The sequence below is a fragment of the Rhinopithecus roxellana genome, chromosome 16 (genome assembly GCF_007565055.1).
Source record: "Rhinopithecus roxellana isolate Shanxi Qingling chromosome 16, ASM756505v1, whole genome shotgun sequence".
NCBI lineage: Eukaryota > Metazoa > Chordata > Mammalia > Primates > Cercopithecidae > Rhinopithecus > Rhinopithecus roxellana.
In genome coordinates, this window is record NC_044564.1 from 24,276,555 (window position 1) to 24,341,800 (window position 65,246).

Genomic DNA, 65,246 nt, shown 5'->3' on the forward strand with positions numbered 1-65,246 from the left:
ACTTGCTAGAATGACTCACAGAACTCAGGAAAGTGCTGTGTTTAATTAGTTTATTAAGGGTGTAAATCAGAAACAGCCAAATGAAAAGACACACAGGATGAAGTCTAGGAGGGTCTCAAATGCAGAGCTTTTCTCAGTGGTTTCTCCCTGTGGAGACATAAGGTGCATCACCCTCCTGGCACATCAAAGTGTTCATCAACCAGAAAGTTTTTTGTTTTTTTTTTTTTGAGACGGAGTCTTGCTCTGTCGCCCAGGCTGGAGTGCAGTGGCTGGATCTCAGCTCACTCCAAGCTCTGCCTCCCGGGTTTATGCCATTCTCCTGGCTCAGCCTCCCGAGTAGCTGCGACTACAGGCGCCCGCCACCATGCCCGGCTAGTTTTTTGTATTTTTTTTAGTAGAGACGGGGTTTCACGGTGTTAGCCAGGATGGTCTCGGCCTCCCAAAGTGCTGGGATTACAGGCGTGAGCCACCGCACCCGGCCTGGTGTCTGGAGTTTTTATTGAGATTTCCTTACAACAGCATAACTGAATTACTGGCCACATACCTGAATTCAATCTCCAGCGCCCACTTCCACCCCAGAGGTCAGCCTGGCCCAAAGCCCAACCCTCTAATCACATGGTTGGTCTTTATGGTGACCAACCTCCAACCTGAGTCGTCTCATCTCTTAGCATAAACCCAGGTGAGTTCCAAAGGGCTCATGAGTAACAAAGACACTATTACTTGGGAAATTCCACAGGTTTAGTCTCCCTCTCAGGAGCCAGGGACAAAGGCCAAATTCTTTATTACACACCAGAAGGGGAGGAAGTTTCTGAACGTAGAAAATGAAAGTTTTAGGGGGCCATAAACAGGAGACAGCCACAGCCCCCTGCAGATCCACACACACTCACTGACCCTCAGTCTTCCAAGGACTCCCTCGCCGTCATGATCATGATCCCTCTCCTGCTTGCTCTCCCCATCCAACCTCACAACAGTCTCACAGACTCCACACAAGCAGAAGGCCTCTTGCTGCTCTCAGGGACTCTACTCATTTGTCCATCTCTGCTCATCCTCCATGGCCTCCTGTGTGGCACCACTCCTCTTCTTGGCATACTGGTTTTCTTGCCAGGAGTGAGTAAAATGGGGCAGGGGTTAAACGGTAAGGTGAGGGGCATAGCAGGGATCAACACGCAGGTCTCACGGAGTCTGTAAAGGAAGCTGAGTTTATGTTGTGAACCCAAAAGTATCTGAGACAGGTCTCAATCAATTTAGAAAGTTTATTTTGCCAAGGTTGAGCACACACTCATGAGATGACACAGCCTCAGGAGGTTCTGACAACACGTGCTAAAGGTGATCAGAGCACAGCTTGGTTTTATACATTTTGCGGAGACATGAGACATAAATCAATACCTGTAAAGTGTTACACTGGTTCAGTCTGGAAAGGCGGGACAACTGGAAGTGGTGGCTTCCAGGTAGATAAGAGACAAAAGGCTGCATTCTTTTGCGTCTTCAATCAGTCTTTCATTGAATACACAATTTACATGGAGTGGGGAGTAAAGGAATAGTCACACTGATGCCTTAGTCTGGCTCAGTGAATCTGCATTTTTGCATAAACAATAGGGCAGAAGAAGCAATTAGATATGCATTTGTCTCAGGTGAGCAGAAGAATGACTTTGCAATCTGTCCGTTGTACTGCACCTGTGAAGATGAGCTATCAGTTTACATTGTCAGGGTGAAATTCAACACAACTGTCTTAAGGTAAAGATCTTGAGGCCCACAAGGAATTTCCCTGTGGACCAATTGTGAGGGAGGTACGTAGTTTTTTTTTTATCTTTGTAGTTATCTCTCTTAGGAATAAAATGAGAGGCAGGTTTGCCTGACACAATTCCTAGCTTGACTTTCCCCTTGGCTTAATGATTTGGGGGTCCTGAGATTTATTCTCTTTTCACAATGTCAACATCCAGGTCCAAGTATGAACCTGAGACTGTACATATGCCAAATGGGTGTGCCCTTGTGATGACTGTACATCCTGTGTGACATGGGTATACCTATGCATTGTGTGTATTCCTTTGCAGTCTATGTGTGTGCCTGTGTGGTGTGGGTACACCTATACCCTTTGTGTGCACCTGTGTGATATAGATGTGCCTGTACCCCAGCTGTTCCTGTATGTATCAGTGCCTGGATGGGTCCTGGAGCCATCTGGCTGCTCTCTCTTTATAGGCTCTGTCTCTCTAGCCTGGTCTTCCCAGAGGAAGAAGAGAACAGTGCATGTGGGTGGAGTAGAGAGCAACACTAAAGCTCTAGACACAGATATCCCAAGTTCCAGTCAGGGCTGTGGCCTTCCCATCTTAAGCCCTAAAGCTAATACTCACTCCCTAGCTCTGGGTGATACCAACAATTCTGAGGACTCTGCCTCTCACCAAATCAACACCCAATTCCTGGGGACATTTTTGGTGCCTTCTGCTACCTCCTCTTCAGGGATGCTGCAGGGCACTTTGTCCTATGAGTTGAGGTGGAGAATGTCCAGTCTACTCCCCTCCCAATAACTTCCTCCATCATCCAGGTCTCCATTCACCATCTTACTTCCTTCATTTCTCCTTGCCCAATCCCTCCCACAAGGAATCCCCTAAAACAGGTTCCCAGATGTGGTCCCCAGCATCTGCCCCTCACACCAGGGCCTTTCAGGAAGGTGAGTTCTATGGCTCCATTCTCTCTGACTCCAAATTCACCACACTGAGAGGCAGCCTCTAGACCAGCCCTGGATGGATTGCACCATCTGGAGACTGCAGAAGACCTCTGCCAAGGCAAGCCTGGCCCTCCCCAGTCCTGTCTGCCCCCTCTGAGCCCCATCTAAGATTACAGCCCATGGCCCTTCCTCTCCTTCCTTTCCCAGAGTAAGAGCCACAGCAGTTAGGCCATGAGAGTGCCAGAGAGAGCCCTAGCCTGGGAAACAAAGGACCAGAAGGGAAGACCTGGCCTCTAGTTCCTTGGCACCAGACCTGACCCAGCCAGGCCTGGAGTGTCAACGTGAGTGTGAATGTGAGTGAAAGGGTGAATGTTGTGAAAAGCACAGATTCACAACTCCCAGACTGCAGTGCTCCCAATAAAACCACCTAGCACCTATGGATCTGTCTGTCTGCTATCTGTATGTGGCTCAGGTAAGGGAAGTCAAGTATGAAAAGGAGAAAGACGGTGAGATGGGGGAGGTATCCATTCCTCACATTTCAACCAGAAGAAACTTTCACCCCACTTATTTCTGGTCACTCCCTCCTATACAGTCGGCCCAGCCCCAAGACTGTCTTTCCCCTTACTCAAACGAACTACGGCTCAGTATCCCAGGCCTTGGCTGGGATGTCAGAGGTCTGGGGCAACTATTTCCAACCTCCCACACTGGGTTAATTGCCCTTTCTTGGCACCTTCTACTTCTTCCCGCCAGTCTGCCCCATTTATTGTAAGAATCTGACTATTCTCTTTTGATCCTCCCAGCTCTACCCCTACCTCTCAGAGGGCAGAGAAGGTGCCTGTCTTGTTTGTTGTTTGTGGGGTTTTTTTGTTTTTTTTTTTTTTTTTTTTGAGACAGAGTCTCGCTCTGTGGCCCAGGCTGGAATGCAGTGGCGCGCTCTCAGCTCACTGCAATCTCCACCTCCCAGGTTCAAGCAATTCTCTGCCTCAGCCTCCCAAGTAGCTGGGATTACAGACACCCGCCACCACGCCCGGCTAATTTTTGTATTTTTAGTAGAGACAGGGTTTCACCATCTTGGCAGGCAGGTCTTGAACTCCTGACCTTGTGATCCACCCACTTCAGCCTCCCAAAGTGCTGGGATTAAAGGCGTGAGCCACCGCGCCCGGCCACCTGTCTTCTTTACTACCACATTCTCATGCCCAGCACAGTGCCTGACACACAGGTGGTCATTCAGCAAATATCTGTTGATTGAATGACTGTAGGGAAAAAAATATATCACAGGAAGATAGGTCTCAGGCCAGAGAGGAAGGGCAATGACCCTCTGGACATTCAGTGGCTTAGCTGAGGCCACTCAACCAGGTATTTCCGTAGCCTGGCCTTTTCTAGACTGGATTCTCTCTGAGGACCTATTCCTCCTCAGCCCAGGGTCATACAAGACCTCTCTCGGCAGGCAAGAGAGGCACTTGGCAGGGCAGAAGTCAGGGTAGAGGAGACATGGGGATTGGGAAAACAGTACTGGACTGAGTCCCAACCCTCTTCTTGCTGCCTGGTGCGGAAGCCTCAGCCTCCCAAGGTGTAGCTCCAAAACCTGACTCCACACCTATAAAAGAGATCCTTTGCCCGCATCTTAAACAACCGACTCCGCCCCTGGCCTCACCCCCTAAGATGACGTTTCGACTCCGCCTCCTCTGGGAGACATGCAGACCCCACCCCTTCCGGGGGACAGGCAAATCTAGTGCGCGACGGCATCCCTGTGACGTAATGGTAACGGTCCGTTTCCGGGGTGGAGCCAGGGAGGGCGGGAGTTTAGGCTGCGCTGACCCCTCTCAGCCCCCCCTCCAGGTGACCCCAGCCCCTGAAAATCCTCACCCAGGGCCCCAAATCTCCCAGCCCCATGACCGCCAAACCTCTCGCCCTGGCCCCCTTAATGCCCCAGGCCCCGGAGATGACCGGCCTCCTCACCCCTTAACTTCCAGTGCCTCCCAAATTTCCAAGCCCACCCTGTCCCGTGGTGGCAACTGAGGCTTCCCGGGGGCATCAGCCTCAGATTACCTGAGAACTGGGCAGCCTCGTCCCGAGCATGACGGAGAAGGGGACCTGGGGCTAGGGAATCCCTGATTCAATCATGCCGCTCCCCAGGAGACGTTCGGAGCCCAGGACATGTCGGGAATGAGGAGATACGAGGTGGCGCTGGAGGCGGAGGAGGAGTGAGTGGAGGCGGGTTCTGCGGAGGAGGAACCAGGCGGCTCCGGGGTGGGGGAGGGTGGAGTTCTGCGAGGGCGAGCAGTGGGCGGGGCGAGCCTCCGAGGGGCGTGGGCTGCGAAGGGTGCCGATTTTAGGGGCGGGGTGGAGCCTTCCTCGAGGGCGAGGCGCCGTGGGGCGGAGTCTGTGGGGTCAGCTCCGCCCCGCCCCGCCCCGCCCCGCCCGCCTCTGCCCTCTCTCTGCAGGATCTACTGGGGCTGTTTCTACTTTTTCCCCTGGCTGCGCATGTGGCGGAGGGAGCGGAGGTGAGGGGGCTGCGATACCCCGGACCTGCCCCGGGCATGGACGAGACTCAGTCTCTGAGGACCCATCGGGGGGATTCCGGTAGTTCCCGCCCCGCCTCATGCCAGTGTCGGGTCGCCCCACAGCTCAGCGCACCCCGGGGAGCAGAAGCTGGAGCCTCTGCGAGGCCTGATGAGCTGTCTGTCCAGCGGCCTGGGCCCTGCTCCCCAGCGCTCGGGTCGTGGCCTCCCGCGCCGCAGCCCCACCGCCGCTGCCCAGCCAGCCAGTGCATTAAAGATTTAAACCGAAGCCCACCGTACTGACCTCCTGACTCTGCCGCCGCTGTTGCCATTCGAGCCGAGCGCCCCTCCCCACACTGGCTCTGTTCCGTACTGATAGGGCGTACCTCCCTAAAAGGGTGCCCTTCCACGTCAAAGCGCCTCATCAGTGTCAGGCCTCCTGTTACTATGAGTGACTGCCTCCCCCAACCCCAAGCCCCAAAAACCCATACTGTGAATATCCTATATGAAGAGAACTAAATAATCCTGCCTGTTACTCCCTTCCTCCGAGCCAGGACTTTGCCAGCTGTCTGAAGAATCTCTGCTGGGAGTGTATCTCAAACATTTTAAGCAGAGGTGTAGGATGCAGGCTGTAAATGAGAAGAGGGGGAGATTCCTAGAAGCTGCCTGCCACAGAGGAGGGACTTGGGTTGGTGACCTTTCCTACAGTTCATACCCCAACTTTTGGCTTCTCCAGTCTGATCCCAAGTTTAGAGATCCTTGGCATCAGCCTACCTAGCAGTTCTTGCTCCCTCCCTAGGAGAGTCCAAGGGCCACTGCTCTCTGCCGCCCCCTTCTGTCACCCAATCAGTCTGGGACCCACTAACTCAAGTGATGAGAATCAGAGGCTGCTATGTGGGCCTGCCTTCAGTTAGGGACTGGACCCAACACCAGAAAGGGCACCACAAGATTAAGTTAAAGAAAGAGACAGCCCAGTTTCTGGCTTTCAGCCTGCAGCTACCCCTGCTACTGCAGATTTTGGCTAGGAAGAAGACTTGGTCTTAAAGGGGAGAGGTGGGTGCACACCCAGAAGCATTTGCTTTTTGCCTTCCGAAGGCCTCTGGACCAACAAGTCCAGGAAAGACCAGAAAGTATGTATCGCACAGCCAACTGATGGAGAAGGTCTTTGATAAGACTGAGGAACCTGGGAGATTTCCTTGGGATTTCCTCAGTGGCTACACCCAAGCCTTGGAGCACAAGAGAAAGGCCTAAGCCCTATCCCAAGAGAAAGCCTACTCCATAGAGAGTGGCTGACCCTACAACAGACGACTGCAACAAGATAAGGGCTGGATTACTGCTTTATGACTTAGTTTATGTTTCAAATATAGAGCAGGACTTGCAGATTGAGATCCCTGAACCAGGAGTGGAAAATTCTTCAAGGAGCCAGGGGTACTGAACTTGGCAGCATACCGCCACCCTAGGCAGTTCCCAGCTTCCTGGAAAGGACTGGATAAAGATGAATATGAGCTTTGCATTGAGGGAGAGGGTAAAGAACGGCTGGGTGTGGGATTAGGAGAGAAGTGGCTATAGCTGGAGGGTGGGATGCAGGGGGTATAGGAGTTGGACATGAGGGTGTGACTGAACCTGGGTAGGGAGGGGGGATGTTCCTCCAGGCCCAGGAAGGAGGCTGGAATTTGAGTAGAACAAAGATGTAATTGAGTACTTGAGTCTGATGTCTTCAACAAGTCAGGGACTGGATCTGGAGACCCCAGGCCCCTGCTGGCAAGAGGTTGGCATTCCTGGAACAGGACTAGACAAAAACAGGAAGGTAAGATTCATTGGGTCTTTTACCTGTTTTGACAACAGTAACCTAGCACCAAATAACTTTTATCTTCCCTCCTTATCTACCCCACCTTTCCTCCCTGTCTCATCATCCTGGGGAAAGCTGCCTCACCTCAGCATCTCCAAAACACCCTCAATATTACCAAAAAGGGCCTTCCCCCAGCTTCTCTGAACGTGGCTGGCCTCAGCCAAGACCCCTCCTCAGCCAGAAGGGCCTGCTCTAGGAACCCATTCCCATCAGTTTCTCTGATAAGACAGTCAGGTCAGGCCAGGAAGTGGGGAGGAGAAGATGAAGGCAAGCTGGTGCTCGCCTGCCCTCTGCTCCCACCCCACCCAGAACTCCCCTATCAGAATCTGTGTGTGCTAGTGTGAATTTGCTTGTGATTGGATGGCTGTGAAAACACAACTGGGTGGGATTGGGACTTTGAGTGTAACTGGGGCTATACAATTTTGTCTATGGTTGTCTGATCACGAGTATGACTTTGTGAGGTTGACCGAATGATTGAGGAGTGACTTTGAATGTGTGGCTATGCATATTTGAGTGTGAATGTCTATCGTTAGAGGTTGCTGTGGATGCTTGACTGCCCTTACTCACTGTTCCATCAGTCCCTACATCACACACTAATCCTTCCCTCAGCTTCACTGCCCAGAGCTTAGGAGCACATGGAAAATGGCTGTCCTAGATGAGGAAGGAATCTGTGGCAACAGACCAAGAATTAGGGCCCAGGAATGTCACAGGATACACAATACATCTCCAACCACCTCTGACTCACCTAGTGCCCCAGGTAAAAGGCACCCAGATAAAAGGTAGGGGAGGAGGAGAGAGAGAGAAGGAAGAGTCTAGGCTGAGCAAACATGAAGGGGCCCTCAACCTTCTGCAGTCTCCTGCTGCTGTCATTGCTCCTGAGCCCAGACCCTACAGCAGGTGAGTACTTGGGGGTATAGAAAGCTGGGGGTCTGGGTGAATGGGATGAAGTTGAAAAGACCCAGGAAATCCAACCTAACTTCCAGCTGTCTGGCAGAGAGGTTCTTGGTCTGGATCCCTCTGAACACATGGCCCTGTTGCCCTCTAGCATTCCTACTGCCACCCAGCACTGCCTGCTGTACTCAGCTCTACCGAAAGCCACTCTCAGGCAAGCTACTGAGGAAGGTCATCCGGGTGGAACTGCAGGAGGCTGATGGGGACTGTCATCTCCAGGCTTTCGTGTGAGCTCCCACCCCTGATACCCCTGACTCTGACCTCAGTCCCAACCCCTAATGCTGATCCCAACCCCAGCCCTAACTGCTAATTCTGATGCCAACTCAGGTTTTCATCTGGTCCTTGCTCCTAACCCCTGGACCCTAATCTCATCCCCAAGCTATGGCCATAGCTTTGTACCTTTCTCTACCCAGGCTTCACCTGGCTCAACGCAGCATCTGCATCCACCCCCAGAACCCCAGCCTGTCACAGTGGTTTGAGCACCAAGAGAGAAAGCTCCACAGGACTCTGCCCAACCTGAATTTTGGGATGCTAAGGAAAATAGGCTGAAGCCCCCAATAGCCAAATAATAAAGCAGCATTGGACAATAATCTCTAAGTACAATCTCCAAGAACTTCCTTATTCTCTTTATTCACACCTGCGCAACCCCTGCAAGGGGAAAGGCCAAGAGCCAAGGACCCACGCACACTCCCCAGGCACCTATATACATGCATGCAGAGAACACATGTTCCCTGCCTCACAGACACATGGTCACACATGGATACAGATGTACACATTACACACATTCCTCGAGCAGAACTCCAACTCTGGGGTGAAATCAGAGGTACAGGCACCTTTCAGCTGGCAAATTTGAAATACAGGGTCTCACAGAAATGGGCTCCAAACAGAACTTCCAGCTAAGACCCAACCATAGGGATCTACTGTCCATCCATCCACACCAGCAAGACAGAATTATAGGTGGACTCTGCCGAAGCCCTCCTGGGTCCTCTATAGGTTTGGAGCTCCTAGAAGAAGCAGGAGGCAAATCAGGAGAGACAGTAGGACTGGATCTTGGCCCAGACCCCCTGAGAATGAGGGAGGTGACTCAGTTCTAAGCTTAACACTCTGAAGATGAGTAGAGGAGCCCAGCTCTGAGGGAGCCTCTTCAACACGCTGAAGATAAGGGAGTGGACCTAGCTGTGGGCCCAGGAACATTAAGAATGAGGGAGGGGACCCAGCACTGATCCAAGACACCTGGAAAAAAAAAGGATGAATATCCAGCTCTGAGTCTAATACCCTGGAGGAGTATTAATACTAATACCCTGGAGGGGAGTCCATCTGGGGGCCTTCCTTGGTACCCTGAGAAAAGGGGAAGTGACCCACTTCTTAGCCCAGGGACTCAAGAATGAAAGGCCCAGCCCTCAGCCTAGACATCATTAAAATGAGGAGACCCAACTTGGATTCCCAGCATTTTAAAAATGACTAGGGCAGCCAGCTTTTAATCTGGACACTCAAAATAGGGGCACACATATCCAAGTCCAAATCTCCTGGATGTCTTACTCACCTGGACACCTGTCCACTGGAATCATTGGGGCCAAGAACCCAGGCTTTGGGGATCCATCCTTCCCGCCCCGTCTCATCCTCAGCCTGGGGCATAGAAAGGTAGCTGTCTCTCCAACAATGTGAGGTATCTCAGTCTCCTCCAAAGGGTTTATTAGTAAAGGGTCAGGAGAGGAATCAGTTAAAATCAAGTGGGGCATGGGGGATGGAGGTGTGGGGAGGTAGTTCCAGAATCAGACAGGTTCAGTGGGCAGTCATGAAGGGTGGAGATGAATGTGGTCTATGGACATCAGAGCATTTGTGAGGATCAGAGGCTGAGGGACCGATGGCAGTCACTTACCAGAGCCCCAGTGCCAGGGCTCCAGCCATCAGTCCCAGGAAAGAAAGGATTCCCAAAGACGCCAGTACAGCTACCTGCTCCAGAGAGTCCCTGTGATCTAAGAGGGAGGGCCACATGTTACTGAGAGCAAGGCTGACCAAGCTTGGTGTCCCCTTTTCTCTGGGGTTTTCACTCCTTTACAACTCTTGCCCATCTACCCAAGCTCACCAAGTAGCCGAGGGTGTGGTTGGAGGGAGGGCCTTGGAGGAGCAGGGCTGTCCACCTGAGGCTCCACCTCTGGCTGCATGTGTAGCTGGCCCCAAGCTGGTACCTCCTTTGGTACGGTCCCTAAAGGAAGGCAAGACCCAATAAGTGTCCATATGCTGGTGGGGATGGGGGTCACGTCCTGTGCTCAAGGCCAAGGCCTAGATTGGAAGTCAACCCTCCTAGGAGGAGGAGCCTGATAGGGCATGGCCAGTTCCTAGGGAGCATCGCAAGCTCCAAGCTTGTAGAAGTGGAGCCTGTAACTGCAGGGGTGGAGGCCAAGGGGAAGGACTTAAGCTAAGACAGGGCTGTAGGCAAACAAGACTGAAGTCTGGGACAGTAATTGCGGTGCCTGTGTGGGCAGGGCATGTGTCACCTGGCTGTCTTTCGGAATTGGTTCAGCTGATAGATGCTTTGGGGTGGGGCCTCTGCCCTTTTCTTTGGCTTTATCTCTCACCAGTGCTCGGAGTTCCCCAGGCCTCCGGGCTCCAGGTGCTCCAGGTGCCAGCATCCAGAAAGTCCCGGGCACTGACTCGTACGGCATGGGGTAGCCCAGCTACAGCATCTGTGATCACCTCCTCCAGTCCAGCTGGCTCCACCTGGGGGTAAACATGACTCACTGTTACCCAGCTTGTAAGTGCAGGGCCTTCCCAGCCACCATCTGCAAAGAGCACCCCTTGCTCCCAGTCTCATCCTAAAGCCTAGTAGAGCTGTCCAGGTCTCATGTTGGGTGTCTGGTGGGGCTGAGTCTACACCTAGTGTTTGTAAGACGGCAGTAGTGATTACTTAGAGAGGCTGTGGCATCAGGCAGCCTGGGTTCAAATCTTTGGTGAACCACATATTGAATGACCCTTTGGGCCTCTCTGTGACTCAGTTTCTTCATTTGTAAAATAGAGGTGAATATACCTAAACAAAACAATGTATGCAAAAAGTGTAGCCAGGAACCCCACAGGAAGGCAGCACTAAGTAAATATTAGTTATTATCTGATGCTGCTGCTCCCCAGTCCTGATACCAGCCAACCTTTAACATCTCCTGAGATTCTAATTCACTGCTATCCTCAGCTGGGGATATGAGTGTTTGTAGGAGACGTGCCTCTAGGTAAGGCACTCCTTTTCCTAAGAGTTATTTTTAGGCTGGGCACCATGTCTCACACCTGTAATCCCAGCACTTTGGGAGGCCGAGGTGGGCGGATCATGAGGTCATGAGTTCGAGACCAGCCTGGCCAATATGGTGAAACCCCGCCTCTACTAAAAATACAAAAATTAGCCAGGCATGGTGGCAGGCACCTGTAGTCCCAGTTACTCAGGAGGCTGAGGCAGGAGAATTGCTTAAACCCAGGAGGCGGAGGTTGCAGTGAGCCAAGATCACGCCACTGCACTCCAGCCTGGGTGACAGAGCGAGACTCCCTCTCAAAAAAAGAAAAAAAGAGTTTTTTTTTTTTTTTTAAGCCATTGCTATCTTCCCACAGATGGGCTTCACATCTTAGTTACAGCCCCACAGGACAGACACTCCGTCTGTCAGTCACCACTGCAACCCAGCACCCAGTACAAAGCCTGGCCCACAGGGAAGCGTTGGGTCTTCAGTGACCTGCCAGCACTGGGAAGCTACACAGAACACCCAAGATCATGAAATCAGAGACAGGACCCACAGCCTTGGGTTGGGACGCACTCCAGGCCTCACCGTGGACCAGGCTGGATGCTGTGCCGGACGGTACTGCAAACGGAACTTGAGCAGGAAGTGGGGCTGGCGCGGCCAGGAGGCAGGGTATGTCCAGCTGGCTCGCAGGCGTCGGGGGAAACCTGGTACCGACTCTACCCGCAGGCCCTGGGGTGGGTCAGGGCGCACTAAGGGCGTCAAGACACAAAGTCAGGGTAGGCTATGGGTCCCCGTCACTTCCCTACCACTTTCCAAAGTGTGTGTTTAAAGGAGCCTTAGCCGGACACTCCTGAGAGGGGAGGGGAAATCTTAAACTTGATCATTCATTAGACTCAGACCGGTCATCTGTATTATGAAATGGGCTGAGGCCGCGTGTGGTGGCTCATGCCTGTAATCCCAGCATTTTCGAAGGCCAAGGTGAGAGGTTCACTTGATGCCAGGAGTTTGAGACCAGTGTGGGCAACATAGCAAAACCCTGTCTCTACAAAAAATTTTAAAAATTAGCCAGACATGGTGGCACATGCCTGTAATCCCAGCTACTTGGGAGGTTGAGGTAAGGGGATAGCTTGAGCCCAGGAGTTGGAGGCTGCAGTGAACCAAGATCACGCCACTGAACTTCATCCAGGCTGGGCACAAAGTAAGATCCTATATCAACAAAAAAAGGAAGAAAAAGAAAAAAAGAAACCACCTGAGATCTGTGGGTGGGCTTTTGAAATGCTTGTTGAGTAAATAAAAGAGCAATTCTTACTTTCATCCAAGGAAGATGAATTGGCCCAAATTCCAGCTAGAGTTTTAGTGTCCCACTCCCATGCACAGGTCAAGGAAGGAGGGGCCAGCAAGGCAGGACATGACATATGGCTGCATTCAGTACAGGGCCCATAGCAGGGCCTGCTCTGCGGCTAGGCAGCCAGTCAGGCAGTGTGGGTAGCAGTAGCGGCCTCTAGAGTGTGTGCTGAAATAACCATGCCTCCTGGGCTCTGATCCCTTTGCCTTCTTAGGCTCCACAGGACCTTCTGTGTGTGAAATGGAGTCTATGTTGGGAGGAAACTGTTTGGGAGCTCTGGGAGTGGAGAGATCTGAGTCTATTTGGGGTCTCTGTGATGGGGGTCTGGAGGATGTCTAGGGGTGGGTACTCACAGATGCTCTGCAAGCTCACATCCAGCAGGCGTGTGCTGGCGCCCAGTGGGTTCACCTCAGTCACATTAATCCGGTACTGGCTCCAGAACTCAGCCCCGTGGACAACACAGCGGGCAGCACCTAGGGGATCCTGTGGGCATGGCCAGGGCCCTGTGGATGGACTCCTCCTAGAAGGGAGGACATGGTCTTGGGCTCTGAAAATGCCTACTGTGGGACCCAGCTGGAGCCCCCACATGCTCCCTCATGTCCTACCTCTGGCTATCAGCTCCTAGAACTGTCTTCTTCCTGGTAGGGAGGGGGCCATCTGAAGTCATGAAGGAAAAGAGGGCCTTCTGCCCTCTCTGAGGCTTTCCTTAGAACCTACCTCCCTGCCTCCCACACCCATGTTGTGCCAGCATACCCAAATGTGTAGGCATCCACACCCAATCACGCACACACCTGTAGGAGGTGAGGTAGCGGGTGGGTAAACCGCTGATCTGACTGGGACTCCAAGTGCAAGAGAAGTTCTCATAGTCAGCTGCTTGGCAGGAGACAACAGGGCGGGCTGGAGGGTCTAGAGGCAGAGGGTACACCTGGAGACTGAGCAGTCCTCAGGTCCTCCTGGTCCCAGAGGGCTTACTCAGGTCCCATACTCCCTCAGGATCCTCTTGTGTCATCACTGCCACCCTCCCCAACTCACAGCCCAGCTGCAGGGTCACTGTGCCCCCAAGTGCACCATCCAGCGTCTGGCAGATGTAGGTGCCCTCATCAGTGCTGTCTGCCTGGGTCAGGACCAGTTCATGCCCTAGCCCAGAGTCAGGTCCCTGGAGCAGCCTTGGCTCCCCGTCCCGAAACCAGGACACTGGGTCCCTGGAAGTAAGATGAGGTGACAATAGACAAAGACAAGATGTCAAGCATAAGTCAGACCATGCCACAGCTCTCCATTGGCTTCTAACTGCATTTGCAATAGAACCCAAATTCCTTTTACTGGCTTTCAAAGCCCCTTGTGAGCCAGCCCTTGCCTTCCTTTCCTTCTTCAGCTCCTCTCTGTCTCCCCCTCACCCACTGAAAACTCCAGCTACATTGGTCTTCTTTCTATTCCTTGGGGTTATTGAGCTCATTCCCACCTCAGGGCATTTTGCACTAGCTGTTCCCTCTGTCAGGAGCACTTATACCTTAATGTGCGCACGGCTGCCTCCTTCCTGACCTTCAGAAATCAGCTTCAACATCACCTCCTCAGAGAGACGTTTCCTAACTACCAATTAAAAAGTAACCACGGGCCAGGTGCAGTGGCTCATGCCTGTAATCCAGCACTTTGCGAGGCTGAGGCGGGTAGATTACTTTAAATCAGGAGCTCGAAGCGCGACCAACATGGTGAAATCCCGTGTCTACTAAAAATACAAAAAAATTAGCGGGACCTGGTGGTGCGTGCCTGCAATCCCAGCTACTTGGGAGGCTGAGGCAGGAGAATCACTTGAACCCAGGAGGCAGAGGTTGCAGTGAGCCCAGATTGCACCACTGCACTCCAGCCTGGGCAACAGAGTGAGACTGTCTCAAAAAAATAAATAAATAAATAAGGTAACCACTCAGTTGTCCTCTTCGACATCCCTCTCTTTGGCTTTTCTGCCCTGCAGGTATTACTATCTGGCAAGATTCTCCTTTGCGTATTGTCTTCCCCACTAAGATGTAAGCTCCGTGAAGGCAGGCACCTTGCCTGGCATTAGCACTCCTGTATCCCAGAACCTAGAATAGACCTGGCACTTGGCAGGTGCTCAAAACATACCAGCTGAATTTTCTGTTGAATAAGGATGGTTAGAGGGTTAGGACAGATAAGAGAGGTGAGGATTATGGACAGAGCGGGCAAGGATGGGAGGGGTGGGACATGAGGACTAGGCAGAGTCAAGAAAGGGTCATGAGTGTCAGACCAACAGGCAGGGGGCACTTACCCGGCAGTCACTCCAGGACAACACAGCTTCACGGACCTGCCGGGCTGCCCATACTGGACCCCTGTGGAGGGCACTTCTGAGGTGAGGCTCTTCCTTTACCCCCCTCCCCACTTTGTGAGAATGGCAGATAAGAAGCAGACTGTTAAAACCTAGGTGGTGGGGGGCTCACTGGATCAAAGCATCATGTTATAATCTGGAGACAGAGGTCAGAGAACAGGGTAGAGAGGGGACCTAGGTTGGATGACAGGGGCAGCGGTGGTATCACAAGTTAGGCATGGGAAGGGGCCACAGTGAGGGTGGCAAGTCATTAAGTCAGAGTTGGGGGGTTGTAGAGCAGGGTTCTTCTCACCTGAGGGGCCCCAGGCCTGGGGGCAGGAGGAGGAGGCAGACACCAGGGCTGTAGCCACGGCCACCAGGACCCTGCTCAGCCCTGAGCAGCCGCTGCTCATCTGTGGGGAGAGGTAGAGTCAGAAATCCCCAACCCCTGAGAAGGGAGGCTAAAGCCTGGCTCTTCCTCTCCAAAACTGAGGCTTCCTAGAGAAAAACTGATGCACCAAGTGGGGTAAGGCTGTTAGAAATCACTGGGGGAACTGACCTGAGGTCCCCTTTCCCACTGTATACCCAGTGCTTCGCATGTGCACACACACACATACACACGGACACACACACCCCCTCACACCCTCCATCTCAGTCCTGGGCTTAGGGCCCAGAACAAAAGCCGGAGGCAACAGACTGTGCCAGCAACTCCCCCTCCACCGCCCTTGGCGCCCACCCCTGGCACCAAGCACTGGCACCAGCTCAGCCACTCCCATTAACCCCTCCAGTACAGCTGTTGGGAATTCTGGTATTTACCCCCACCTGGTCCAGGGCTTATCACCACCTCTGATTAACCTGGGCAGACCTTATCACCCTGGGGGAAGGCTGTCATCATGGATCTGAGCCCATGTGGCACTCCCACCCTGAGACCTACCCCTGCTCTGGCTGCCAGGCTTCTCGCCTGAACCTGGCTCCTTGCTCTGGCTACTTGAGCCACTCAGCTGGGCCTGGCTCTGACACTTCGTTGGTCTCCAGTCTGTGAAGCTGGATGGGGCTAGGGTGCAGGCTGGGGCTGTGTAGTTAAGCAGATCCAGATGCCCTGGCTGCTGCCAGAGGCTGGGGGTGGGTGAGGAGCCAGCAGATGGAGATGGAGACAGGGTGGCGGGGAGAGGAGGGAAGGGAAGGGGATGGGAAGCTAAGAGGAACTGGGAGCCTGCAGGAACAGGCATGGGGGCCACAGCACCAAGAGATACTCAGAGATCAGGACTAGGAGGTGATGGGGCAGTGCGGGAAGTGTTGGAAAGACTGGATTGGGGTCGGTGGAAACTCAAAAAGCTAACAGTGTGTCTATATTGCAGGTGGGGGATGCTAGGAGAGAGAGATTCTGGATGAGGGGGAGCAGAAGGAGGAAGGCAGTGGTGAAGTGGATGGAGAAGGAAGGGGCAGGCGGGGAAAGGGTTCTGGGTACAAGACCAGAAGAGGAAGAGCACGGACCCTTCAGGAGTAGGAGTAGAGCAGAGCAGGGCCTCCATGTGTCTGTGTGTCTGTCTGAGTGTGTCCAGTTGGCTCACCCCTGGCCACCCAGCCACACTTACCCTGCTTAGCCCCACCCTACCTCGGTGATCCCAGCGGCAGAGTGTCCATGGCCTCCAGGACTTCCTCTCACCAGCTACAGCCCCCGTCTCCTACTCCACTCAGTTCTGGGACCCCAAAGCCATCCCCTCCTTCCCCTTCCCTGCCCCGCCCCCTCTAAGCCCTGGAGCTCCGCCGCCCCTAGCCAGGCCCCCTCCCCGCTTCTGCCTCCTCCCTCCTTCCCTCCCACCCAAGGCCCTGTGAAGGGAAGAGGCCTCCCCCAAGTCTGGAAAGGAAGCCACAGACACAGCCAAGGCCAGCAAGAGGGAAAGGAGGGTGGCTAACACTTATGTCCCTGTCAGTGAGAGATGCCCTGTGTTTTCACACAGCCAGACATGGTCACATTCACACATGGACTCACGACGCACAGTTAACAAAAGGGCATGCCTTTGAACACACGTGGACACAATCAAATGAAAAATCAGATACAAACTCCTCCTCTTTTCACTCCTCACCAAATGTTTCCTTAGGGCACAGCTGGCTGTGCTTCCAGGGGAAAGGAGGCCCCAAGTTGGGGGATATAAGGAGAGGCCAAAGAGTCCAGTTCCCCCTCCCCTGGAAGTTCCAGCCATTTCTCACCTCCCCCTCCACTCTTTGGGCCCCAGCACCAGGAAATGCCTTTGGTCCCTTGGTGCCAGATACACAAGACCCACAGTTACCCTCAGACTCACACACTCTCACATGTGGTCACTCACAGTCACACGGGCACAGCCACACAGCCTCAGACTCAGATACACTTACACATATTCATAAACTCACGCAGTCACACACACACACACAGCCCCTACCAGGGCTCACAGCACCGCCTAAAAGCAACTCCTCATCATGGTCTAAGCCCCCTCTCTCAGGGAGCTCTTAGCAGTGGCAGACCTGCATCTCATCACTGTTACAGGCCCCCAACTAGCCAAAGAGATCAAGATCAGCAGGGAAGGCAGGCATAGGCGCACAGGGAGAGACAAAGACGCAGGAGAAGCAAAACTGGAAATGCACCCACATAGAGACCAGGGGAACAAAGCTATGAAGAAACACGCAGAGATATCTCTAGTAAGACAGCAACAGGGAGAGAAAACGGCATGTAAGGGAAACTGAGTCAGGCAGGGAAACAGAAAGTAAGGAGCAGTAGACCTGATGCTGGGGATTCTTGAGCAGAGGAAGAAGGAGGGGAAGCCACGTGTTTTGTGGGTGTGTCTGTCCATGCTGGACACTTAAGAGAAAGGTCAGTCCAATGGGCTCTTGAAGTAGGTCCCCCAATACATGAATACAGCTGTACTCCCACACGGTTTAAGTTAGGACCCAGCACACACACATAGTCACAAACCTCACTTTTCCTCTGCTACTGCTGAAGTCACACATTGGCACACACAGAGCCAGCCACCCACTCTCATGCTGGCAGACATGGTCTCAAACCCCACAGAGACCTTCCCAAAACACATTCCCTAATGTGGTCACAGTCCCTCTCACACAAACACACAACCCAGTCCCACTAAAAATGTGCATTGACAGATACACACATAATCCCACACTTGCACAGCCACATGCAGCCCCAGCTCCATGCACACTGACACACGCAGTCACATTAGCTGACAGCTGCACCAAGTGACACTCAGAATCGCACACAATGATACTGTCACACAGACACAGCCTCACAGGCACACACACACTGACAGTCGTCAGTCACGCCCGGCCTTTCAGATCATACATCACCCTGCCCCGCCCACTCGTGACAAGACTTTGGCGTCTACACCAGGCCTCACCTTCCGCGGCCGCTGCCGCCAGCGCCCTCTGCCCTCGCCCTCTGCCCCGGCCTCTACTCCCCCCCCCCCGCCCTGGGCCCCCGCAGTGGGGGCGGCTCCGCCCAGACGCCAATGGAAGGAGAGGAGTGAAATAGGGGGGCTCCTGGCCCATTGGAGACTCCAACTGCCAATCACCTCCACCCCCACCTCCGCCGGACACTTCCTGTCCCGTCCCGGACTGAAGAGGCTGCCGGGGACAGAGTCTGGAGCTGGATTCCTGGGTCTCCGCCTGAAGGCCTACCCACCCTGGAACAGCAGGACTGGAAACAAGAGCCACTGGCCAGGTGATTGGAGAAGCTGAAGGTGCCCCTGACTCCAGATAAGGAAGGAGGGCTGTGTAGGGCAGTGGTTCTCAAAGTTTGCTGGATATTGTGGTTTGAAAACTGCAAAACCCCACCCCATACCAATTAAATCATAATCTCTGGAGGTTGGACCTAGACATCAGTATTGTTTAAAACTTCCCAGATGCTTCCAAAATGCAGCCAAATCAGAGATGTAAGGTGTGTCGGGTATATGTATACCTCAAGAAACCAGCCACCCACCCAGGGCTCTCATCTACTCCCCAGTCACGGAAGCTTGAGGGAAATGTGTGCATAATGTGTCTATCAGATCTTCCAGACCAGGGCAACACGCCCAAGTTCCAGATACTTCCCCTTCAGGATCTCAGGGAAGAAAGACCCTGGTCTGGAAGGCACGCAGCCAAGGTTCTCCTGGGCCAGATTCAGTCACTGTCCAGCCTTAGTGTGATTTCCCCACCCACAGGCTTGGTTCCCCTGGGAAAAGAATGAAGGCAAAAACCATTCTGGCCATCCCTGCATCATTCACAATCCCTGCCTTCACCTTAAAATTTGGAGGACCCCAGGTGGCATCAGGTCTCCTGTGTTGCATAGACTGTTGTTCCCGCAGCATTGCCAGGGAAACGGGTCCAGAGGGGACAGAATAGACCCCAGGTCACTCTGAGAGCCATACCTTCCTTCCAGGCCCTGGGGTTCCTAACTCTAGCAGTCCCTTCCCTGTCAGAGCTGTTTCTGTTTGTGCAATGACTGGGGCACAAGGGCAGCAGAAGTATATGGTGCCCGCACATGTGAGAGTCTGGAGGAGCCAAGGACACAAAGCCATGTACACGCTCCCTACATGCTCCCTACCCGCCCCTTTAGCCCCTGTGGGCTGGAGCAGAGCCAAGCTGCAGCCACTCACAAAGCCAGGGTTCTGGCCAGCAGCCCAGGATCTGGCCACTGACCACTGGGATTAGGATCCAGCTCACCCGCTCCCCGTCAAACCCTCAGGCCCAGGCTTGGAGCTGACACCCTAGGTGTGGTGGCAAAAGGGGCTCTGGCCTTCCCAAAGCCTCAGCCACAACCAAGACACAAGATTTTAAAACAGTTTCCTAAACTGGGATACTGTCATTACACCAAGAGTAAGAGAATCTATAGGCTAGATGTAATACTGAATATTAATTTTGTTCAGAAATTTGGGTGGAATTTTTGCATCAAGATTTTACACATTTGTAAACAAAGAGAAGTTGTAGCCGGAGCTATGCCTTTAGCTTTTAACCCTATATCTCTGAAGGTTCACACTCCTCTGATACTAGAGTATGTGATTAAAGTTTGAGATGCACAGTTTTATTAATGCTATATCTGCCCAAATTCCAGGCCAGGATTCAAGGCCCTTTCTGCTTAATTCAGCAAGACTGTTGGAAAAAAAAAAAGGATTCAAGGCCCTGTGGTCGGCATGGTCAGGCGATGGTTGCTGTCTCCCTGTCCTTCTGCCCCAGGCTGTAATGAACATCAGGAAGTGCCCTTAGTCTCTCCGCAGCCTGGAAAAGGGACAGGGAGCAATTAAGGAGGATAAGGGCTGGGCTGCCAAGAATGGTGGTATGGACTTCTTTTCTTCTTTTTCTTTTTCTTTTTTTTTTGAGACAAAGTCTTGCTCTGTTACCCAGGCTGGAATGCCATCATGCCATGATCATGGCTCACTGCAGCCTCAAACTCCTGGGCCCAAGTGATCCTATCTCAGCCTCCCAAGTATCTGGGACCACAGGTATATGCCACCACACCTGGCTAACTTTTTAAATTTTTTTTGTAGAGACAAGTCTTCCTATGTTTCCCAGGCTAGTCTTGAACTTCTGGGCTCAAGCAATCCTCCCATCTTGACCTCCCAAAGTGCTGGGATTAAGGCGTGAGCCACCACACCTGGCCGATGGTATGGAGTTCTGGGTGCTCAGAAGATACTTTGCTGGATATTGTGGTTTGAAATATGAATATGAAATATGAATGCCACAGGCCCACTGGGGGTGGGCCTGTGGGATTGTGAGGCTGGTGATAAGGACTGCTGGAGCCTCCAGGGGATGAAAGAGTTGAGCAGCTCCTGAGTCCCAAGGAATGCCCAGGTTGTTATAGGAACTATCAGGGTCATGACTGTTGGGATCCCTGGAGGAAGCAGGAGAGAAAGGAGATCTGAGGACTATACTCTCTTCCAGGCCCTAGGGTTCCTAACTTTGGCAGTGCCTTCCCTGCCAGAGCTGTTTTCTGCCTTGTGCAATGATTGGAGCAAAAGGGCAACAGAAGTATCAGGTGCCTGCACATACTGCATGTGAGAGTCTGGAGAAGCCAGACTGCTCTGAGTCCTGACCTGCTCAGGGGTGAGGTCCCTCTGAGCCTGAGCAAGCATTTCGTAGCCAACCATGAATTTCCGGACAGTGGCAGAGCGCAGGAGCGGAGGGTAGTAATGAGCATGCAGCTGCCAGTGGTCCCAGTTGGCCCCGGCCTCGGATCCTGTGGGAGCCCCTGACAGAAAGAAGAGAGATAATGGGGAGAGAGAGCCCTTTTTCAGTTATCCAGCTTAGCCCCTACCCCCAGACCCAGCCAGGTGTCTGAAAACTACATCTCCCAGGATCCCTGCCTGAGAAGAGCTGGGAGGAGATTAGAAAGCACATTGGAGACATATTTTCACCAAGTTTGCTGCTCCACCCTCAGTCCCAGCATCTCTGCTCTTGCCACACCCCCCAGCAACTGTTTCAAGGCTTGCTCCTTTGGGGTTGCAGTTCACTGGGCTGGGCCCCAGGCCCAGAAATGGTGTTGGGGCTAGATATAGGTACTTGAAAAGCCTCACCATGCCAGCCCATGGAGTAGGGAAAGGACGTCTCAAAGAGGTTGTCGTACTTGGTCAAGAGCTTCTTCATGATGGAGGCTAGATCTGGAATCAGAGCCTGACTCTCAGCCTGGGGTCCAGATGCTGACCCTACTGGGAGCAACCCCCATCCAGTGCCTAGCCCCAGGATCCTACTTGGGAGACTGACCATCACGCTCAGCAGGGGTCAGCTCAGGTAGCCGCTGCACATGCCGACGGGGCAGCAGCAGTGTCTGGTAGGGCCACGTTGCCCAGAAGGGGACCAGTACTAACCAGTGCTCACTGGTTAGGACCAGACGTTCCTAGGCAGGCAGAATGGATAGGAAGTCATCAAGATGACATAAGAGCTGGGGTAGGGTCAGCAAATAGGCAGGGGAAGCAGAAGAAAAGAATGTGCCCAGAATCTGATGCCTTCTCACCACCTCCACCACTAACCACCTGAGTCTAAGTCACCATCATCTTTCCTTTAGATTACTGGATTATTGCTAAGGCCTCCTAGCAAGTCTCTCTCTCTACTAGTTCCCCTCTAGCTTTCTCCTTTACACACCTCTCTCGTGGGGTAAGAAAGTTAGGGACTCCTTGGGAACACAGGGCTTGGCTCTCTCCCACCTTCCTGAGTAGCTCCTGGCGGCTATACTCCATTAGCAGGGGCTCTCCGTGCTGACTCTTATAGGTCTGCTGAGATCGCTCCTCACGCTGGGCAATATCTGGCAGGAAACTGCTGGCCCACACCTGTCAAGGGGCAAAAGCAGAGAAGAACAGACAGGTCCTTTACTTCCAAGCCTCCACATCATTGGCATATTTCCTTTGTCCCATTCATTAATCCAGTTCCTGTGTCCACAGTGCTGGCTCAGACTCAGCCAAGAATCCCACTGGAGCCCCTGACACCCTTACCTGGCAGTGGGGATGGGGGTTGGAACAGCCCATCATGGCACCTTTGTTTTCAAAGATCTGTCAGATAGGGATAGGGAGCTTTGTTAGCCAAAAGACACCAAGTCAGCTCCCTCCTGACCACATCCTGTGGAAACAAATGTTACTCCCCAGAACCAAAGCTTCATCACCCCCTCCCTGCCCATCCAAGGGAAGGGGTGACCTCACAAACCTGCACCCAAGGGTACTGGGCTCCCAGCTCCTCTGTGACTGAGGCCCATGCATCAACAACAGCCCGGATCTCAGGGACCGACATGAGTGGCAGCGTTACATCCGACCAGGGGTGGAAGCACATGACCTTACTGGGTGGTGAGGGGGGTAAAGATAACTGAGAGGTAGGGCTTGGCTGTGCTATGGGCAGGGCCCAACCCCAATGCTGAGTCTCCAACCCTGGTTTGAAAGTTGTAAGGGGAAATCCATAGTTACCAGACTCCTCGAGCAGCCTTTGCTTGGAAAAGGGGATGATCACTGGGTCCTGAGGTAAAGGAGTATGACTCTGCAGCAGAAGTCCCTCAAGAGGTCTAGCCACCCTCCTCCCCAACAGCAGTTGGAGACAGGTTACCTGGACTGGGGGCATCAGGCTGCAGAGCTGGGAAGTCGTTGTCAAACAGGAAGGTGCTATCGTAGTGGGGATTCACCTACTGACAAGGATGGGCTAGAAGCACTCACTGCCCCATACCACCAGTTACCTGGTGGGCTTCAAAGACTGGACAGGCTACAAGTGAGTAGGCAAGGCCCACTCTAGGCGACCAAAAAGCTTGGTGGGATATGACCCAGAAGGAGGTTCACTACCCCTGTGGGTGGAGGACAGCTCTAAGAGGGAACTACTCCCTCTTAGATGCAGGGCTCTACAGGCTTACCTCTCCATTGGCTCGGGTGGCCCCGGGACACAGAGGGTTGAGGGGGTCATGGCGGGGCACTGTCTTCAGAAGCTGGGGCTCCACTTGACCCTGCCAGGGCCGCTTCATGCGGTGAGCTGACACCAGCACCCACTCATCCTGCAGTGGGTTGTAGCGTATATGCTGATGGTCTGGGGGCAGATAGTTAAGATCAGTCCTCAGAGCTCTCTAGCTCCCTCTCTCCTGGGTCTCACCCACCAGCAGGCCCAAGCTCGGAAGCGTCCTCTCCGCCCCGTCCCGCTTAGGAGCTAGAGGCCCAGGATTGGACCTTCCCAACACCAATTGGCCTGCAGCTCGTACACAGGCGACTGTATGCCTCATCGGTCTGGCTCGGGATGAGCGTTCCAACCTTAGGTGGGGGCGAGAGCTTCCTAAAGAAGGGGAGGGCTCGGCTCCGCGCCTCAGGGAGTCCCTGCCGCGGTGCAGTTACCGCTTGCCCGGAAGGTTGCTGCTGCGGCGCCCGCCTCTGACGCCTGCTGGCGCTGCTCAGGATCGGTTCCGCTGCTGCGCGACATGAGGCCACGGGGGATCCGCTGGAAAATATGCAGGGCGGTGCCTCACCCTTCACTTTCTCCGTCTACACCGCCCCTCCCCGCGCCGCCCCCGATGATTGGCCAGCCGCCAGCACGTGACTGACTGACTGGGCTGCCCCGCCACCTGGGGGCGGGGTTCAGAACAGCTGTGAACCCTGGGGGCAGACATTGATGATCCCATTCCACCCAGAGCTGGAGCCACTGCACTAGAAGAACCTCTGTGAAAGCTGCCTACTGCAGAATCCTTGGGCTCCAGGACGCCTACAAGACTTGCTTGCTGCAATCATTCATTTGATCTTTCATTCAGCAAATATTTACCGAGCATCTACCATGTGCTACGCACCTAGGCTGTGTGAAGCATTGGGCTGCACAAGTCAGGCATGGCCTCTGCCCTGTCTGAGCTTACATTCTAGGGCGAGTGAGGATATGACCCTGGATCAACAGTGCCTCAGTCACCTGCTCAGTGGCTGTAGTGGAGGAGAGGCAAACTTGGTGGGGTCTGTGTGGAATACTATATCCATATCCCATCCCTAAAAGCAAAAACAGATTTCGGAAAAAGGGCTGAGTAACCATATTGCCTTTCTTTCTCTCACTCTTGCTCTGCTTCTTCCTCTCTCTCTCTCTCTCCTACACACACACCAAGACAGCACAAGAAGTGGGAGGGGTAAAAGAGCTATAAAAAATCTACAAATGGCCGGGCTCGGTGGCTCACACCTGTAATCCCAACACTTTGGGAGACCAAGGCGGGCGGATTACGAGGTCAAGAGATTGAGACCATCCTGGCCAACATTGTGAAACCCCGTCTCTAGTAAAAAAAAAACAAAAACAACAAAAAAAAAAAAAACAAAAAAACAAAAAAACGCTGGGCGTGGTGGCGCGCACCTATAGTCCCAGCTCCTCAGGAGGCTGAGGCAGGAGAATCACTTGAACCCAGGAGGCAGAGGTTGCAGTGAGCCGAGATTGCGCCACTGCACTCCAGCCTGGGCGACAGAGCGAGACCTCGTCTAAAACAAACAAACAAACAAAAATCTGAAAATGTGGGGAGTACAGGACTATCAGAAGCTCCAGCCACCATCTTTTTTTTTTTTTTTTTTTTTTTTTTTTTTTTTTTGAGACAGAGTCTCGCTCTGTCGCCCAGGCTGGAGTGCAGTGGCCAGATCTCAGCTCACTGCAAGCTCTGCCTCCCGGGTTTACGCCATTCTCCTGCCTCAGCCTCCCGAGTAGCTGGGACTACAGGCGCCCGCCACCATGCCCGGCTAATTTTTTGTATGTTTTTTAGTAGAGACGGGGTTTCACCGTGTTAGCCAGAATGGTCTCAATCTCCTGACCTTGTGATCCGCCCGTCTCGGCCTCCCAAAGTGCTGGGATTACAGACTTGAGCCACCATGCCCCGCCCCAGCCACCATCTAGGTGGGGCCTAATGTTTCCTTTACACATCCCCTTCCCTTTTCTAAATTTTCCTTGGATCGGACCAATTGGCTAACACCAGGATAAAATTCAAATGAATTCCTCCCCTGGTACTTTTTTTTTTTTTTTTCCTTTGAGAGAGAGTCTCACTCTGCCACCCAGGCTGGAGTGCAGTGGTGTGATCTTGGCTCACTGCAACCTCCACCTCCTGGGTTCAAGCGATTCTCCTGCCTCAGTCTCCCGAGTAGCTGGGATTATAGGTTCATGCCACCACACCCGGCTAATTTTTGTATTTTTAGTAGAGATGGGGTTTCACATGTTGGCCAGGCTGGTCTTGAACTCCTGACTTCAAGTGATCCTCCCACCTCAGCCTCCCAAACGGCTGGCCCCCTGGTACTTTTAAAGAGCCATCTAAATATTGTCTAAACCTCTTCCCCATTTCACAGTGGGGACCAGAGGACTCAAGGTCACCCAGAGAATTAGTGGCCAAGCTGAGATTTGAATGCGAGTTTCCAAGACTCTTCCCAGTGCTGTGAGATGCCTCTGAGACTTCAGTGGAATGTACGACAGAAACCCAGTGACTTAGAAGTTGAGCCATAGCAGGGACGTCCCTTCCCCAAGTCCAGGCCAAACCAAGCCAGGTGTTTTGCAATTGGGCTGCAAAAACTAGGTCATGGGTCATTTACTTGATCTCTGCCCTAAGGTCCTCAGACTATAGGGGACAGGGAGCTGGGGACTGAGAAACGGGGGTTTTACCTGTCCCACTGGCTGTTCATATTACCCAAAGAGGTGAGACAGGAACAGGAGATCTGTTTTTCTGTTCTCTCAGTTATATTTGTTTGAGTGAGTAGAGTTTGTAGACAGCTCCATTTTCCCAAGAACACTAGTGCTTCAGTGCCACACCCTGAATCATGCTAACTAAATCCTGACCCCCATCAGGAACATCTTTCAGGAACATCTCCGTAACTCTCCTCTATGACTCCCCAAGGTCATTTTTTTTTTTTTTTTTTTTTTTTTTTTTTTTTTTTTTGAGACGGAGTCTCCCTCTGTCGCCCAGGCTGGAGTGCAGTGGCGCGATCTCGGCTCACTGCAAGCTCCGCCTCCCGGGTTCACACCATTCTCCTGCCTCAGCCTCCTGAGTAGCTGGGATTACAGGCGCCCGCCACTGCGCCCGGCTAATTTTTTGTATTTTTAGTAGAGACGGGGTTTCACCCTGGTCTCGATCTCCTGACCTCGTGATCCGCCCGTCTCGGCCTCCCAAAGTGCTGGGATTACAGGAGTGAGCCACCGCGCCGGCCCCCAAGGTCATTTTTTGGAGGAAGAGGAGAATGACTAAGATGGGGCCTACCCAGCTCCCTCCCTCCCAGATCCCAGAGGTGTTACAGTAAAGGGATCCCAATCCAGACCCCAAGAGAGGATTCTTGGATCTCATGCAAGAAAGAATTCAAGGTGAGTCCATAGTGTGAAGTCAAAGCAAGTTTATTAGGAAAGTGAAGGAATAAAAAAATGGCTACTCCATAGACAGAGCACCTCTGAGGGCTGCTGGTTGACCATTTCTATAATTTTTATGTGTTTTTTTTTCTTTTTTTGGAGACAGAGTTTCACTCTGTTGCCCAGGCTGGAATGCAGTGGCTTAATCTTGGCTCACTGCAACCTCTGCCTCCCAAGTTCAAGTCATCCTCCTGCCTCAGCCTCCCGAGTAGCTGGGATTACAGGCACCCACCATCATACTCGGCTAATTTTTGTATTTTTTAGAGACAGGATTTCCCCATGTTGGCCAGGCTGGTCTTGAACACCTGACCTCAGGTAATCCGCCCATCTCGGCCTTCCCAGAGTGCTGGGATTACAGGTGTAAGCCACTACACCTGGAAAAGCTTTCTGAAAGACCAGATAGGGGAGCTCTAGGCCCAGATGATCGCAGAAAGCTGTTCCTGGAATGGGGAGCAGAGACCAAATTTGGGGGCTAATCCCTGCTGCTCAGGGTTCTTAGTGAGTTGTCCAGTCAGAAATGCCACAGAAGCCAGAACCAATACAAAAGTATGTTCCCTCAATCCTGCATTCTCCTCTAGATAATCCCTTCTTTATCCTTAATTTCTTTCCCAAGTTTCTTTTTTTTTTTTTTTTTAAGATGGAGTCTCACTCTGTCGCCCAGGCTGGAGTACAGTGGTGCAATCTAGGCTCACTGCCTTCTGGATTCAAGTGATTCTCCTGCCTTAGCCTCCCCAGTAGCTGGGATTACAGGCATGCACCACCACACCCGGCTAATTTTTGTATTTGTAGTAGAGACAGGGTTTCATCATGTTGGCCAGGCTGGTCCCAAACTCCTGACCTCAGGTGATCTGCCTGCCTCTGCCTCCCAAAGTACTGGGATTACAGGCATGAGCCACCATGCCCAGTCTGCTGTTTCTTAAAAACATAGGCCATCTTCCTGGCCTCTACTCTTAGCTGCATGGTATATTGTAACACATCTTTTGCCCTATATTTGTCAGGGTAAGTAATCTTAGTTGCTGTAACAAACACTCCCAAAACTCAATGGCTTAGCACTACAGTCAATTCTGGGGATAACAGGGAGGCCTGTTCCAAGCAGCATTTAGGGATCCAGGTGCCATCCATCTAGTAGCTATGCCATTTCCTAGGGCCTCAGAATACTCCACTAGAGATCCTCTATAACTACAGTAATAGATGAGGGAAGAAAGAAAATGTAAAGAACTTCAAGCTGGGCATGGTAATATGTGCCTGTAGTCCCCCAGCTACTTGGGAAGCCAAGGTGGGAGATCACTTGAGCCCAAGAGTTTGATACCAGTCTGGGAGTGACATAGCACAATCCTGTCTCTTAAAAAGAGAGAGAGAAAAAAAAAAAACCCAGAATTTCAGAGGAGACTTTAGGAGCCAGCCCTGCAAATGTCATACATCATTTCTATTTCTATCTATATTTCATTGGCCAGAATGCAATCACATGACGCAGAGTAGACTGTGGAATGTAATCTAGCGGTCCAACAGCAAGAGGAAATGGATTTGTGAATGTATAGCATTGTCTCTGCCACATACCCCTACTGAGAAGTCTAATTATCATTTCCCATCATATTATTCAATCTCTCAATTATACTTCACTGTGTTAACCCTTCATTCCATCACTTTCTTTTTTTTTCAGACGGAGTTTCGCTCTCGTTGCCCAGGCTGGAGTGCAATGGCATGATCTCAGCTCACCGCAACCTCCGCCTCCCAGGTTCAAGTGATTCTCTGGCCTCAGCCTCCCGAGTAGCTGGGATTACAGGTATGCGCCACCACGCCTGGCTAATTTTTTATTTTTAGTACAGATGGGGTTTCTCCATGTTGGTCAGGCTGCTTTTGAACTGCCAACCTCAGGTTGTAATCCCAAAGGGCTGGGATTACAGGCGTGAGCCACCTCGCCTGGCCCATTTCATCACTCTTGAGAAAGAAAAGAAACTTTTTATCTGAGAAATGCCAGCCCCGTTTAATTATCAGGCCCAGAGAGGCATTAAAATGTGACAGCATGGGCCTGGCACAGTGGCTCACGCTTGTAACCCCAGCAATTTGGGAGGCTGAGGTGGGCGAATCACGAGGTCAGGAGTTCAAGACCAGCCTGGCCACCCTGGTGAAACCCTGTCTCTACTAAAAATACAAAAAAATTAGCTGGATGTGGTGGCGGGCGCCTGTAGTTCCAGCTACTCAGGAGGCTGAGGCAGGAGAATTGCTTGAACCAGGAGGCGGAGGTTGCAGTGAGCTGAGATTGTGCCACTGCACTCCAGCCTGGGCAACAGTGGAGACTCCGTCTCAAAAAAAAAAAAAAATTAAGTTAAAATAAAGTGACCAGGCACAGTGGTTCATACCTGTAATCCCACACTTTGGGAGGCCAAGGAGGGTGGGTCACCTGAGGTCAGGAGTTGGAGACCAGCCTCAACATGGCAAAAACCTGTCTCCACTAAAAATACAAATATTAGCCACGCATGGTGACGCACACCTGTGGTCCCAGCTACTCGGGAGGCTGAGGGAGGAGGATAGCTTGAACCTGGGAGGCGGGGGTTGCAGTGAGTCAAGATCGCACCACTCCACTCCAGCCTAGGCAACAAAGTAAGAATCCATCTCCAAGAAAATAAAAAATAAAAATAAAACCACTTATAAAATAAAAATAAAAAATGCTGTATCAACACTCCCCAAGGCAACTTGGAAGTGTGTCCCAAGCAGTTGTTCTCTACCTTGGCCCAAATAAACTCTCTATATTAATTTTGCCTCAGCTTTTTCTTTTTTTCTCACTGTTGTTTTTGTTTGTTTGTTTTTCTCTTTTGAGACAGAGTCTCACTCTGTTGCCCAGGCAGGAGTGCAATAGCGCAATCTCCGCTCACTGCAACCTCCACCTCCTGGGTTCAAACGATTCTCCTGCCTCAGCCTCCCGAGTATCTGGGCCAAGTGAGTGGCACGTGCCACCATGCTTGGCTAATTTTTGTATTTTTTAGTAGAGATGGGGTTTCACCATGTTGGTCAGGCTGGTCTCGAACTCCTGACCTCGTGATCCGCCTGCCTTGGCCTCCCAAAGGGGTGGGATTACAGGCGTGAGCCACTGCACCCGGACTGTTTTGTTTGAGACGGAGTTTCGCTCTTTCACACCCAGGTTGGAGTGCAAGGGCACCATCTCGGCTCACCACAACCTCCGCCTTCTGTGTTCAAGTGATTCTCCTGCCTCAGCCTCCCGAGTAGCTGGGATTACCAGCATGTGCCACCACGCCCAGCTAATTTTGTATTTTTAGGAGAGACAGGGTTTCTCCATGTTGGTCAGGCTGGTCTCAAACTCCCGACCTCAGGTGATCCACCTGCCTTGGCCTCCCAAAGTGTTGGGATTACAGGCATGAGCCACTGTGCCCGGCCCCTTTTTCTTTTTCTTTCTGGAGACAGGGTCTCCCTCTGTTGCCCAGGCTGGAGTATAGTGGCATATCTTGGCTCATTGCAACCTCCACCTTCTGGGTTCAAGCGATTCTCCTGCTTCAGCCTCCCGAGTAGCTGGGACTACAGGCACCTGCCACCACGCCCGGCTAATTTTTTTTGTATTTTAGTAGAGATAAGGTTTCACCATGTTGCCCAGGGTGGTCTCGAACTTCTGAGCTCAGGAAATCTGGCTGCCCGCCTTGGCCTCCCAAAGTGCTGGGATTACAGGCGTATGCCACTGCGCCCAGCCCTTTTTTTTTTTTTTTTTTTTTTTTTTGAGGCAGGGTATTGCTCTTTTAGCTCACTGCAACCTCCACTTCCCAGGTTCAAGCGATCCTCGTACTTCAGCCTCCTGAGTAGCTGGGACTACAAGTGTACGCACCTACTCCTGACTAATTTTTGTACAGAGATGGGGTTTCACCATGTTGCCCAGGCTGGTCTCGAATACCTGGACTTAAGTGTTCCGTCTGCCTCAGCCTCCCAAAGTGTTGGGATTACAGGGATGAACCACCTCGCCCAGGCTCAGTTTCCTTCTTTAAGGTCAAAAATGTATGAGGGTACTCTCTTCCAGTTCCTTTGTGTTTTATATATATAACCATCACGTAAAATGCTCATCATGTGAGGCACTAACTGCTTTACAAATATTAACCCATCTAATCTCATCACAATGAAGATATGTACTATGAGGTAGGTACTTTTGTCCATTCCATTTTACAGGTAAGAAAACTAAGTTACAGAGATTTTAAGTAACCTGCCGAAGATCAGACAACTAGTAGGTAGCAGAAGCCAGGCTTTGAACTCAGGCAGTCCAGCTCCAGAGTTTATCTCTTAATCACTGCACAATGCTGCCTCTTTTCTCTTTTGTTTCTTTTCCTTTTTGCTTTCTTCTTCCTCTGCCTACCCTTTGCTTTTGGTGATCTCCAGGGCTCTGTCTTTAGCCTTATCTTACTCTATTCTCTCTCCCTGTGAGATTTTATCAATTCTTAGAGGTTTTCTGTAGACTCTCCAGTGAGATCTCTAAGCTGGGGATTGTGACCATTGTTTCTACCCATATCCCTAATGGTCACTACAGAACTTGGCACATACAAGTGCCAACAAAATATCTGAATGAATGACAACTCCCAGCTCTACCTCCAGACTGGAGCTGAGCTTCCAGACCTGGACACTCAACTGCCCACTAGACATGCAAAGGATGTTAGCCAAATAAGGGGAAAGTGGGGATAGGGTAAAGGGGGAAAGAGTATTCCAGGAAGAAGAGATCAAGCCCTACCAACTTCATTTCCAGAGTTGTTAAGCTCATTTCTTTCTTCCATCTCCACTGACACAGACCTTCCCTCTTACCTGGCCCATGGTCATGGTCTCCCTGACTCATCTTGCTCCCCTCCACTCGGCAGTCCTGTGCCACTCGGTGGCAAAATCTAATCCCCTTCCTCCCCTGCTGATAACCCTCAGCTGGTTTACAAGGCCTCCTCTCACATTTTGTGCTGCATAACAGAGAAGGAATTGTAGGCCCCTGAAGACCCCAAGCTGTCGCTCCTCGGGGACCTTTGCTCTAGGGGCCGGTCCCTGCGAACTGGCGGGCCCCTTCTGCGCGCTCTTAAAGACACAGTTCAGGTGTCACCGCCTCTGGAATGCCCACCCTAGGGCTCCCAGCTTGAACTGCCTCCCCTCCCCTTCAGTCCTGGTAAAGGCGGGCCCTAACAATCGTTGAGTCCCAGAAGGCTCCGCTTCCGGGTTCGTCTGCTTCAACCAGCCAGTGAACTCGGGCGAGCCAGTCCATTCTGGGTCTCACTACCCCCACCCCTATCCGTATGTAGAGTGGCGCTAGGTCAGACCTCACCTGAAGACCCTGCCATCTGCACCTGGGCGACTTAGCCCCGCCCCCTCGCCTCCCTTGCGCGGCGCCGCCCCACTCCTCCGTGCTCCCCCGAGGAAATGGTTCGACCGAAGGGGCGGTGCCAAGGTGACTGGCTGCTCCGATTGGTCAGGGCGAGCCATACCACGGCGGTGGCGGGGGAGTGCTTCGTGGGCAGCCGGCTGGCTCCGAGGCGGTGAGTGCAAAGCCTCAGGCCCTGGCTCGCTCCTGCGTTGCGCCGTGCTAGGCCGCCCGCCGGGATGCAGTGGGCCGTGGGCCGGCGGTGGGCGTGGGCCGCGCTGCTCCTGGCTGTCGCAGCGGTGCTGACCCAGGTCGTCTGGCTCTGGCTGGGTACGCAGAGCTTCGTCTTCCAGCGCGAAGAGATAGCGCAGTTGGCGCGGCAGTACGCTGGTGAGCGGGCAGAGGGCGGGGAGGGGAGCGGCCGGCCCGGGAGCGGAGCCTGGGGTTCCGAAGGCGCCATCCCCGGACCCAGGACCGGTGCCGGCCCTGACTCCGCCGCCCTTCTGCCTCCGCCAGGGCTGGACCACGAGCTGGCCTTCTCTCGGCTGATCGTGGAGCTGCGGCGGCTGCACCCAGGCCACGTGCTGCCCGACGAGGAGCTGCAGTGGGTGTTCGTGAATGCGGGTGGCTGGATGGGCGCCATGTGCCTTCTGCACGCCTCGCTGTCCGAGTACGTGCTGCTCTTCGGCACCGCCCTAGGCTCCCGCGGCCACTCGGGTCAGTGCTAGCGGCGGGCCGGACTGGGAGGCTGGGGTTGTAGAGGGGCCCATGCCCTCCTTTCTGAGTTTGGCTGGGCCGTGCGATGGCGCGAATACCCTGATAGTGTCCATGCGATTGTCACTCAGGGCGCTACTGGGCTGAGATCTCGGATACCATCATCTCTGGCACCTTCCACCAGTGGAGAGAGGGCACCACCAAAAGTGAGGTCTTCTACCCAGGTGGGTAAGAAGGCTCTGTCAGAGAAGTGGGTGCCTTCACGCGGGGGGTGCCCACAATTGCGGGGAGCATGGCATGGAAAAGGAGTGTGTTGGGGGTCCCTCCTCATGGTTCCCTTCCTCCACCCTCCCATAAGCCACAGGTGATTGGTTGGGGCAGAGCTGAGGGACTCTTGCTTTCCTCCGTCAAGGGGAAACAAAACATAACAACTTCCTGTTAAACATGTCTGATTTTTATCTGCCCAGGCACAATTTTGCCCAGACAATATTCCAACAACTGTTGGGGAGACAGTGGGTAATCAGAAATGCTCTCAGTACTCCAAAAGACAATACAGACAGTTATCTTTTTTTTTTTTTTTTAATAGTGAAACAATTTGCTTAAGAAATAGAGCACTGAACTTCCCAGTATATTTGAGGTTGGGTGTATGCATCGCAGGCATGGTGGTTGAACAGCTACACTTTTCAGATAAAGCCTCACAAGTCCTGGAACTACCCCTTTCCTAGCTACAAGCCCAGCCCAGGTTTAGCTAAATTTCTGCTTGTTTCGAGTGAGGCTTGGGAGTGCAAACTTCATACAGTGGGCCCATGGCCAAGCCAGGTAGCCGTCTATGGCTTCCCCCAAGAGAGGACATGGGTCAGATGATGCCACAGAACATTTAGGAGTAGCCGTATGGGCCAGCCCAATGAGGTAGGGCCTTTTGTTTTTCTGAAGCTCCCTCTCCATTCCCCACCCTGAGTTAGTCCATGGGGCCAGGAAAGCAGCAGCCATGTAAGGGCAAGGCAGAGCTGGCTCTTCAATTGGGTGCTCCCTGTCCCCCAGGGGAGACGGTAGTGCACGGGCCTGGTGAGGCAACAGCTGTGGAGTGGGGGCCAAACACATGGATGGTGGAGTACGGCCGAGGTGTCATCCCATCCACCCTGGCCTTCGCGCTGGCCGACACTGTCTTCAGCACCCAGGACTTCCTCACCCTCTTCTATACTCTTCGTTCCTATGCTCGGGGCCTCCGGCTTGAGCTCACCACCTACCTCTTCGGCCAGGACCCTTGACCAGCCAGGCCTGAAGGAAGACCTGTGGATGGACAGGAGCGGGCAGGCCTGCGCATATCCACTTGCTGGAGCCCATGTTTACAGATAGGGACATACTCACACCATGCAGATCCTGAGTTCCTGCTGTATGAGCAGGGATATCCATGCTTATGTATCCAAACACAGAGAACCATGGGAACAAATGAGACACATATAGATACTGAGACCTGTGTGTACAGTAGGACCATGCACTCACACCCATCTGAATAGGGAGCCCCTGGTATACCAAGGGAGCCAGTTGTGTTCAGACACACACATCACAAGCTTGACTCACTAACTCAGGCCTTTCCAGAGCTCCACAGCTTCCCACCCCCTCCCCACCAAACTGGGGTTCTGAAGTTAAGGATGGGGGAGGGTATTATACTGCCTCAGTCTGACTCCTCAACCCAGCAGCAATTTAAGGGGATGAGGGGGAAGAGGAGCTGCCTTTTGGAGGCCCCCTTCACCCGCAGCTATGATGCTCTTCCCCTTCTCCCCTGTCCTCACCATATGCCTTATCCTCATTCTACTCCCCTGCTATGCAAGTGCCCCTGTGGCTTGTCCCCAACCCCCTCAGCAACCAAGCTCAGCTGGGGAATCAGAGTAATGTGAAGAATGCTTGAAGTCAGCATCTTCCATTCCAGAAAGGCCCCCATTCTTCCTTTGGGGATATGATGCAGAAGCTGGTTTCAGCCCAGGACCCGCCACTGAGGAGGGGATCTAGACAGGTGGGCCTAATTCCAAGGGGGCCTTCCTGGCCTGGAGAAGGCCTCTTACACACACACACACACACAGCACACACACACACAACACAGTTTTCAGACAGCCCCTGCTGCATTCTCTGTCCATCTGTCTGTTTCTGTTAATAAAGATTTATTGATCTGTTTCATCTTTTTGTGTGTCTGAGCAGCCGGAAAAAGCCTCTGACTCCTGGGGACCTCAGGAAGATCTCTCTCTTGCTGTGTGATTCATGGTATTTTTTTTTTTTTAAGAGATGGGGTCTCCTCTATTGCCCAGGCTGGAGTGCAGTGGCACAGTGACATGATCATAGCTCCCTGCAGCCTTGAACTCGTGGTCCCAAACAATCTTCCTGCCTTAGCCTTATGAGTAGCTGGGACTATAGGCAAATGCCACCATGCCTGGTTAGCTTTTTAAATTTTTTTTAGAGACGGGGTCTTGCTATGTTGCCCCAGCTGATCTCCAGCTCCTGGTCTCAAGTGATCTTCCCTTAGTCTCCAGAGTAACTGGGATAACAGAAACAAGCCACTGTGCCTGACAAGACAGTGGCTTTTGACTAGTAGGTACTATATACTTGAGTGTGCCTTAGAATCACCTAAGACACTCTTTGAGTCAGTAGCTCAGACTATTGAGCTCCATTGCCAGAGATCAGCCTGTTCAATGATTCTCTCCAACACAGCTGTGAATGCCACAATTTGAGAAATTCAGGGCAGGGTGACCTGGAGTGTGTCTTGGCCTTACCTCTGCCGGTGCAATCCTGGGAACAGTCCTAAGAATCTTCCCCTGGATGGCCACAGGGTGGCAGTACATCCACTTTTTAGCTGAAAGGCATAGTTGTTCTCAGTTGGCTTTTTTTGGGGGCTCCCAGCGTGGTGTCTGCCCCCACCCAGAACAGGAGTTCCTCCAGTCTATAGTCTACCTTCTCCAGGACCCACCACTAATGTGGAGGCTCCCACAGTGAAAGGCAGGCACACTACCTGGCAGTTTGTGAGGTAGGTAGGGCTAGGATTCAGGTAAGCCAAGAGAGGTGCCTAAAGTGCATTCATTCCCAAAGACCCTGCTCTTGCCTTAACTTCTGCATCCTACACACCAAGTATGCCTCACCCTCATCCTGGCCTTGTTCTGAGGGTAAGGCATAGATCACTCCTGCTTCTCAGGATTCCTGGTGTTTTAAAAATGGAAGAAACATGGTTATAAAAATTAGATATTTTAAGATTTTAATGAACACAAATCTGAAAGACTATATGTATAACTGCATTTAGAAACAACATGAAAAGTCAATTTGTGACTGAATGTGGAGTCCAGGTAAGTTGGCCATCCTGACCCCGACTCTTCACCCCCATTACCACCATGTCAGGCATAGTAGGTTCTGGCTGGCTCCTCTCCATTGACCCCAGGTTGCAAAGCCATGCCTCCTTGGGGGATTCCTACTCTAACCCAGCTCTGCCTCTAGGCTCAGAGTCCACATGTCAGGGATGACCCAGCTTGCCCTGTCATTCCTGCCAAACGTCCACAAAGGACTAGGCTCCCAGGCCCCTCCTAATCTCTGCTGCTAAATCTGTTGGTCATTTCATAATTCTCAGCTTTCATTTGACACAGGTAATCACTCTGAAGGCACTCAGCTTCTGGGACACTACTCTTCCTTAATTGCCTCCCTTACTGGATTTTTTTTTTTTTTTTTTTTTTTTTTTTTTTTTTTTTTTAGTACAGACAGAGTTTCACCACACTGGCCAGGCTGGTCTCAAACTCCTGACCTCAAGTGATCTGCCCGCTTGGCCTTACAAAGTGCTGGGATTACAGGTATGAGCCACTGCACCCAGCTACTGGATTCCTATCTCCTCATTCTCTGACTTTCTTGGGCTTAGTCCTCAAACCTCTTCTCTGTTTACACCCCTTCCCAGGTGATTCTGTGACTTTACCATCTATATATCTTGACTTCTAAATTTTTGTCTCAGCCTAAATCTCTTCCCTGAGCACCGGAGTTGGAAATCTTACTGCCTTCATCTCTACTCAACATCTCCACTTGGCTGTCTAATAGGTATCTCAGATTTGAGATATCCAAAACAAACCAAATTCTTTCCCAGCCCCACACCACCACCATCTTGTAGTCTTTACTCTCTGAATTAAGGGCACCTACATTTACCCAGCCGCCCAGAGTCATTTTGGACACGTCTGTTTCACGTCCCAGATCCGATCCATCATCAAATACTGTTTTTGTCTGCAGAATATATCCAGACTCTGACCATGTCTTCTCACCTCCACTGCCCCCACCCTGGTCTAAGACACCATCATCTGTTGCCTATAGACTATTGCAATGGTCCCTTAACTGATTACACATGCATCCTGTGTGGAGGGTTCTCCTTGCAGCAGCCAGTCAGACTTTCACTCTCTGCCGAGACATATCCAATGGCTTTCCATCTCATTCTGTCCTTTCACTCCTTACAAGGGCCTACTCCAAGGCCCATGTTTCCTCTGATCAGACATTCCAACCACTCACCCCTTCAGCCCCCCATTCCGACCCAGCAGCCTCCTTGCTTTTCTTTCAACACATCAAGCAAAATTCTGTCCCAGGATATTTGCACCTGCTATTCTGACCGCAGTGCTCGTCCCTAGGTATCCACGTAGCCATAGCTCTCTTCCCTCCTTCAATTCCTGCTCACTGAGTTCTTCAACACATATTATCTCTTGCATGGCGATTTTAAATACCTTCACAAAATTTTTGATGCTCTGTCCTTCAAGAGGTGAAGCCTAAATTCCTTCCCCTTGAGTGGGCTAGACTCAATTAGGTACTTTCACAAATGCGGCAGACATAACAGTGTGTGACTTCTAGGACTAGGCCATAAAAAGCATTGCTGCCTAAAGAGTCTCTCTCGGATCATTCTGGGGGAAACCAACTGCCATGTTGAGAGGACATACAACCAATCCTATGGAGAGGCCCACATTGCAGGGAAACAGGCCCCCTGCCAAGGGCCATGCAAGTGAGCCATCTTGGAAGTAGATCCTCCGGTCCCAGTCAAACCTTCAGGTGACTGCAGCCCTGGCCAACCTTTTTACTACAGCACCTTAGAGGACAATGAGTCAGAACCATCCAGACCCACAGAATTGTGAGAAAATAAATGTTTTTAGTTTTAAGCTGCTAAATTATGGGGTGATTTGTCACAGCAATAGGTAACTAATGCCCCCCTTCTATTCCCCCCAACCCAGCTACATTTTTCTCCATGGTACTTAATCACTATCTGACACACTGTATATTTCCCCCACTTAGAATTGTACCATTATAATAAGGACTTTGTTTTCTTTGCTCCTGTATCCAACAGTGCCTGGCAAAAAAAAAAAAAAAAAAAAAAAAAAAGGATAATAAATATGTGTTGGATGAATGAAGCATGGGTCTCTGAAGGTCTAGGTCTGTCTCTGTCTCTGTGAGGTATAGGACCGGACTGTGGGTGTGAGAGGCAGCCTTTCCTTTTCACAGACGAAGAGAGATAAACCAAGTCCCAGTCAAGCATGTTCCTTCCCCTCAGCCCTTCCCAGTTGTAGCCCTCCTGGCCCAGACCCCAAAAGTGGATTAACTTTGCTTGATTGATTTGGGAGCTGGGGGAGTGACTGCCCAGTCCCTTGCCCGTCAACCCAAACCCTACAAAGCACTCTCCAAACACTCAGAACTGGAATTTCCCCAAGCCAATTCCTACCTTTCCAGGAAGACTCTGACCACCTACCTTTGTCCATGCACCTTCTCTGAGCAGCCAGAGGAAGTTGTGGTAGGGGAAAGGGAGCAAGCAGGGCACAAGGGTTCTGTGGATCGCTACCCTCTGCTCTCCAGTCTTCCAGTAGACTTCCGGGGCATGTCTGTCTGCCTGGCACATTCACTGATTCTCCCCTCCCAGCATCAGGGAGGGTTGGGCAGAGGAGGAGGCTTGGCTTTGCCCCAGGATACTCACACCAAACAAAGTCATGGGGGAGGAGGCATCAGTACCGACAGGAGCTTCTGGAGGCTGGGGGGTTCTGATGGGCTCAGAGGTCTGAAATCTGAGGTGGAGGACACTGGGGCAGCCAAAGGTATGAATGGGGCTGAGCCTCAGCGTGGCCAGGAATGGGCCATAGGGAACCAGGACTTAGTGCTGCAGTAGGAGCTGGGCATAGAAGGGTGCAGAGAAGGGTGGTGGCTGGAGGTGGGAAGAGCAGGGAGGAGGCACCCACCATGGGATCCTGGTCAGAAGAGCTGGTGGTTTGAGCCAGAGCAAGCTGAGGCTGAGAGAAGTGGGCTGATTGGGGGAGGACAAGGGAGGAGGAAGGACACAAAGGTCGTGTCAGGATTCCTGCCTTCTGGGTGTGAGGTCAGAAGACAGTCCCTGGTGCCACAGTTTCATACCTATGCAGGTGTCACCCATACAGACATCTGCTGTTCACTTACACACTTGGCATCACCTCACCTCGCTTTGGTAGGTGGTCCCCTTGGGCACAGGAAGAAATAGGAAGTATGAGGATGCCTGGGAGGAGTGGGGTTCAGGCTGTTCAGAGCAGAAATTCTGAGAAGCCTGCCACTCAGAACCCCCAAATAAGGAACGGCATTTCAGCATCTTGGGAATAGTTAGGGGGAGGGCGCAAAGCAGTGGGCTGAGGGGGTCTGGAGATACACATGTGGGAGTCAGGCACACATGGGTGGAGAATATGTGTGAACATGGGCGAAGTGCTGTTCACTGTTGAAACAAACCTATGATAAGTACCAGAGGTTCATTACACTATTCACTTGTCTGTGTTTCAAAATTTTCATAATACAGGCTGAGCACGGTAGCTCACGCCTGTATTCCCAGCACTTTGGGTGGCTGAGGTGGGTGGATCACTTGAGGTCAGGAGTTCAAGACCAGCCTAGCCAAAATGGTGAAACCCCATCTCTACTAAAAAGAGAAAAATTAGCCGGGCCTGGTGTTGGGTGCCTGTAATCCCAGCTAATCCCAGCTATTCAGGAGGCTGAGGCAGGAGAATCAGTTGAACCTGGGAGGCAGAGGCTGCAGTGAGCCCAGATTGCACCACTGCACTCCGGCCTGGGTGACAGAGTAACACTCTGTCTCAAAAAAAAGAAAAAGAAAAGAAAATGTCCCTAATAGAATATCAAAAGAGACAAAAACTGTGTGTGGCTGTGTATCTGCATGCGGTGAGTGTGCAGTCAGCTTAAAGACCTCTGAGTGTGTGTGAGTGCATCCTTGTGGGTCCACCACCGTGTGCATGCATGTGTGCAAACCGCAGCATGCCTGCAGTTGGGGACAGCGCGTGGGGAGGGCAGGGGTGGTCAAGGCAAGGGGAGAAGCTTCTATTCTGACCAGACCCTCCAGCACACCCAAGCATCTTGCAGAGGGATTCCCCTCCTGATCGCAGCCTGCCCAGGCCATTGGCACTGTGGTGACCATGTCACCGAATGTGTGAGACTGGGCAGCTGTGCGCCTGAACTTGTGACAAGGTGTGTTGGTGTGTGGACGCGGCTGTTTGTGTGTGGAAGCCCAGTGTTGAGTGTGGGTGTCGGGGCACGACTTGTGAGGCTGGGTGGGGCTCTGGTCCAGAGTCCGGTGGCGGTGGAGCCCTCACTTTCGCACGATTCCCCTGCAGCTCTCCAGCGCCCCCTGCCCCCGAAGCTGGCTGGAAGGAAGGTGGGAGACACCTGTTGGGTGGCTGAGAGCGGCAGAGCCCACAGTGGCCTCTCCCCATGCGCCCCGCCCGCCCTGTCCCGCTCGGGTCCCGCCCCCGCGGCCGCCGCAAGCAACGCGGCGAGTGAGCGCACAGCTGCCAGAGGAGCGCAGGGCGGCGGGAGCGCACCACGGGGACCCAGCCGAGGCCAGGGCCGCCAGGGAGGCGGGCAGAGCAAAGGCAGCGCCGTGGAGACGCCGGGGGCAGCGGGCCACACCAGGCAGGTGAGTGCGGCCGCGGGGTCCCCGGAGCGAGGGAGCGGGGCGTCGCGACTCCGCCGCCTCCTGCCCATCCGGTCCCGTGCCCGTCCCAGGCTCTGCCCCACCGCCCTCCATCTCCGCGACTCCTTGGTCCCTGTCCTCTGCCGCTCTCTCCGGCTGTTTTCCCCGTCCTGTCTCTGTCGGTCCCTCTCTATTTCACTATCTCTTTCTAATTTCTCTTTTCTGTCTGCTTCCTGCTGTCTTGGTCTTTTCCTGTCTCTCAACACCTGCCTCACTATTTATCTATCTCCGCCTCTGTCTCTCCGTTTCTGTTCGTCTCTGAGTTACCTGTCACTTAGGTCTTTTATCTCTTGCTCCTCTACCTCTCTTACCCTCCCTGTCTCTCTACCCAATATTCTATCTCTCTCCATCTCTGTCTCTCTACCCTATCTCTGCCTGATATTTCTGCCTCTCTGCATCTTGGTCCCTCTCAGTCTCTGTGTCACCCCACTTCTTTCTCTCCTTGTCACCCTGTTCCATCTCTATTTTCACATCTCCCTGTCATTGTCTCTGTCGGACATCCCCCCTTCTCCTTTTCTTTCTCTCTCCCTCCTTTCACCATTTCTCGATGTCTCTTGGTCCCTGTCACCCTCTCTGATCTGCTCACTCTTCCAGTCTTCAGTCAATGGCCATTTCTGATTCCCGGGGTCTGGTCCTGTTTCTGTTCACCTCTGGGAAAGCCATCTTTCTGCCTCTTTCCTTGTGACCCCTGCACTTCCCTGAATCCATGACCACCTCCCCCTGTGTTGGGGGCTATGGGGGCAGCAGGGCCCAGGACCCATAATTCCCTCCCCCACAGGCGGCCCTTTCCTCGGGGTCCCGCCTGGTACCAGGGCCCCCCTCAGCTGGGGGACTACGCCTGGAAGCTGTCATGGAGGCCCTGCAGAAGCAGCAGGCAGCTCGGCTGGCCCAGGGGGTGGGGCCATTGGCCCCTGCACGCTCGCTGCTGCCACCCGGGCCTCCCCTGCCTGACCACCGGACCCTACAGGCCCCTGAGGGGGCCTTGGGGGAGGTTGGGGCTGAGGAAGAGGAAGATGCTGAAGAAGATGAGGAGGAGGGGGAGGAAGCCAGGGCAGAGGAGGAGGCAGCTGAGGAGAGCCATCCAGGGGCCCAGTGCCCCAGCTCACCTTCTAGCCAGCCCCCTGGACTCCATCCCCACGAGTGGACCTACGAGGAACAATTCAAGCAGGTAGGACCTACGCCCTCGATGTCCGGCCCTCTCCCCTATCTCCCTCTTCTGGCGAAAGCAGAGCCAGGTGATTAGCAGCCCACCCAACCCCACCACTTTCTGCAAGATGAAAAGAGACACAGAGACACGGAGACCTAGAGAAAGAGGAAAGATTGGAGGATAGTGACAGGGAGGGAAAGACAGATGCTTGGCTAATTTTTTAAAATTTCTTTTGTAAAGACAGGGTCTCCTTGTATTGCCCAGGCTGGTCTCGAACTCTTGAGCTCAAGTGATCCTCCCACCTCGGCTTCCCAAAGTGCTGAGATTATAGGCATGAGCCACCATGCCCAGCCAGGTGTAGGGAAGGCAGTCTGGGGACTGGGGATTCTTACCTACCACTCTACCTACCTTCTCACACATCAAGTCACAAGGTCATATTCCAGGGACCAGTGGGGGTGTCCCAGTTGCTTCCTCTGTCTTCGGAAGCAGAATAGAGGTTATCACTCCCTTGGCGGGTTGATACACCTCTCCTTTCTTTCCTGTCACATCCCCCTAACCCCAGCCCCATGCAAATCTTCTCCCTGGCCTGAGTTCCACGGATGATAGTTCCCAGCCTGTGATAGCCACTACAGCCGCAGTATGACTATAGGGCTCCTCTGCAACTCAGAATGACAAGACTTCATTCGCAGGGCCTTAATCTGAGGTTCTTTCTCCCTGGAGAACCCCTCTGGGTGTTATTCTAAGGACACTACTCAAGGCTGTCACTATGAAGGTGTTACACAGGGCTGTGACTCCAGGTGTGCCATTCTGGTGGTGTTAACTTGTAGGATGTTGGTCTGGGTATATTCCAAAAGTGTTAATCTGTGAGTAGTACTCTGGCATTGGTGTAAAACTGAGTGTTACTCAGGGCTCTGTTCTGGATATATGGCTCTAGAGACTGTTTCTCCTAGGTCTAATTCTAGGGGTTATTACTTGGAGAGTGTATGTATTATTTGTGGGTATCCATCTAAGACTTAGGGCTCAGTTTTTGTGGGAATGTGGCTCTAAAGGTGGATCTGGGGCTTATTACTCATGGGTATTTTGCTTGTTTTTTATTCTGAGGATTCTTATGGGGATGGTGTGATGGAATATTATCTATAGGTGTTACTCAAGGACTGTTACTCTGGGTCAGTGACTTTAGGGGTGGTTCCCTTGGCTGGTATTCGGGAGCTGATACAGGAGGTGGGACTCCAGATTACCAGGAAGAGTTGAGCTGGTCTGTGGATCCTTCAAACTCTGACCCCACAGGGCCACTGCCTCTATAGCAGCTTCCGTAGTAGGCAGGGTAACTGCCTCTAAAAGGAAATCAGACCAGAAGATGAGCTGAAGGGCACTGGGTGTCAACCCAGGAGCTTCTGAGCATCACCCTGCCTGAGGGGTGGGTTAGAAGCATCTCTGCCATTCACTCACCCCCAGCCCTGGCATAAAGGGATGTGAACAGCATGAAGTCCTTGCATGAATGAATCAGAGCATCAGATATGTTTGTCTCCTCAGTCTGGAATACAACCCCAGCCTAGCTTCCTTCTTGGGGCTCTAAATTTCCCATGACGGTGGGGGAAGACTGGGCCCCAGAGGGCAGGCTGAGCCTCCAAGCTCCATCCTGTTCCTCTCTTCCCTTACTCCCTAGGTGGGTGGTTTGAACGGCCTAGTACCAGTCTCTGTATGTACTAGAAAAAGGCACCCCTGCCTGCCCCTAGGCGGAGAGAGCCTAATGCTAATGCCAGGGAGTCCACATTGAGATCCTACTGACTCCTTCAGCTAGGGACCCTTGTTCAGGGTACAACCTGAATTGGGGTCTAGGGAGGGAGGGGGGTCAGCAGAGCTGTAGAATGACCCCAATCCTTCCCCAGCTGTATGAGCTCGATGCAGACCCCAAGAGGAAGGAATTTCTGGATGACCTGTTTAGCTTCATGCAAAAGAGGGGTGAGTGGCATGACGTGGGGGAAGGGCCCTAGAATTGCCCCCTTATCAGGTTTGAGGAAACCCGGTTGGGTTCTCCCTGCAGAGGCCTGAGCTTGGCAGCACCTGTCCTTTGGGCCCTCAATAGCGTCTTTAACCTCTGACCCTGCCCCCCTCCTCCACCCCAGGATTAATTAGCGGCCAGTCCACTGGCAGGTTAATGAGTGTGGGATCAATTGGGAGGGTGGGAGGGGGAACTGATGGGAGGCTGGCCTGGGGTGGGAGGGTCCCAGAATCAGAGGGCTGAAAATGCCTTGGTTCTCTGTCAAGGGTCCTTCCTCCAGTCATGTCTTTCCTGTTTTCCCTTGATTAAGGCAGGGTGCACCTCATGTGCTCTACAGCAGGAAGGACTAGGATTAGACTGGAGGAAGGACTTCCCAAGGGGTGGGCTGGGGACTATGTGAGTTGAGGCTGTGCAGGAGGAGAAATTCCTTTCCAGGAATGTCAGAGCTGGAGGAGAACGCAAGAAGGGTCTAGGAGGGCATCAGGGTGGGCGGCAGTCCATCACTTCAGCTTCTCCCCAGATTCATGGGACCGAACACTGACTCATTATCTCTCTCTACAAAGCTAATTAACTCACTCAGAGCGCAACCTGATAAGCCGCTAATTAACTGGCTGCACTGTCCGCCCCCCCCCCCCTTTTAGTGCAGCTGCTGGCCCACTTCCCGCCCCCGGCCCTCGCCCTAGCCCCAGCACCCCTTTCGGGTCCCTTGCTTCCCTGCGACCCTCAGTCGGGTCCTAAGTCCTTTTGGTTACCAGGGAGGCCCATTCTGGTTCCAGTGTCCCCTCTCTGGCCCTTCCTCGAGGCCTCCCCTCCACTGGGGTAGCGGGTGTGAACCGATCCCAGCATTGCCTGCCCGCCCCTCCCCACTAGCTCTGCCTCCCTTCGGTCCCTGCCTCCCACCGCTCCAGCTACAGGGGGAGGGGGTCCCGCGGGGCCGATAATTTTCCCCCATTAATCAGGCCGCAGCTAATTGTTCGGGTCCAAAGGCGCGGCGGAAGGGGACGGGATCGGTAAGGAATTAACTGGGGCCCATCGCTCAGCGCCGACAGGCCCCTTTGTCAGGACTGGCCGGCGGGGGCGGCGCGGGCTGCGGAGTCGGCGGGCCGAGGCGGGAGCTGATTCTTCTCCCGCCCGTCATCCCCCAGCCTTGGGCAGCCACCCGGGGGCTGCTGCTTAGGGGAGGCCGGCTCTTCAGCACTGTCCGGAAGTCCTTCCTGCGGTCTACCCCAGGGGACAGCAAACTAAAGTTTGCAGGCCAAACCCAGCTGCCTACAAGATAAGAATGGTTTTTACTTATTTAAATAGTTGGGGGACAAAATTAAAAGATGAATAACATCTCCAGACTGGTGAAATTCGAATTTCAGAGTCTATATTATTGGAACACAGCCACATCCATTCCTTTAGGTATTCTCTATGGCCGCCTTTAGGCTACAATGACAGCGTTGAGTAGTTGTGACAGAGATCATTTAGCCATCTGGCCTTTTACAGAACTTTGCCCACCCCTGTGCTAGCCTCCTGTCCTTCCTGCTAAAATAGAGGCCCTGGGGTTCCGTGGGCTACGCCCAAGTCTCCCTCTTTCCCGCGCTCCCTGGGGCTCCCGCCCTGTATCAGTCCCCGGGGATGCTGTAGACAGGGTCTTACTCTCAGTGTCCTGACTGCAGCCCGCTCCCCACCAGGGACGCCAGTGAACCGCGTGCCCATCATGGCGAAGCAGGTGCTGGACCTGTACGCTCTGTTTCGTCTGGTGACCGCCAAGGGCGGCCTGGTGGAAGTCATCAACCGCAAAGTGTGGCGGGAAGTCACGCGCGGCCTCAGCCTACCCACCACCATCACCTCGGCCGCCTTCACTCTACGCACCCAGTGAGGCCAGGGGCGCTAGCGGAAGGGAAGAGGGCACGGGGTCGGGCTGGGGCGGGGAGGGGAGGGTCCCCGGGCGGGCGTCCGGGTGTGGGACTTGACCAGCTGGGCCCAGACACTCCCACACACTCACCGCCTGCTGTCCGCCCCTAGGTACATGAAGTACCTGTACCCGTACGAGTGCGAGACTCGAGCGCTCAGCTCCCCAGGGGAGCTCCAGGCCGCCATAGACAGCAATCGGCGCGAAGGCCGTCGCCAGGCTTACACCGCTACTCCGCTCTTTGGCTTGGCAGGGCCGCCCCCTCGGGGCGCTCTGGGCCCAGCCTTGGGTCCCGGCCCCGCCCCTCGGGCGTCCCCATCCAGCCCCGGCCCCGCCCAGGGTTCCGCCTCCGGCCTGCCAGCGCACGCATGCGCTCAGTTGAGTCCAAGCCCTATTAAGAAAGGTGCGAGGGGAGAATGGTGGAGGTTTAAGGGTCTCTGAGGTTTAGGTGGGCGCTAAGATATAGCAACCATTAAAATGTGGGGACTGAGGTCTGGGAGCAGTAAGGTCTGCCGGGCCTCTGAAGTTTGGGGGTCACAAAGGTTTAGGGGTCCTGAGGTTTGCGGTCAAATGAGCGCTCTGGGGTATGGGTTACTGAGGTGTGGGGGCTGAAGTTCAGGAAAAGCCCCCCCCCCCTTTATTTTTGAGACGGAGTCTCGTTCCGTCGCCCAGGCTGGAGTGCAGTGGCGCGATCTCAGCTCACCGCAACCTCCGCCTCCCGGGTTCAAACGATTCTCCTGCCTCAGCCTCCCGAGTAGCTGGGACTACAGGCGCCCGCCACCACGCCCGGCTACTTTTCTTTTTTTTTTTTTTTGTATTTTTAGTAGAGATGGGGTTTCACCGTGTTAGCCAGGATGGTCTCCATCTCCTGACCACGTGATCCGCTCGCCTCCGCCTCCCAAAGTGTTGGGATTACAGGCTGAACCACCGCGCCCAGCCAGGAAAAGGTCCTTTAATAACAGCAGCTCCATTCCACACCTGTCCACCCAGTGCTCCTATTTGCATATAGTTTTTGCCTCTTGTGACCTGGATTATTTAATAACCAACAGCCGAAAACAACCCCCAAATTCTCTAGACATGTACATTGATCCTTTGGGCTCTAGAGAAAAGCTTCAGCGCTTCCAGACTGAGGCTCTGGATGGGAAGATAGATCGAATGAAGGATGACAGATTGGTACATGAGCTTGAGTTACCTCTTTTGGTCCTAGGCCTGGGGAAAACCAAATGCAGAGATGGGTTAGTTTGGCCAGGGGAGCTGAATAACCTGTTCTTCCAGAGGAGAGTGGAATTCCAGCCCCTCGCCTGGCACTGCCTGTGGGCCTGGCATTGGGACCTACACGGGAGAAACTGGCACCAGAGGAGCCCCCAGAAAAGAGAGCTGTGCTGATGGGGCCCATGGACCCACCTCGACCTGGCATGCCCCCCAGTTTCCTGCCCCGTGGCAAGGTTCCCCTGAGGGGTGAGGAGGGGCTTGTTGTGAGGGGGCTTCGGGACTGTACACTGAGGGAGGATTGACCCATCACCTGATAGGTGTTAGAGACGGGGCAGACAGATTCCTTTATAGACAATTGTGTGAGTATACGTGTGGGGCTGAAGTGGGATAGGGGCTGTCTACAGGGATGGAGGGGGGAAATTCTATTAATAAGTCTGAAGTCTGATTCTCCAAAATGTGATTCCTCTGCCCCCTCCTGGACAGAAGAGCGGCTGGATGGGCCTCTTAATCTGGCAGGCAGTGGCATCAGCAGTATCAACATGGCCCTAGAGATCAACGGGGTGGTCTACACTGGTATGGGTACTGCAGGCTGTCTACACTGGCATGGGGTCAGGGGTATTTAGGCTGGCATGGGGATTTTAGACTTCTTCTACTAGCATGAAGTTCAGGGATATCTAAACTTGCATGGGTAACATGGGGTTCAGGGGATTGCTAGACTGGCATGGGTTAAAGGGGGTGTCTACATGGCATGGGATCAAAGGCATGAGCTCTCTGGCATGAATACCAGGGGATGTCTGCCTTGTCATGGGCCTATGTATCAGCATAAATATTATTGTTTACCTGTTTGAGGGTATCTACATTAGCAATGGAGTCTCTTACTGACCCAAGGAGCTTGTCCTCATTGGTTTGTGGCAGGGGTACGTGTGTAGTGTTCTAGCAACCAGAACACTTACTTTTGTTCCCCTCTTCTGTTTCCATATCCTACCCCCTCCTGCTTGTTTTTGCCCTGTACCATCTCCTCACCCCTTTGCCAGGTGTCCTCTTTGCCCGCCGCCAGCCTGTGCCAGCTTCCCAGGGTCCAACCAACCCTGCACCCCCACCCTCTACAGGGCCCCCTTCCAGCACCTTCCCCTGAGAGGTCCTACTTGAAACTAAGAGTCCCAGCCCCGTTACTGAGTGGGGAGGAGCCCCCCTGCTTTGATTCTTTCCGGCTGCCCACTCTGGGACCCAGCCCTGGGAGGGGACCACACCTCCCATGCCACGTAGACTTAAAACCAAAGTTTCTTTTGATGTTACACCTACCTCACTGTAAAGGGAGGGTACCTCCTCCCCGCCCAATTCCAGCAGCATCTACTAAAGTGTTCTTCCTCCAGTAACCACCATCATCTCCTCATGTGTCCCTTCTGTCAATGTCATCTCTAGAACCTACCCCTTTGAGTCAGCCTTGCTTCTCTTCAGGAGCCAAGTGAAAGGTTGGGTTGGGGTACTGTGAAAGAGACATCCCTCAGGTCACACCTAGACAATAAAGCTGCGATCCCTCCCTCTCTGATGCCTCCTTTCTTGTTTGGGTATGGGAGGTGGGGAGGAATGATGTGGAACATGGGCTGCCTTGGGCCAGGGGCTTTCAGAGGGGAAGGCAGAATAGCAAAGTTCTGTGAGAATAGAAGAGCTCCGTCTCTTCAATCAGACAACCTGAGTTCAAGTCCCATTTCTGTCCCTATAGTGCTGGGTGACCTTGGGCAAGTTACTTAATCAACTTAACTTTAGAAGACTCCAAAAGTTTATGGTAACTCAGGGAGCCTCCTAATGATGTATCTATGGGAATGGACCTACCCTGGAACACGTGCAAACTCAGGGAATGGCGTGGGGAAAGCTCTTTGGCACCCGAAAAGCAAAGGTTGTCTTGACAACCAGGCGCTGGAAGCCGAAGAGGGCTGGTACAGAGCCGTTGCCAAGGTAATCAGCTTTTCACAGCTCCAAGCAGTAAATTCGGGTACTGAAGGGCTGAATCATGGCGTCACTTCCTGCATAAAGGGCCGTTCATGCACTCGGATTGGCTAGCCTTCCTATTTGGACGGACGTCCCACCCTCTGGCCGTTTCCCGGCTGAAGTGGGTCGGTAGTAGCGATGGCGGGTCTGACTGACGTGCAGCGGCTGCAGGCCCGAGTGGAAGAGCTGGAGCGCTGGGTGTACGGGCCGGGCGGGGCGCGCGGCTCGCGGAAGGTGAGTAGTCTGGTCCGTTGGTCCCTTTCTGGAGCAGAGCAAGAGGGGTCCACTGTCCCGGCCCTCGGGATGCAACCGCTCCAGTCCTGTTCTCCGCAGCCCGGCCTTTGAAATAACAAAGGTCCAGAACCTCCCAGAGCTGATTGGACCCTCGGGGTCCATTGTCATCGGGGGCTCTGCGGGTGGTTAAGCCAGCCTGAGAGTGGGCTCAGTACCTACTGTGGCTGAGACTCCCCCCTTGCCCTCACGGGCTGTAGTTGGGGAGACCTGACACACTCGAGAAGCTGACTAATGAGAGTTTCAATAAAAGCTAAAGTCCACGATAGGAAGGCCTGTCATGGAGCCCTGCGTAATTAATTGCTAAATGAATTGTGCAGGAAGAGGTTCATGGGACCCCTGAGGAGGCAGAGCAGAGGTGGATAAGGAAAGCTCCAAAGGGTGAGAGGTGAGGTCTGAAAGGACCAGGATTAGGAAGGGAAGAGATTGGGTACTAGGTGTTCAGATGTGGACTAGCACTGCTTTATACCAGTGACAGAATTTTGACAACTACAAAGCTCAGGTGCCCTCTCCTCACCTTTCTACTATGGGAAGACCTTTTACTGAAGAACTTCTAATTGCGTGTCAGGCATGTCCTGGAGCTAAGTGCGTCCAAGGTAATGATGTATGTTTGTACACTAAATGAGGAATTAGTTGTCACTAGCAGACTGTGCTCCCATTTCAGAACTAACTTCTCAAACATTCTCTTCCTTTGGCATCAATGACACTGACCCTCCTGGTTTTCCTTCTACCTCTTAACTACTGCTTCTCAGTGTTATTTGCCTCCTCCCTGGCATTCCTCATCCTCTACTCTAAAATCTGGGTGAGTGCAGTCACTTCCTTAGTCTCCTCCTCTATTTGACCCTTTAATATTGGGATTCCTTACATTCTACCCCTAAACGTTAGGTAGGCTTACTCGCTTCCGTGGTGTCAATTACTATTTACATGTCAATATGTCTCAAATGTATATCTCTGGTCCAGATTTCTGTTCTCAGAACCAGACTTTCATGTCCAGTTGTCTACCGGATTTTTCCACTTGGATATCCAATAGTCATCTCAAACTCAATCTGTATGCTCTTAACTGTACTCTTTTTCTCCCCTAAGCTGATTCTCTTCTGTATTCCCTAAGTCAGTGATTGTACCATCATTGGGATCCCAGTTGTTTGGACTCTTCCATCTCTCACACTAAATTTGATGTGGAGGGGATAGGGCTAGAGGTAGGCCAGCCAATCTAGAGGTCATGAAGGCTTGAATGAGGATGCTTGCATTTCTCATGCCCAGACCCAGGGCTTAGGAACCAGAAAATATATTGTGTATACTATATATTCCATAGACTCTAAAATAGTTCATTATCTTCCCCATCAGACTTGAAACTCCCCAAGGAGTACATGATTCTCTCTCTCCACTTTGAGGATTCCTGGAAGGTGGGGCTGCATCTCTTTTATCTCTTTTAATATTAGAGAAGGGAGGCCAACCTAGATTACTGGGATTCAGGTTTGACAGTCTAGGAGAATGAGGGTTCTTCAGCTCTTCCAAGCCTTGAGCCAGGTAGTATATCTTGGAATTAACCACCACTTCCCTTACAGGTGGCTGACGGCCTGGTCAAGGTGCAGGTGGCTTTGGGGAACATTGCCAGCAAGAGGGAGAGGGTGAAGATTCTCTACAAAAAGAGTAAGTGCTTCCATGATGTGCCTGCCTGCCTGACATCCCATCCCTAGGCTTCCTGGGACCTGGCCCTAGCCTTTCAGTTCATTAAGTCACTGGAATAGCCCTTTGGGGATCGAAAGATTATGAGGACATTTACCTGCACCCAATTCAATTGGTAAATTGGGGTGTGCTTTTTTACCTTGTGGCTAAACTTCAAGCCCATGACAATGTCCTAAGTTATGAGATAAGAACTCTACCTGAAAGCTTCTCTTGGTGAAGGAGGGTAAAAAGGATATGGGATTTCCCAGGCAAGGTTAAGAGGCAGGAAACAAATTAGACACTGAGAGCCTGGTTATGTCAGAGCTAGTAACCTGCTTAGTAACTAGAAATTAGACAAAGCTCTGGCTTGTCTTGGTGACATCTAGGAGAAAAGAGGCCTTCTACCCTTGATAAGGATAGGTCAGTGAGAATGCTGAGGGCCCAGAGTGGTGGTGGCAATTGTGTTTTCATCTCTGAAGTTTGATGTCAGAAGAGACCTCAAGAGAAGAGAGTGGAGAGATAGGGAAGTGGGGATAGGGAGCCTGCTGGAGCCCTGCTCAAGCACCACTGTTGGGTGCTCCTCATTGAAGGCTCTCCTCAAGGCTGACCACTTGTCAAACATCCTTCATAAGGCAGTGTTCTACTGCCCAACCCTATTCCATTTCCCATCTCGCTACTTTTCTAGTTGAAGATCTGATCAAGTACCTGGATCCTGAGTACATCGACCGCATTGCCGTACCCGATGCTTCTAAGCTGCAGTTCATCTTAGCAGGTAATGCTGGACTACATATGTACATGCATCTGAGGATATGGGTCGTCGGGGAGGTTAAGCACAGAGATGGCCTCCCCATCCAGTCTTCTAATGGATACAACCCCTGGATGCTGCTCTCTGGAATTGTGGCCTGGTTCTGGGTTGAGGATCCAGTGAATCCTCTAGTAGACATTGAGTACAGTATACCTCTGGGCCAGCTGCAGGCCATGGTGCCAGCCACAGTGGGAGCTAGTCCAATGTTCTATCAATAGCCTGCCTCTTGGATTTTCCTTCAGAACCTTCCTCACTTCTGCTCACTAGATAGAGGAGCTTCTAGGAAAGGGTAGGGGCAGAGAGCATTGCCATTAAAGAAAAGAGAGAGTACTGGCATGGGTTTCAACATCTTTCTTTCATGTGAGAAAGCTCTGCAGTTTCAGAGTTCTAGGCAGGAACTATTGCCTTGGCAATGTCTGCTAATCAGTCAGCCATTCTATAAGCTAGGGTTTTCTGAGCTTTGTTATTCATCCAAAAGATGTATAATGATCATCTACTCTGATTCAGGTTTTTTCCTAGATGAGGAGGCATACACTGGTGAACCAGAAAGTCCCTGCCCTCATGTGTACAGCCAGAGCTAGGGGAGACAGGGTCTCTGCTTCAGGGACCTGAGCTTATAACCCAGATGGGAGATCAGTCTCCCAGGAGACTGATAAGTGCAATGCAGCACTGAGGACTGGGTAAGGATGGGCCACTCCTGCTAAAAGGGCCGTCAGAGTTCCCAAAGGGCTCTTGATCAATTGCCATGGCTCAAGCACCAAGTTTAGATATTCTCCTGCACTGACTCTTGAGTCCAGACTCTCTATCCCTCCCTGCCTCAGGAATTGTGCATCCACTTGCACATGAATGGTTGCACAGTCTCCTAAATCATACTCTCGACCCTAATCTTTCCCTTCCTGCATGTGGTTCAGTCTCACCCTCACAAAAACATGTTTCCAACATGTCACTTGGCCTACTTTGGAACCTCAGTGTCTTCTGCCTTTTTAGGATAAATTCCTAATTCCATAGTCTGCCGTTCACAACCTTTCAGTCTGCCGGGTCTACCCTCCCATCCAATTCTGTTTCCTGTGCTCTCCCTGCTCCAGTTCAGCTAATTGAATTCTTTCTCGTCTACGAATTGAGAAGCATTCCTGCCTCTAAGCATTTGCACATAACAGTCTCCTCTCTCTTGAATAAGCTTCCCACTCTATGGATTTCAGTGCATTAAAATCCCCTGTGCATACAGGGCCTAGCCCAGATCCTGCTCTCCTCATTGGACTCTTCCATTACTGTCCCAGCAATCCTCCAGCATATAATTGTCTATGCCTCTGAGAGCCCCTGAGCAGAACCTGCCTGGCATAGTCTGCCAATATCTCCTCTTTTAGACCTTCCCAGGGACCCTTGGGTGTGGGGATCCAAGTCTGAAGTACTTTGTATCCTGTGGCGTAAGAGGTGCTCCCTGAGTTTGTTGATAGGAGGCTAGAAGAAGAGGCCTTAAAGTTAAACCTTGGAGAAAGGTGGGATTTGGAGAAATTGAGAGGCTCCTTAGGCTCAGATGGGTCAGACCTGAGGCATCCAGGAGAGTTGGGGGCAGGATGGAAATGTGTACCTAGAGAAGGGGGTAGTGGACAGAGTCACTGTCCAAAGCTCTAGGACCTAGCCATCTCCCTTGCCAGGTCCTCAGGCCCTTACTGGGCTGAGTAGCAATGCCCAGGTTTACTTCACTGCAACTATCTTGTCCATTTTTGCTTTAGAGGAGCAGTTTATCCTCTCCCAGGTTGCACTTCTGGAGCAGGTGAATGCCTTGGTGCCCATGCTGGACAGTGCTCACATCAAAGGTATCTCTCTGGGGTTGTAGCTTCCCTACTCCGGTTGGGGAGGTAGGTGGATGGATGGGCAGGACTTTCCTGTGTTTCAGGTTGTGTGGATTCGGGTTGGGTCTGTTCCTTATCTTTTTTTCTTTTTCTTTTTTTTTAGACAGAGTCTTACTCTGTCACTCAGGCTGGAGTGCAGTGGCATGATCTTGACTCACTGCAACCTCTGCCTCCTGTTCAAACAAACTTCCCACCTCAGCCTCCCAAGTAGCTAGGATTACAGGTGTGTGCCACCACACCCAGCTATTTTTAGTAGAGATGGGGTTTCACCATGTTGGCCAGGCTGGTCTCAAACTCCTGGCCCCATGTGATCCACCCGCCTCGGCTTCCCAGAGTGCTGGGATTATAGGTGTGAGCTACTGTGCCTGGCCTGTTCCTTATCTTTATCCTCACCCTGAGGTACTTGCCACATCCATGAATTAAAATTACCAGGGTAGAGAGCCCAGTTTTAGGACCTCAGACAATTTGGGCCTGAGAACACTAGCCTAAGCACTAGCAGTCCCCAGCTCTGAGAATTTCTTCTACCTTCTACCTACCCCCAAGCATCTCTCCTTCAAGGTGCTGCAGAACCCAGATTTTACTATCAGAGTCTCTGCCAGGTTCATGAATGTATGTGAATTCTTTCTGCTGCACTGCTGAGAGCAGTCTCTGGGCCTGGACTTTGACAAGCAGACAGTGGCTTTAATTGAATCCAGATATCCATCTTGTCTGTCTCTGGAGGTATTTTTCCCAGCTCCCCCTCCCTACTCCTGATCAGCTGCCTGCTGAATATCTGACAGCCTTAAGCTTTGAGCCCAGCATGGTGGCCAACCCTTGGGCTGTTGGATTCCAGCTTAGGTACCTGGCATCCATCTTCAGCCTCCCTGTTCCCTAGACCAGGCAGACCTGGCCCCACTGGGCTGAGAGCAAAGGGACAGGTCCTATGATAGCCAAAGCTCTCTTTACCTGGTCCTGCTTATAGCACTGGGGTGGTGGTAGGGAGCAACACTGGGAACCCCAAGGTTTTGTCTTCTCCTTGGGACATGTATCTTCCCCTTCCCTATGGGTCCTGGAGTAAGACTGGAGTGGGCAGGGAGCCCCACCGCCACCTCCAGCTGCAGCGGTCAATGAAGTCTGGTGTTTGTTTAGCTTCTCCACTCAATACCCTAATCCTGCCAAAGACCTAATAGACTATTGAGCAGTCCCGGGGGAGGGCACAAGCATCATCCAGCAGTGTGCGTTGTGTTTTACAGCCGTTCCTGAGCATGCCGCCCGCCTGCAGCACTTGGCCCAGATCCACATTCAGCAGCAGGTATGGGAGGGGAGAGGACTAGAAGGGAAGATAGAGGTGGCACAGCACCTCATCCCCACTCATGCCACCTGAGGAAGCAGCTTCAGGCCCTTCTGTTGTAAGCTCAGAGGAAACTTTGAGGTTTATCCTTTGTCTTACATATGCCCCAGGGAGGTAAAGGGACTTGCCTAGGTTCATGTCCAAACCTTCTGCCTCCCAGAGCAGGACTTTATTGAGACCCCATAAGGTTGAGGCTGGGAGGTACCCAAGAATTCCTGGGGATTGTATGTCCTTGACTGTGGGTAGCTCTTTTTTCACTATTCCCAGGCCCTAGTGTAAAGTTCAAAGAAAGTTCAGAAATAAGGACAGAAGAGGAGACATATACTAGGGGGAATGTTTACTTAATGTATGGCCACTCCCTTTCCCATCAGTCTTTGGACTGCTGTTAGGGCACCCATCCTGGAGCCTGCAAGTGCTCCCATAGCCATTTGCTCCTTTGGCTTTGGGGTTAAGCATCATCTTTTTTAGGCTCCATGGGGAGTGGGAGTCACTGATAAGGCAGGAAGTTTAGTGGAAGATGTGGGCTTTGCCAAGCTCCTTTCTGTGCTACACTTTGGCCCTACAGGACCAGTGTGTGGAGATCACTGAGGAGTCCAAGGCTCTCCTGGAGGAATACAACAAGACTGTATCCTTTCTGCTCAACTAGGACCCTAATGGGTGCTGTCCCTAAGCCCTGTCCTTTTGTTCCACCTCTAGCACTCTCTCATCCTATCCCATCCACCTATGTTTGCCTGCTCCCCGCTTTCCATGCACTTCCTCACTCAGACTCCTATTCTCACCTTGACCTACAACCAGACCATGCTTCTATCCAAGCAATTTGTGCAGTGGGATGAGCTACTTTGCCAGCTAGAGGCCGCCAAGCAAGTGAAGCCAGCAGAGGAATGACAGCTGCTCCGCATCCCAAGGTGGGCCTGGGCAATCAGGCTCCAGGGCCCTATGTCAACCTGTCTTTGTTACAAGGCAGAGGAAGCTTTGTATTTATTGGATTCAAGGCCCACCTCTCTACTCAGGTGGAGCTCTAAAGTTGGAGGTCAGGTTACCTGAGGTTTGCAATTTGCAACACCCACCCTCCCCCCATCAGTGTTCTTATTCCAGTGACAATAAACCATAGAGATGACTGGAGGAGTGTGCTAGCTTCTTGGTCTAGGATGGGGGTGGTGGGGGGCAGAAGTGGCAGCCTGCCTAGTCAGTTGGACTGGGAACTAAACTCATCCTGGTTTGGTTTTCTGACAGGTGTAGAGCTCTCAAGATGAAGGCTCTCATTTGATTGTGTGAATAGGATATTCATTTATCCCATATTTACCAAGAAGAGACCTCCAAATGTCAGATGATGGGAGTAGATAGGGCTCACCTAGTCCCTGCCCTGCATGGGCTAGCAGGATAGACAGTACAGGAAAAGGGCGGTCCTATCAGGTGGACACAGAAGAAAAAAGGGACTGAAGGGACCTAGTGAGTGATATCCAGGGACTTTCAGAGCCAAGGGAGCAGCATGTGCAAAGTCCTTTAAATTTCTCTCTTGGGAGCCTACCTGCTACCACTAGCCGAGAAGGGCAGCCTAAGAGGTTTGGATGCAGGAAGTTTTGGTCCTGGGGAGGAGAACTGGGGAAGTAGGGGCGCTGGGACAAGCATGTTGAGAAACAGATTGGCACCGTACTCCACCAAATGTTTGCTGCCCTCTTGTGGTCTCAGGGAGTGCTCTGGCTCCAGACCCTTTTTTCAACGGCCCGCTGGCCGCCCCCCGCCGTGCAACCTCTCTGGCACCTCAAATTCAGCGTGTCCAAACCGCTCTGAAATCTGGGAGTCATCCTAGCTCGGAATTTCCTACTTCTCTGTCCAAACAGTGGCCAGTTCGTCACTAAACCTACCTACTAGTATCTCCCAACTTAATCTTTTTTCCATTCCCACTGCGATTTCTCTGGTTCATTAATGTAACAAATCATTTAACAAATATTTGAGCGCCGGTCATACGCCAGGCACCATACTAGGCTCTGTGAGCACCCCCACCCCCTCAGCCCCCAGACTTCGTGGCAGGTGTCATCAGGGGCTGCGGCCCGATTTCCCCATCACTCCCTCCTGGGCTCCCTTCACAAGATCTGGTTCGACTGGCCCCTGGAAAACCCCCGTGGTCTGCCAGCGCCCACAGGATGAGGTCGAAGTTCAGAAGTCGATAACTAAGGCTCTTGCCCGTGCAACAGCAGCCACTCCAAACTGACGCCTTTGTTCGCACCCACGGTGAAACCCACTGCTCCCGCTTTGCTCAACAGCTAACACCAGCCCTCCCATCTTCTAGTCCAGATCCCCCTCCTTAAGACGCAGGAGTTCCCCGATGGCCGCTCCTTTCTACCGCAGGGAACTGCCCTGCCTCCTTCCGGGGCGTAACAGCGGAGGCTGCGCTCGTTTTCCCATACCCACTGGGACTGGTCCGGGGCGCCCTGGCCGGCGGGTCGTTTCCCGGGCGGAGATGCCTCCGGTCCAGTCCCTCATGCCCGGCCCCTCATGCCCCGCCCCCTCGGGGCGTGCGCGGCCCCGCGGCCTTAGCGCACTCCGGGCCCGCGCGCCATCTTGGCTCAGGATCGTGCGTGAGGCGGATTCGGTGAGAGCTGGAACCCGGCGGGCAGAGGGGCGCTCGGAGGGTGGGAGGACGCCTGCTGCTTGGCTGCAGCGGCCGGCAGGACCTTGGAAGCGACCGTGGCTGTGGAAACGGCCAAGGCTGTCTTGGAATAGCCCGAGCAGCCCTCCGAGTCGAGCCTTTGCCCCCGAGTTTCTGAGTGACCTGGGTTGATATGGATCGACCCTGGTAATCTCTGGGAGAGGGGCTCAGTTCTGTGTGGGGGCAGCACTGGGTAAGGGTTCTTGGCTGTTTCCCGGGGGGCCTGGGGCTAAGGGCCTTGTCCCTGTCCTTGTGAGGAGCGCTCTCTATTGGTATTAGTCTGGGGTGAGGGTTCCAGGCCCTGTTCCAAGGAGTCCAGGATAAGGGGGGCTAGGCCCCAGTCCTGGAGAGTTTGGGATGAGGGGGCCTGGCACTATCCCAGAGACCCCAGTGTTTGGGGAATTTCGTCCTGCCTCTGGGACTCCAGGATTGGAGGTGGGGGTGTTATGGCCCTTGTAGAGGAACGGGGTGTATGGGGTACAGCCCTTTCCCGGACGGCGGCAGGCATGGCCCTTGTCACAAGATGCTAAGGACGAGGGGACATGATCCTGTTTCTGGGAAGTCTGGAACGGGGAGCAGGGCCATATCCTGAATGGAGATAGGGGATGGTGGACAGTGACTTGGGGCATATTGCTTAGCACTCATCTGATGCTTCCCTGCAGTGGGCAGCGAGAGTCACATTCAAGACAGCAAGCAGGATGGAGCACTACCGGAAAGCTGGCTCTGTAGAGCTCCCAGCGCCTTCCCCAATGCCCCAGCTACCTCCTGATACCCTTGAGATGCGGGTCCGAGATGGCAGCAAAATTCGCAACCTTCTGGGGCTGGCTCTGGGTCGGTTGGAGGGCGGCAGTGCAAGGCATGTGGTGTTCTCAGGTTCTGGCAGGGCTGCAGGAAAGGCTGTCAGCTGCGCTGAGATTGTCAAGCGGAGGGTCCCAGGCCTGCACCAGCTCACGAAGTTACGTTTCCTGCAGACTGAGGACAGCTGGGTCCCAGCCTCACCTGACACAGGGCTAGACCCCCTCACAGTGCGCCGCCATGTGCCTGCAGTGTGGGTACTGCTCAGCCGGGACCCCCTGGACCCCAATGAGTGTGGCTACCAACCCCCAGGGGCACCCCCTGGCCTGGGTTCCATGCCTAGCTCCAGCTGTGGCCCTCGTTCCCGAAGAAGGGCTCGAGATACCCGATCGTGAAGACCTGCTGAGCCAGCCTGTTCTCCAGGCCTGAATGTCTGGGATGCTTGTGCCTTTTCTGAGAAGCCCTGTGACTGTGCAACATCCCCCTCAAGGTTTGAGTCCACAGAAGTGGACTTCCCTGTCATGCTTTCCCTTCCCTCTAGCGTGTGGGAAGGGACTGCTGTGAAGAGTGACAGGTGTGGGGCCTCTGCCAAGTTCCGCGTTGCTAAATAAGGGCTTACTCTGCCTTCTACCTACAATGCATCTGAACTGCCTTCTGAAAGAGGAGGGATTTAGGAAATAAAGTTTCTACCTATTTGATGATGAGCCTCTACTCAGCCTGCTATGTGGAGTGGGATTAGAGAAATGGGAGTCCCTAGCCTTACCCCCTGGGAGCTGATCCGGTGAAGACAGGAAGAGTAGGCTCAGGCTGGTGCTGAGAGAATCTAGTGTAGACAAGAAGCCTCATTCAGTACTGAATATATCTAATTCCCTGGGTAGTTACTTAATCCTGCTTTGGCCTGGTTTAGGAACACTGCCAGGTCAGACATTTCTCTCCATCTGCAACTTACAGCATAGTATAGTGGTTGTGAGCATGGACTCTGGTACCAGTCTGCCTGCGTTTCAATTCTGGTCTGCCACTTATTAGCGAGTTACTGCTCTGTGTCTTAGTGGTCTTATCCATAAAACAGGAATACGATAGTGTTTATCACATAGGGTTGTTATGAGATTAAATAAGGAAATATACATATATGACATTTAGATACCACCTTGGCACATAGTGCTATTAAGTGTTAATTGCTATTATCGTTATTAATGATTTACGTATCCCAAATGCAACAACTGTCTCACACCTCCTTCCCTCCAGCTTCCTTGTCCCAGTCTCAGCTATGGAGCTGGACTTCTGCTTTGAAGAGATAGAGGCCTTCCGAACTCCCTCGTGTTCCATCTTCACCTCCAGACCTATCTGTATAAACATTTATCCTCAACTCCACTAGTTTGCAAACATGCTTTTTCCTATCTTAGAAACATATCTTTGGGTTGGGCACAGTGGCTGATGCCTGTAATCCCAGCACTTTGGGAGGCTGAGGCAGGAGGATTGCTTGATCCCAGGAGTTAGAGACCAGCCTGGGCAACACAGTAGTGAGACCCTGTCTCTACAAAAACATCTAAAAATTAGCTAGGCACCTTTAGTCCCAGGTACTCGGGAGGCTGAGGTGAGAGGATCGCTTGAGCCCGGGAGATTGAGGCTGCAGTGAGCCATGATTGTGCTACTGCACTTTGGCCTGGATGACAGAGTGAGACCTTGTCTCAAAAACAGAAAACAGGCTGGACGCAGTGGCTCACACTTGTAGTCCCAGCACTTTGGGAGGCCAAGACCAGCCTGGTCAACTTGTGAAACCCCATCTCTACTTAAAATACAAAAAATTAGCGGGGCATGGTGGTGCGTGCCTGTAATCCCAGTTACCTGGGAGGCTGAGGCAGGAGAATAGCTTGAACCCAGGAGGCGGAGGTTGTAGTGAGCTGGGATTGCACCACTGCACTCCAGCCTGGGTGACAGAGCAAGACTCCGTCTTGAAAAGACAAAACAGGCCTGGCGTGGTGGCTCACCCCTGTAATCCCAGCACTTTGGGAGGCCAAAGAGGGTGGATCACGAGGTCAGGAGTTCGAGACCAGCCTCGCCAACGTGGTGAAACCCCCCCTCCCTACTAAAATACAAAAATTAGCGGGCGTGGTGGTGTGTACCTGTAATCCCCGCTACTTGGGAGGCTGAGGCAGGAGAATTGCTTGAACCCGGGAGGCAGAGGTTGCAGTGAGCCGAGATCATGCCATTGCACTCCAGCCTGGGCAATAGAGTGAGATTCCATCTTTTTAAAAAAAAAAAAAAAAAAAAAAAGACTGGGCGTGGTGGCTCACACCTGTAATTCCAGCACTTTGGGAGGCCACAGCGGGCAGATCACAAGGTCAGGAGTTCGAGACCACCCTGACCAACATGGTGAAACCCTGTCTCTACTAAAAATACAAAAAAAATTAGCCAGACCTGGTGGTGGGGGCCTGTTATCCCAGCGACTTGGGAGACTGAGGCAGGAGAATCGCTTGAACCCAGGAGGCAGAGGTTGCAGTGAGCCACTGAGATTATACCACTGCACTCCAGCCTGGGCAACAGAGCGAGACTCCTCACACGAAATAAAAAAGGCCGGACATGGTGGCTCACGCCTGTAATCCTAGCACTTTGGGAGGCCAAGGCAGGCAGATCACGAGGTCAGGAGATCGAGACCATCCTGGCTAACACAGTGAAACTCCGACTCTACTAAAAATATAAAAAATTAGCCAGGCGTGGTGGTGGGTGCTTGTAGTCCCAGCTACTCAGGAGGCTGAGGCAGGAGAATGGTGTGAACCCTGGAGGTGGAGCTTGCAGTGAGCCGAGATTGCGCCACTACACTCCAGCCTGGGCGACAGAGCAAGACTCCGTCTCAAAACAAAAAGAAAAAACAAAAAAAACCCACCTCAATCCCACATCTCTCTCCAGGTCTCATCCTTGCCTTTTTTCCCTTTGCTGCTCCTTTTCTGCTTCGCCTTGGCCTTAAACTCTCAGGGTCAGGAGCGTGAGAAGAGAAGTGAAGGTTGCATTAGTAGCAGGGGGTGCTGCGGGAACTAGAGCGGGATTATGGGCAGTAGTGAACTCTGAAGAATTGAATTGGTTGGATCTCCCGTGGATCTTGAGATTTTCTCCAATGTGTCCAGCAGCCTGGGTGTCCAGTCAGGAAAGCAGAAGGTTGGGGTTCTTCTGGGCTCACATTGTAGTAGAATGTGTAGTAGAATGGGCCCAGCAACGTAAGGGTGTTGCACTTAACTGAGACCAGGCAGGAGGGATTGAGAGGGAGAGGGAATTGGAGGACTGAAGGCCTTGATAAGGGCTTAGAGGAGGGGTGAGGTGACCACAGGGCCAGCAGGCAGTGGTCAAAACTTTAAATACTGCATCCTTTGCTTTCAAAGATAGGTTAGCTCTGAGTGATGTGGAGGACCCTGGGGAAGGGGTACGTGATGAGGATTCAGAGGAGATTAGGAGAGAGAACCTCAGTGGCTGCCGAGCCAGATCTCTCAAATGCACAGGGTCATGAAGCATCTCATACACTCCTAAAGGGAATTATGGCTGTAGTGGCAGTGACTCAGGTGTCTTGCTGCCAGCAACTGACTGACTTCCCCCATTCTCCTCTCAGCTAATTCAGGGATTTTGTTCCCTCTCCGCTTCTGCATACTGCTTTTTCTCTGAACATCTTCACTTGTGTGTCTTCTGCCATCAGCAGTTCTGTGAGTAGCATTGGATCTCCGGAGCTTTGAGGCCAGGCTACCTTGCAGACTATTGACCTTTGGCTGATGATCTCATCCCATCTGCTGATGGCCAGGGTGGAGGGATCACATGGAATAATCATGGTGATCTGTGCTGAAGGTGGCATTGCGAGCTCTGGAGTCCCAGGAGGGGCATTTTCTCTCCCTCTTTGGTCTCTACAGGGCCCAGCTGGGGCCTGCAGGAGGAATGGCAGGGAGGGGACCAGAGACATCAGCCCTTTGGAGTCAGAAAGGCTGATCAACTTTACAAGAGAGCACAAGAGTTGTATCTAGTTCTGTCCACTTTCTCCTTAATTCACTGCAGTGTGGCTTCTGCCACCATAAGGTTATGTCTTGGCACAAAAGGTAAGGAAGTAGAGACAGCTCTTTCAAGAAATTGGATTATGAATGAGTGGAAAGGGGTGATAGACAGCAGGAGAGGAATGTGGAGTACAGAGTGTTGGGTTTTGTTTTTGTTGTTATGATTGTTGTTGTAGTTTTTAATATACTAGCAGGGACTTGAGCATGTTTATAGGCTGACAGACGGAAGAAGCCAGTAGGGAAAGAAATGAAGGATGCAGGAGATTGTGGATAACTCACAGCATAAGGTTCCTGAGCAGGTAAAAGTGAATGGGATCCAGAAGCATGGAGGTAAGGGCCTCCCAAGGGAAGACGAGGGATGACTTCCTGTAACAGGAGGGATGGAGTTGAGGGGGCAGATATGTATGCAGATAGGTCTGGAGGTGAAGATGGGACATGAGGGAGTTCAGAAGGCCTCTGTCTCCTCAAAGCAGGAGTCCAACTCCATAGCTGAGAGTGGGGCGAGGAAGCTAGAGGGAAGGATGTGTGAGATAGTTGTTGCAGTTGGGAGAGGTGACTAGGAGAGGTACAGGAGGATGACCAGGCAGGGCTAAAAGCCCAGTGTAGGCTTTTGACCATGAACTTCTAGGGTCATTGGTCAGGGTGTGTGAGCTCTAGCAGCACCCACAGGGTAGGTGAGGACTCAGAAAAAGCACAGTTGCATTCTTCCAGACTGACTTTAAGACAGGTAGGAATGATGGAAAATGCATGAGGAGACTAGCAAGAGAGTACATGTAGTGAAGGACCGAGGCATCCAAACTGAGCCAGGAGGGAAGTGAGGGAAAGGGGACAGGAGTCAGTGGCCTGGAGATCCCCATGAAGATGGGGTGGAGTGAGATGGACTATCCTAGGACAGGAACGTTGTAGCTGTGTGGTTTCCTAGGCTGCCGTAACAAAGTGCCACAAACTGGGGGGCTTAGAACAACAGAATTTGTTGTCTCACAGTTCTGGAGCTAGAAGTCTGAAATCAAGTTGTTGGCAGGGCCACACTCCCTCTGAAATCTGTAGGGGAATCCTTTCTTGCCTCGTCCTGGTGATTTGCAAGCATCGTTTGGCATGCTTGACTTACAGGTGCATCATACCAATCTTCATGTGGCATTTTCCCTGTGTCTCCACCCCATCTTCCCTTTTTGTGTGTCTTTGTATCCAAATTTCTTCTTTTTGTAAGGACACCACTTACATTGGATAAAGGCCCACCCTAATGACCTCATTTTAATTTAACTATCTCTATAAAGGCCCTCTCTCTCTCTCTCTCTCTGTCTCTCTGTCTCTCTCTCTCTCTCTCTCTCTCTCTCTCTGTCTCTCCCTCTCTGTCTCTCTCTCTCTTCTTTCTTGACAGAATGTGGCCCTGTTGCCCAGGCTGGACTGCAGTGGCGCAATCTCGGCTCACTGCAAGCTCCGCCTCCTGGGTTCACGCCATTCTCCTGCCTCAGCCTCCTGAGTAGCTGGGACTACAGTCACCCGCCACCACGCCTGGCTGATTTTTTGTATTTTTAGTAGAGATGGAGTTTCACCGTGTTAGCCAGGATGATCTCTATCTCCTGACCTCGTGATCGGCCTGCCTTGGCCTCCCAAAGTGCTGGAATTAACAGGCGTGAGCCACTGCGCCCAGCCTAAAGGCCCTATTTCTAAATAAAGTCACATTCTGAGGTACTGGGGATGAAGATATCAATATATGGTTTTGGTGGGGGGCAGTGGGAGTGGAGGGCACAATTTAACTCATAACCACAGCTAAAGGATGGGAAGGTATTAATAGGGTTGAGGGTTTTTGGAGCTGATAGGATTTGTGGGCATGAGAGTGGATGGCTGGAGGGTCTGGAGGAAGAGACATGGAAGATGAGCTGGTGAGTTGAGGCTGGGAAAGGTAAGGTGGAGCATTCTGGTGGGCAATGGAGTCATCCAGGATGGAATGTGTTGCTCATTCTCACTACCTGTCTTAGAGGTGGCATGTCTAGCCACCTTGTGTTTGTTCCCTTGGAATGGGGACATCAGAACACAGTATGCCTGGAGGAGTTATGTGCCTCCCATATCCAAGCAGGCACCAAGTTCTGCCCGTTTTGCCTTCTAGGTCTCCATCCCCAAAGCCTCTGTTGGTTTGTGCCATTCATTATCGCTCAGCAGTTTCCATATTGATCTCTGTGCTTCAGTCCCCTCAGACCTCTCCCCCAAACCAAGCCACTGGCTATTTCCTTTGTTTAGAATGCTCTTCACCCCATACTTGCATGGTTATCTCCCTCCCTCCTTTAAGTCTTTGCTAAAATGTCACCTTCATGAGGCCTACTCTGGCCACTTCATTTAAAATTGCAGTCCAGCATTTTCAATCTTCCTTACACTGCCTTTCCCCCACCCCAGTTTTTTTTAACCTCTATTTTTAACATCTTTAAAATAATATTTTCGTCTATTATCTCCTCCTGATGAGAATGTAAGCTCCAAAAGGGCAAGAATCTTTGTTTCATTCCCTTACATAACCTAAGGATCTTGAACATCACTTGGCACATAGTAGGTGCTCAATAAATATTTAGTGAGTAAATAAATGAATATTGAGCACCCCCCCCCCCCCACAATATGGGGCCATACTCAGATCTGACCTTGTAATTCCTCTATTCCCTTAGCCTCCATGCCAAGATTAGAGGACAGGATCCAAGTTCATTCACTACATTCACTAGGTGTTTGTGGGTTTTTTTTCTTTTTGGAAATGGAGTTTTGCTTTTGTCACCCAGGCTGGAGTGCAATGGCGTGATCTCGGCTCACTGCAACCTCTGCCTCCCAGGTTCAAGTGATTCTTCTGCCTCAGCTTCTGAGTAGCTGGGATTACAGGCGTGGACCACCACAGCCAGCTAATTTTGTATTTTTAGTAGAGACAGG

At 52.4% G+C, this 65,246-nt stretch overlaps 8 protein-coding genes across 20 annotated transcripts; 6 read left to right on the top strand and 2 right to left on the bottom strand.

The window, feature by feature from the left end:
• Positions 1 to 3,852: 3,852 nt before the first annotated feature.
• LOC104680017 lies at positions 3,853 to 5,452 on the top strand. Of its 3 annotated transcripts, none has more exons than XM_030920070.1 (4): positions 3,853 to 4,429; positions 4,799 to 4,866; positions 5,107 to 5,166; positions 5,290 to 5,452. In XM_030920070.1, exons 1-4 carry the CDS (start codon positions 4,325 to 4,327, stop codon positions 5,444 to 5,446), a joined length of 390 nt encoding a protein of 129 aa, XP_030775930.1. In that variant the 5' UTR covers positions 3,853 to 4,324; the 3' UTR covers positions 5,447 to 5,452. The 3 variants fall into 3 exon arrangements, with proteins under 3 accessions (XP_030775930.1, XP_030775931.1, XP_010384105.2); XM_030920071.1 differs by having other exon boundaries at positions 4,391 to 4,423; XM_010385803.2 differs by lacking the exon at positions 3,853 to 4,429 and adding an exon at positions 4,430 to 4,501.
• Positions 5,453 to 6,827: 1,375 nt separating this feature from the next.
• IL11RA (interleukin 11 receptor subunit alpha) lies at positions 6,828 to 19,403 on the bottom strand. 5 transcript variants are annotated; one of them, XR_004054028.1, is made up of 14 exons: positions 18,227 to 19,403; positions 15,154 to 15,253; positions 14,805 to 14,865; positions 13,559 to 13,728; positions 13,318 to 13,432; positions 13,132 to 13,164; positions 12,880 to 13,046; positions 11,755 to 11,930; positions 10,543 to 10,684; positions 10,050 to 10,169; positions 9,843 to 9,939; positions 9,507 to 9,589; positions 8,747 to 8,967; positions 6,828 to 6,952 (listed from the first exon to the last, which is right to left on the bottom strand). XR_004054028.1 is itself a non-coding variant. In XM_010385800.2 (13 exons), the coding sequence occupies exons 2-13, from the start codon at positions 15,251 to 15,253 to the stop codon at positions 8,951 to 8,953; spliced, it is 1,269 nt and encodes a 422-aa protein (XP_010384102.1). In that variant the 5' UTR covers positions 18,227 to 19,403; the 3' UTR covers positions 8,556 to 8,950. The 5 variants fall into 5 exon arrangements, 3 of the variants coding, with proteins under 3 accessions (XP_010384102.1, XP_030775925.1, XP_030775926.1); XM_010385800.2 differs by lacking the exon at positions 6,828 to 6,952 and having other exon boundaries at positions 8,556 to 8,967; positions 11,767 to 11,930; XM_030920065.1 differs by lacking the exon at positions 6,828 to 6,952 and having other exon boundaries at positions 8,556 to 8,967.
• On the top strand, positions 6,952 to 8,573 carry CCL27 (C-C motif chemokine ligand 27). The gene is made up of 3 exons (XM_030920072.1): positions 6,952 to 7,909; positions 8,058 to 8,190; positions 8,377 to 8,573. The coding sequence occupies exons 1-3, from the start codon at positions 7,840 to 7,842 to the stop codon at positions 8,510 to 8,512; spliced, it is 339 nt and encodes a 112-aa protein (XP_030775932.1). The 5' UTR covers positions 6,952 to 7,839; the 3' UTR covers positions 8,513 to 8,573.
• Positions 19,404 to 19,861: 458 nt separating the features above from the next.
• GALT (galactose-1-phosphate uridylyltransferase) lies at positions 19,862 to 23,853 on the bottom strand. Of its 4 annotated transcripts, none has more exons than XM_030920068.1 (11): positions 23,573 to 23,770; positions 23,185 to 23,354; positions 22,887 to 22,962; positions 22,751 to 22,799; positions 22,497 to 22,626; positions 22,289 to 22,345; positions 22,004 to 22,126; positions 21,564 to 21,696; positions 21,377 to 21,460; positions 20,897 to 21,051; positions 19,862 to 20,081 (listed from the first exon to the last, which is right to left on the bottom strand). In XM_030920068.1, exons 2-11 carry the CDS (start codon positions 23,290 to 23,292, stop codon positions 20,001 to 20,003), a joined length of 996 nt encoding a protein of 331 aa, XP_030775928.1. In that variant the 5' UTR covers positions 23,293 to 23,354; positions 23,573 to 23,770; the 3' UTR covers positions 19,862 to 20,000. The 4 variants fall into 4 exon arrangements, with proteins under 4 accessions (XP_030775928.1, XP_030775929.1, XP_010384098.1 ...); XM_030920069.1 differs by having other exon boundaries at positions 23,524 to 23,770; XM_010385796.1 differs by having other exon boundaries at positions 19,866 to 20,081; positions 23,654 to 23,853.
• An 8,242-nt stretch (positions 23,854 to 32,095) lies between these two features.
• On the top strand, positions 32,096 to 34,869 carry SIGMAR1 (sigma non-opioid intracellular receptor 1). Of its 2 annotated transcripts, XM_010385794.2 has the most exons (4): positions 32,096 to 32,370; positions 32,497 to 32,697; positions 32,826 to 32,918; positions 33,736 to 34,869. In XM_010385794.2, the coding sequence occupies exons 1-4, from the start codon at positions 32,220 to 32,222 to the stop codon at positions 33,960 to 33,962; spliced, it is 672 nt and encodes a 223-aa protein (XP_010384096.1). In that variant the 5' UTR covers positions 32,096 to 32,219; the 3' UTR covers positions 33,963 to 34,869. The 2 variants fall into 2 exon arrangements, with proteins under 2 accessions (XP_010384096.1, XP_010384097.1); XM_010385795.2 differs by lacking the exon at positions 32,096 to 32,370 and having other exon boundaries at positions 32,599 to 32,650.
• Positions 34,870 to 40,466: 5,597 nt separating this feature from the next.
• ARID3C (AT-rich interaction domain 3C) lies at positions 40,467 to 48,984 on the top strand. 2 transcript variants are annotated; one of them, XM_010385793.2, is made up of 7 exons: positions 40,467 to 41,846; positions 43,715 to 43,787; positions 45,504 to 45,687; positions 45,838 to 46,127; positions 47,000 to 47,182; positions 47,420 to 47,509; positions 47,971 to 48,984. In XM_010385793.2, the coding sequence occupies exons 1-7, from the start codon at positions 41,529 to 41,531 to the stop codon at positions 48,069 to 48,071; spliced, it is 1,239 nt and encodes a 412-aa protein (XP_010384095.2). In that variant the 5' UTR covers positions 40,467 to 41,528; the 3' UTR covers positions 48,072 to 48,984. The 2 variants fall into 2 exon arrangements, with proteins under 2 accessions (XP_010384095.2, XP_030775933.1); XM_030920073.1 differs by lacking the exons at positions 47,420 to 47,509; positions 47,971 to 48,984 and having other exon boundaries at positions 40,469 to 41,846; positions 46,932 to 47,245.
• Positions 48,985 to 49,004: 20 nt separating this feature from the next.
• DCTN3 (dynactin subunit 3) lies at positions 49,005 to 55,991 on the top strand. Its single transcript, XM_010385792.1, has 7 exons — positions 49,005 to 49,159; positions 50,782 to 50,866; positions 51,567 to 51,653; positions 53,420 to 53,503; positions 54,772 to 54,830; positions 55,435 to 55,494; positions 55,665 to 55,991. The coding sequence occupies exons 1-7, from the start codon at positions 49,064 to 49,066 to the stop codon at positions 55,752 to 55,754; spliced, it is 561 nt and encodes a 186-aa protein (XP_010384094.1). The 5' UTR covers positions 49,005 to 49,063; the 3' UTR covers positions 55,755 to 55,991.
• A 1,318-nt stretch (positions 55,992 to 57,309) lies between these two features.
• On the top strand, positions 57,310 to 59,015 carry RPP25L (ribonuclease P/MRP subunit p25 like). Of its 2 annotated transcripts, none has more exons than XM_010385789.2 (2): positions 57,310 to 57,462; positions 58,182 to 59,015. In XM_010385789.2, exons 1-2 carry the CDS (start codon positions 57,331 to 57,333, stop codon positions 58,707 to 58,709), a joined length of 660 nt encoding a protein of 219 aa, XP_010384091.2. In that variant the 5' UTR covers positions 57,310 to 57,330; the 3' UTR covers positions 58,710 to 59,015. The 2 variants fall into 2 exon arrangements, with proteins under 2 accessions (XP_010384091.2, XP_010384092.1); XM_010385790.2 differs by lacking the exon at positions 57,310 to 57,462 and adding an exon at positions 57,500 to 57,712.
• The last annotated feature ends 6,231 nt before the right edge of the window (positions 59,016 to 65,246 follow it).

Coding starts and splice junctions, on each gene's coding strand:
- IL11RA (XM_030920065.1), bottom strand. CDS start 15,253: ATGAGCAGCGGCTGCTCAGGGCTGAGCAGGGTCCTGGTGGCCGTGGCT. Junction 13,433..13,558: donor AGTGACCCTGCAGCTGGGCT/GTGAGTTGGGGA, acceptor CTCTGCCTCTAG/ACCCTCCAGCCCGCCCTGTT. Junction 13,165..13,317: donor CGCTACCTCACCTCCTACAG/GTGTGTGCGTGA, acceptor CCTCCCTACCAG/GAAGAAGACAGTTCTAGGAG.
- GALT (XM_010385796.1), bottom strand. CDS start 23,738: ATGTCGCGCAGCAGCGGAACCGATCCTGAGCAGCGCCAGCAGGCGTCA. Junction 22,800..22,886: donor GCCTGATGCCCCCAGTCCAG/GTAACCTGTCTC, acceptor CCTTTACCTCAG/GACCCAGTGATCATCCCCTT. Junction 21,697..22,003: donor GCCAGGAGCTACTCAGGAAG/GTGGGAGAGAGC, acceptor CTGCCTGCCTAG/GAACGTCTGGTCCTAACCAG.
- ARID3C (XM_010385793.2), top strand. CDS start 41,529: ATGGAGGCCCTGCAGAAGCAGCAGGCAGCTCGGCTGGCCCAGGGGGTG. Junction 46,128..46,999: donor TCCAAGCCCTATTAAGAAAG/GTGCGAGGGGAG, acceptor CTGTTCTTCCAG/AGGAGAGTGGAATTCCAGCC. Junction 47,510..47,970: donor CAACGGGGTGGTCTACACTG/GTATGGGTACTG, acceptor CCCCTTTGCCAG/GTGTCCTCTTTGCCCGCCGC.
- SIGMAR1 (XM_010385794.2), top strand. CDS start 32,220: ATGCAGTGGGCCGTGGGCCGGCGGTGGGCGTGGGCCGCGCTGCTCCTG. Junction 32,371..32,496: donor GTTGGCGCGGCAGTACGCTG/GTGAGCGGGCAG, acceptor TGCCTCCGCCAG/GGCTGGACCACGAGCTGGCC. Junction 32,919..33,735: donor AAGTGAGGTCTTCTACCCAG/GTGGGTAAGAAG, acceptor CCTGTCCCCCAG/GGGAGACGGTAGTGCACGGG.
- DCTN3 (XM_010385792.1), top strand. CDS start 49,064: ATGGCGGGTCTGACTGACGTGCAGCGGCTGCAGGCCCGAGTGGAAGAG. Junction 53,504..54,771: donor GGACAGTGCTCACATCAAAG/GTATCTCTCTGG, acceptor TGTGTTTTACAG/CCGTTCCTGAGCATGCCGCC. Junction 54,831..55,434: donor AGATCCACATTCAGCAGCAG/GTATGGGAGGGG, acceptor TTGGCCCTACAG/GACCAGTGTGTGGAGATCAC.
- LOC104680017 (XM_030920070.1), top strand. CDS start 4,325: ATGACGTTTCGACTCCGCCTCCTCTGGGAGACATGCAGACCCCACCCC. Junction 4,430..4,798: donor CCTGTGACGTAATGGTAACG/GTCCGTTTCCGG, acceptor GCCGCTCCCCAG/GAGACGTTCGGAGCCCAGGA. Junction 5,167..5,289: donor ATGTGGCGGAGGGAGCGGAG/GTGAGGGGGCTG, acceptor GTCGCCCCACAG/CTCAGCGCACCCCGGGGAGC.
- CCL27 (XM_030920072.1), top strand. CDS start 7,840: ATGAAGGGGCCCTCAACCTTCTGCAGTCTCCTGCTGCTGTCATTGCTC. Junction 7,910..8,057: donor GAGCCCAGACCCTACAGCAG/GTGAGTACTTGG, acceptor GTTGCCCTCTAG/CATTCCTACTGCCACCCAGC. Junction 8,191..8,376: donor TGTCATCTCCAGGCTTTCGT/GTGAGCTCCCAC, acceptor TTCTCTACCCAG/GCTTCACCTGGCTCAACGCA.
- RPP25L (XM_010385789.2), top strand. CDS start 57,331: ATGCCTCCGGTCCAGTCCCTCATGCCCGGCCCCTCATGCCCCGCCCCC. Junction 57,463..58,181: donor TCGTGCGTGAGGCGGATTCG/GTGAGAGCTGGA, acceptor GCTTCCCTGCAG/TGGGCAGCGAGAGTCACATT.